Source organism: Pongo pygmaeus, chromosome 13 (genome assembly GCF_028885625.2).
Source record: "Pongo pygmaeus isolate AG05252 chromosome 13, NHGRI_mPonPyg2-v2.0_pri, whole genome shotgun sequence".
Classification (NCBI taxonomy): domain Eukaryota; kingdom Metazoa; phylum Chordata; class Mammalia; order Primates; family Hominidae; genus Pongo; species Pongo pygmaeus.
Window position 1 is genome coordinate 14,404,013 of NC_072386.2, and position 72,089 is coordinate 14,476,101.

Consider the following 72,089-nt stretch of genomic DNA (forward strand, 5'->3'; position numbering starts at 1 on the left):
TTTGGAGCGCTTTGAGGCCTAAGCTGGAAAAGGAAATATCTTCACGTAAGAACTAGACAGAAGCATTCTCAGAAACTTCTTTCTGATGAGTGCATTCAACACACAGACTTGAACCTTGCTTTGGAAAGAGCAGCTTTGAAACACTCTTTTCGTAGAATCTGCAAGTGGATATTTGGAGCGCTTTGAGGGCTATGCTGGGAAATGACATCTCTTCACCTAAAAACTAGACAGAAGCATTCTGAGAAACTTCTGTGTGATGAGTGCATTCAACTCACAGACTTGAACGTTCCCTTTGATAGAACAGTTTTGAAACACTCCTTTTGTAGAATCTGCAAGTGTTTATTCGGAGCACCTTGAGGCCTATGTTGGAAAAGGAAATATCTTCACATAAAAACTAGAGAGAAGGATTCTCAGAAACTTCTTTGTGATGAGTTCATTCAACTCACAGAGTTGAACCTACCCATTGATAGAGAAGTTTGGAAACACTCTTTTTGCAGAATCTGCAAGTGGATTTTGGAACCGTTTGAGGCCTATGCTGGAAAAAGAAATATCTTCACATAAAAACTGAACAGAAGCATTCTCAGAAACTTCTTTGTGTTGAGTGCATTCAACTCACAGACTTGAACTTACCTATAGAAAGAGCAGTTTTGAAACACTCTTTTGGTAAAATCTGCAAGTGGTTATTTGGAGCACTTCGAGGCCTGTGCTGGGATATGGAATATCTTCACCTAAAAACTACAGAGAAGCATTCTCAGAAAGTTCTTCACGATGCATTCGCTCAACTCACAGAGTTGAACCTTCCTTTTGATAGAACAGTTTTGAAACACTCTTTTTGTAGAATCTGCAAGAGGATATTTGGAGCGTTTTGAGGCCTATGCTGGAAAAGGAAATATCTTCACATAAAAACTAGACAGAAGCATTCTCAGAAACTTCTGTGTGATGAGTGCATTCAACTCACAGACTTGAACGTTCCTCTTGAAAGAGCAGTTTTGAAACACTCCTTTTGTAGAATCTGCAAGTGTTTATTTGTATCGCTTTGAGGCCTATGTTGGAAAAGGAAATATCTTCACATACAAACTAGACAGAAGCATTCTCCGAAACTTCTTTGTGATGAGTGCATTCTACTCACAGTGTTGAAGCTTGCATTTGATAGAGCAGTTTTGAAACACTCTTTTGGTAGAATCTGCAAGTGGATATTTGGAGGGCTTTGAGGCCTATGCTGGAAAAGGAAATGTCTTCACATAAAAACTAGACAGAAGCATTCCAGGAAACTTCTGTATGATAAGTGCATTCAACTCACAGACTTGAACGTTCCTTTTGATAGAACTCTTTTGAAACACTCCTTTTGTGGAATTTGCAAGTGTTTATTTGGAGCGCTTTGAGGCCTAAGCTGGAAAAGGAAATATCTTCACGTAAGAACTAGACAGAAGCATTCTCAGAAACTTCTCTCTGATGAGTGCATTCAACACACAGACTTGAACCTTGCTTTTGAAAGAGCAGCTTTGAAACACTCTTTTCGTAGAATCTGCAAGTGGATATTTGGAGCGCTTTGAGGCCTATGCTGGGAAATGAAATCTCTTCACCTAAAAACTAGACAGAAGCATTCTGAGAAACTTCTGTGTGATGAGTGCATTCAACTCACAGACTTGAACGTTCCCTTTGATAGAACAGTTTTGAAACACTCCTTTTGTAGAATCTGCAAGTGTTTATTCGGAGCACCTTGAGGCCTATGTTGGAAAAGGAAATATCTTCACATAAAAACTAGACAGAAGCATTCTCAGAAACTTCTTTGTGATGAGTTCATTCAACTCACAGAGTTGAACCTACCAATTGATAGAGAAGTTTGGAAACACTCTTTTTGTAGAATCTGCAAGTGGATATATGGAGCCGTTTGAGGCCTATGCTGGAGAAGGAAATATCTTCACATAAAAACTGAACAGAAGCATTCTCAGAAACTTCTTTGTGTTGAGTGCATTCAACTCACAGACTTGAACTTACCTATAGAAAGAGCAGTTTTGAAACACTCTTTTGGTAAAATCTGCAAGTGGTTATTTGGAGCACTTCGAGGCCTGTGCTGGGATATGGAATATCTTCACCTAAAAACTACAGAGAAGCATTCTCAGAAAGTTCTTCACGATGCATTCGTTCAACTCACAGAGTTGAACCTTCCTTTTGATAGAACAGTTTTGAAACACTCTTTTTGTAGAATCTGCAAGAGGATATTTGGAGCGTTTTGAGGCCTATGCTGGAAAAGGAAATATCTTCACATAAAAACTAGACAGAAGCATTCTCAGAAACTTCTGTGTGATGAGTGCATTCAACTCACAGACTTGAACGTTCCTCTCGAAAGAGCAGTTTTGAAACACTCCTTTTGTAGAATCTGAAAGTGTTTATTTGGAGCGCTTTGAGGCCTATGTTGGAAAAGGAAATATCTTCACATAAAAACTAGACAGAAGCATTCTCCGAAACTTCTTTGTGATGAGTGCATTCTACTCACAGTGTTGAAGCTTGCTTTTGATAGAGCAGTTTTGAAACACTCTTTTGGTAGAATCTGCAAGTGGATATTTGGAGGGCTTTGAGGCCTATGCTGGAAAAGGAAATGTCTTCACATAAAAACTAGACAGAAGCATTCCAGGAAACTTCTGTATGATAAGTGCATTCAACTCACAGACTTGAACGTTCCTTTTGATAGAACTCTTTTGAAACACTCCTTTTGTGGAATTTGCAAGTGTTTATTTGGAGCGCTTTGAGGCCTAAGCTGGAAAAGGAAATATCTTCACGTAAGAACTAGACAGAAGCATTCTCAGAAACTTCTTTCTGATGAGTGCATTCAACACACAGACTTGAACCTTGCTTTTGAAAGAGCAGCTTTGAAACACTCTTTTCGTAGAATCTGCAAGTGGATATTTGGAGCGCTTTGAGGCCTATGCTGGGAAATGAAATCTCTTCACCTAAAAACTAGACAGAAGCATTCTGAGAAACTTCTGTGTGATGAGTGCATTCAACTCACAGACTTGAACGTTCCCTTTGATAGAACAGTTTTGAAACACTCCTTTTGTAGAATCTGCAAGTGTTTATTCGGAGCACCTTGAGGCCTATGTTGGAAAAGGAAATATCTTCACATAAAAACTAGACAGAAGCATTCTCAGAAACTTCTTTGTGATGAGTTCATTCAACTCACAGAGTTGAACCTACCAATTGATAGAGAAGTTTGGAAACACTCTTTTTGTAGAATCTGCAAGTGGATATTTGGAGCCGTTTGAGGCCTATGCTGGAAAAGGAAATATCTTCACATAAAAACTGAACAGAAGCATTCTCAGAAACTTCTTTGTGTTGAGTGCATTCAACTCACAGACTTGAACTTACCTATAGAAAGAGAAGTTTTGAAACACTCTTTTGGTAAAATCTGCAAGTGGTTATTTGGAGCACTTCGAGGCCTGTGCTGGGATATGGAATATCTTCACCTAAAAACTACAGAGAAGCATTCTCAGAAAGTTCTTCACGATGCATTCATTCAACTCACAGAGTTGAACCTTCCTTTTGATAGAACAGTTTTGAAACACTCTTTGTAGAATCTGCAAGAGGATATTTGGAGCGTTTTGAGGCCTATGCTGGAAAAGGAAATATCTTCACATAAAAACTAGACAGAAGCATTCTCAGAAACTTTTTTGTGTTGAGTGCATTCAACTCACAGACTTGAACGTTCCTCTCAAAAGAGCAGTTTTGAAACACTCCTTTTGTAGAATCTGCAAGTGTTTATTTGGAGCGCTTTGAGGCCTATGTTGGAAAAGGAAATATCTTCACATAAAAACTAGACAGAAGCATTCTCCGAAACTTCTTTGTGATGAGTGCATTCTACTCACAGTGTTGAAGCTTGCTTTTGATAGAGCAGTTTTGAAACACTCTTTTGGTAGAATCTGCAAGTGGATATTTGGAGGGCTTTGAGGCCTATGCTGGAAAAGGAAATGTCTTCACATAAAAACTAGACAGAAGCATTCCAGGAAACTTCTGTATGATAAGTGCATTCAACTCACAGACTTGAACGTTCCTTTTGATAGAACTCTTTTGAAACACTCCTTTTGTGGAATTTGCAAGTGTTTATTTGGAGCGCTTTGAGGCCTAAGCTGGAAAAGGAAATATCTTCACGTAAGAACTAGACAGAAGCATTCTCAGAAACTTCTTTCTGATGAGTGCATTCAACACACAGACTTGAACATTGCTTTTGAAAGAGCAGCTTTGAAACACTCTTTTCGTAGAATCTGCAAGTGGATATTTGGAGCGCTTTGAGGCCTATGCTGGGAAATGAAATCTCTTCACCTAAAAACTAGACAGAAGCATTCTGAGAAACTTCTGTGTGATGAGTGCATTCAACTCACAGACTTGAACGTTCCCTTTGATAGAACAGTTTTGAAACACTCCTTTTGTAGAATCTGCAAGTGTTTATTCGGAGCACCTTGAGGCCTATGTTGGAAAAGGAAATATCTTCACATCAAAACTAGACAGAAGCATTCTCAGAAACTTCTTTGGGATGAGTTCATTCAACTCACAGAGTTGAACCTACCAATTGATAGAGAAGTTTGGAAACACTCTTTTTGTAGAATCTGCAAGTGGATATTTGGAGCCGTTTGAGGCCTATGCTGGAAAAGGAAATATCTTCACATAAAAACTGAACAGAAGCATTCTCAGAAACTTCTTTGTGTTGAGTGCATTCAACTCACAGACTTGAACTTACCTATAGAAAGAGAAGTTTTGAAACACTCTTTTGGTAAAATCTGCAAGTGGTTATTTGGAGCACTTCGAGGCCTGTGCTGGGATATGGAATATCTTCACCTAAAAACTACAGAGAAGCATTCTCAGAAAGTTCTTCACGATGCATTCGCTCAACTCACAGAGTTGAACCTTCCTTTTGTTAGAACAGTTTTGAAACACTCTTTTTGTAGAATCTGCAAGAGGATATTTGGAGCGTTTTGAGGCCTATGCTGGAAAAGGAAATATCTTCACATAAAAACTAGACAGAAGCATTCTCAGAAACTTCTGTGTGATGAGTGCATTCAACTCACAGACTTGAACGCTCCTCTCGAAAGAGCAGTTTTGAAACACTCCTTTTGTAGAATCTGCAAGTGTTTATTTGTATCGCTTTGAGGCCTATGTTGGAAAAGGAAATATCTTCACATAAAAACTAGACAGAAGCATTCTCCGAAACTTCTTTGTGATGAGTGAATTCTACTCACAGTGTTGAAGCTTGCTTTTGATAGAGCAGTTTTGAAACACTCTTTTGGTAGAATCTGCAAGTGGATATTTGGAGGGCTTTGAGGCCTATGCTGGAAAAGGAAATGTCTTCACATAAAAACTAGACAGAAGCATTCCAGGAAACTTCTGTATGATAAGTGCATTCAACTCACAGACTTCAACGTTCCTTTTGATAGAACTCTTTTGAAACACTCCTTTTGTGGAATTTGCAAGTGTTTATTTGGAGCGCTTTGAGGCCTAAGCTGGAAAAGGAAATATCTTCACGTAAGAACTAGACAGAAGCATTCTCAGAAACTTCTTTCTGATGAGTGCATTCAACACACAGACTTGAACATTGTTTTTGAAAGAGCAGCTTTGAAACACTCTTTTCGTAGAATCTGCAAGTGGATATTTGGAGCGCTTTGAGGCCTATGCTGGGAAATGAAATCTCTTCACCTAAAAACTAGACAGAAGCATTCTGAGAAACTTCTGTGTGATGAGTGCATTCAACTCACAGACTTGAACGTTCCCTTTGATAGAACAGTTTTGAAACACTCCTTTTGTAGAATCTGCAAGTGTTTATTCGGAGCACCTTGAGGCCTATGTTGGAAAAGGAAATATCTTCACATAAAAACTAGACAGAAGCATTCTCAGAAACTTCTTTGTGATGAGTTCATTCAACTCACAGACTTGAACCTACCAATTGATAGAGAAGTTTGGAAACACTCTTTTTGTAGAATCTGCAAGTGGATATTTGGAGCCGTTTGAGGCCTATGCTGGAAAAGGAAATATCTTCACATAAAAACTGAACAGAAGCATTCTCAGAAACTTCTTTGTGTTGAGTGCATTCAACTCACAGACTTGAACTTACCTATAGAAAGAGAAGTTTTGAAACACTCTTTTGGTAAAATCTGCAAGTGGTTATTTGGAGCACTTCGAGGCCTGTGCTGGGATATGGAATATCTTCACCTAAAAACTACAGAGAAGCATTCTCAGAAAGTTCTTCACGATGCATTCGCTCAACTCACAGAGTTGAACCTTCCTTTTGTTAGAACAGTTTTGAAACACTCTTTTTGTAGAATCTGCAAGAGGATATTTGGAGCGTTTTGAGGCCTATGCTGGAAAAGGAAATATCTTCACATAAAAACTAGACAGAAGCATTCTCAGAAACTTCTGTGTGATGAGTGCATTCAACTCACAGACTTGAACGCTCCTCTCGAAAGAGCAGTTTTGAAACACTCCTTTTGTAGAATCTGCAAGTGTTTATTTGTATCGCTTTGAGGCCTATGTTGGAAAAGGAAATATCTTCACATAAAAACTAGACAGAAGCATTCTCCGAAACTTCTTTGTGATGAGTGAATTCTACTCACAGTGTTGAAGCTTGCTTTTGATAGAGCAGTTTTGAAACACTCTTTTGGTAGAATCTGCAAGTGGATATTTGGAGGGCTTTGAGGCCTATGCTGGAAAAGGAAATGTCTTCACATAAAAACTAGACAGAAGCATTCCAGGAAACTTCTGTATGATAAGTGCATTCAACTCACAGACTTCAACGTTCCTTTTGATAGAACTCTTTTGAAACACTCCTTTTGTGGAATTTGCAAGTGTTTATTTGGAGCGCTTTGAGGCCTAAGCTGGAAAAGGAAATATCTTCACGTAAGAACTAGACAGAAGCATTCTCAGAAACTTCTTTCTGATGAGTGCATTCAACACACAGACTTGAACCTTGCTTTTGAAAGAGCAGCTTTGAAACACTCTTTTCGTAGAATCTGCAAGTGGATATTTGGAGCGCTTTGAGGCCTATGCTGGGAAATGACATCTCTTCACCTAAAAACTAGACAGAAGCATTCTGAGAAACTTCTGTGGATGAGTGCATTCAACTCACAGACTTGAAGGTTCCCTTTGATAGAACAGTTTTGAAACACTCCTTTTGTAGAATCTGCAAGTGTTTATTCGGAGCACCTTGAGGCCTATGTTGGAAAAGGAAATATCTTCACATAAAAACTAGACAGAAGCATTCTCAGAAACTTCTTTGTGATGAGTTCATTCAACTCACAGAGTTGAACCTACCAATTGATAGAGAAGTTTGGAAACACTATTTTGGTAGAATCTGCAAGTGGATATTTGGAGCCGTTTGAGGCCTATGCTGGAAAAGGAAATATCTTCACATAAAAACTGAACAGAAGCATTCTCAGAAACTTCTTTGTGTTGAGTGCATTCAACTCACAGACTTGAACTGACCTATAGAAAGAGAAGTTTTGAAACACTCTTTTGGTAAAATCTGCAAGTGGTTATTTGGAGCACTTCGATTCCTGTGCTGGGATATGGAATATCTTCACCTAAAAACTACAGAGAAGCATTCTCAGAAAGTTCTTCAGGATGCATTCGCTCAACTCACAGAGTTGAACCTTCCTTTTGATAGAACAGTTTTGAAACACTCTTTTTGTAGAATCTGCAAGAGGATATTTGGAACGTTTTGAGGCCTATGCTGGAAAAGGAAATATCTTCACATAAAAACTAGACAGAAGCATTCTCAGAAACTTCTGTGTGATGAGTGCATTCAACTCACAGACTTGAACGTTCCTCTCGAAAGAGCAGTTTTGAAACACTCCTTTTGTAGAATCTGCAAGTGTTTATTTGGAGCGCTTTGAGGCCTATGTTGGAAAAGGAAATATCTTCACATAAAAACTAGACAGAAGCATTCTCTGAAACTTCTTTGTGATGAGTGCATTCTACTCACAGTGTTGAAGCTTGCTTTTGATAGAGCAGTTTTGAAACACTCTTTTGGTAGAATCTGCAAGTGGATATTTGGAGGGCTTTGAGGCCTATGCTGGAAAAGGAAATGTCTTCACATAAAAACTAGACAGAAGCATTCCAGGAAACTTCTGTATGATAAGTGCATTCAACTCACAGACTTGAACGTTCCTTTTGATAGAACTCTTTTGAAACACTCCTTTTGTGGAATTTGCAAGTGTTTATTTGGAGCGCTTTGAGGCCTAAGCTGGAAAACGAAATATCTTCACGTAAGAACTAGACAGAAGCATTCTCAGAAACTTCTTTCTGATGAGTGCATTCAACACACAGACTTGAACCTTGCTTTTGAAAGAGCAGCTTTGAAACACTCTTTTCGTAGAATCTGCAAGTGGATATTTGGAGCGCTTTGAGGCCTATGCTGGGAAATGAAATCTCTTCACCTAAAAACTAGACAGAAGCATTCTGAGAAACTTCTGTGTGATGAGTGCATTCAACTCACAGACTTGAACGTTCCCTTTGATAGAACAGTTTTGAAACACTCCTTTTGTAGAATCTGCAAGTGTTTATTCGGAGCACCTTGAGGCCTATGTTGGAAAAGGAAATATCTTCACATAAAAACTAGACAGAAGCATTCTCAGAAACTTCTTTGTGATGAGTTCATTCAACTCACAGAGTTGAACCTACCAATTGATAGAGAAGTTTGGAAACACTCTTTTTGTAGAATCTGCAAGTGGATATATGGAGCCGTTTGAGGCCTATGCTGGAGAAGGAAATATCTTCACATAAAAACTGAACAGAAGCATTCTCAGAAACTTCTTTGTGTTGAGTGCATTCAACTCACAGACTTGAACTTACCTATAGAAAGAGCAGTTTTGAAACACTCTTTTGGTAAAATCTGCAAGTGGTTATTTGGAGCACTTCGAGGCCTGTGCTGGGATATGGAATATCTTCACCTAAAAACTACAGAGAAGCATTCTCAGAAAGTTCTTCACGATGCATTCGTTCAACTCACAGAGTTGAACCTTCCTTTTGATAGAACAGTTTTGAAACACTCTTTTTGTAGAATCTGCAAGAGGATATTTGGAGCGTTTTGAGGCCTATGCTGGAAAAGGAAATATCTTCACATAAAAACTAGACAGAAGCATTCTCAGAAACTTCTGTGTGATGAGTGCATTCAACTCACAGACTTGAACGTTCCTCTCGAAAGAGCAGTTTTGAAACACTCCTTTTGTAGAATCTGCAAGTGTTTATTTGGAGCGCTTTGAGGCCTATGTTGGAAAAGGAAATATCTTCACATAAAAACTAGACAGAAGCATTCTCCGAAACTTCTTTGTGATGAGTGCATTCTACTCACAGTGTTGAAGCTTGCTTTTGATAGAGCAGTTTTGAAACACTCTTTTGGTAGAATCTGCAAGTGGATATTTGGAGGGCTTTGAGGCCTATGCTGGAAAAGGAAATGTCTTCACATAAAAACTAGACAGAAGCATTCCAGGAAACTTCTGTATGATAAGTGCATTCAACTCACAGACTTGAACGTTCCTTTTGATAGAACTCTTTTGAAACACTCCTTTTGTGGAATTTGCAAGTGTTTATTTGGAGCGCTTTGAGGCCTAAGCTGGAAAAGGAAATATCTTCACGTAAGAACTAGACAGAAGCATTCTCAGAAACTTCTTTCTGATGAGTGCATTCAACACACAGACTTGAACATTGCTTTTGAAAGAGCAGCTTTGAAACACTCTTTTCGTAGAATCTGCAAGTGGATATTTGGAGCGCTTTGAGGCCTATGCTGGGAAATGAAATCTCTTCACCTAAAAACTAGACAGAAGCATTCTGAGAAACTTCTGTGTGATGAGTGCATTCAACTCACAGACTTGAACGTTCCCTTTGATAGAACAGTTTTGAAACACTCCTTTTGTAGAATCTGCAAGTGTTTATTCGGAGCACCTTGAGGCCTATGTTGGAAAAGGAAATATCTTCACATCAAAACTAGACAGAAGCATTCTCAGAAACTTCTTTGGGATGAGTTCATTCAACTCACAGAGTTGAACCTACCAATTGATAGAGAAGTTTGGAAACACTCTTTTTGTAGAATCTGCAAGTGGATATTTGGAGCCGTTTGAGGCCTATGCTGGAAAAGGAAATATCTTCACATAAAAACTGAACAGAAGCATTCTCAGAAACTTCTTTGTGTTGAGTGCATTCAACTCACAGACTTGAACTTACCTATAGAAAGAGAAGTTTTGAAACACTCTTTTGGTAAAATCTGCAAGTGGTTATTTGGAGCACTTCGAGGCCTGTGCTGGGATATGGAATATCTTCACCTAAAAACTACAGAGAAGCATTCTCAGAAAGTTCTTCACGATGCATTCGCTCAACTCACAGAGTTGAACCTTCCTTTTGTTAGAACAGTTTTGAAACACTCTTTTTGTAGAATCTGCAAGAGGATATTTGGAGCGTTTTGAGGCCTATGCTGGAAAAGGAAATATCTTCACATAAAAACTAGACAGAAGCATTCTCAGAAACTTCTGTGTGATGAGTGCATTCAACTCACAGACTTGAACGCTCCTCTCGAAAGAGCAGTTTTGAAACACTCCTTTTGTAGAATCTGCAAGTGTTTATTTGTATCGCTTTGAGGCCTATGTTGGAAAAGGAAATATCTTCACATAAAAACTAGACAGAAGCATTCTCCGAAACTTCTTTGTGATGAGTGAATTCTACTCACAGTGTTGAAGCTTGCTTTTGATAGAGCAGTTTTGAAACACTCTTTTGGTAGAATCTGCAAGTGGATATTTGGAGGGCTTTGAGGCCTATGCTGGAAAAGGAAATGTCTTCACATAAAAACTAGACAGAAGCATTCCAGGAAACTTCTGTATGATAAGTGCATTCAACTCACAGACTTCAACGTTCCTTTTGATAGAACTCTTTTGAAACACTCCTTTTGTGGAATTTGCAAGTGTTTATTTGGAGCGCTTTGAGGCCTAAGCTGGAAAAGGAAATATCTTCACGTAAGAACTAGACAGAAGCATTCTCAGAAACTTCTTTCTGATGAGTGCATTCAACACACAGACTTGAACATTGTTTTTGAAAGAGCAGCTTTGAAACACTCTTTTCGTAGAATCTGCAAGTGGATATTTGGAGCGCTTTGAGGCCTATGCTGGGAAATGAAATCTCTTCACCTAAAAACTAGACAGAAGCATTCTGAGAAACTTCTGTGTGATGAGTGCATTCAACTCACAGACTTGAACGTTCCCTTTGATAGAACAGTTTTGAAACACTCCTTTTGTAGAATCTGCAAGTGTTTATTCGGAGCACCTTGAGGCCTATGTTGGAAAAGGAAATATCTTCACATAAAAACTAGACAGAAGCATTCTCAGAAACTTCTTTGTGATGAGTTCATTCAACTCACAGACTTGAACCTACCAATTGATAGAGAAGTTTGGAAACACTCTTTTTGTAGAATCTGCAAGTGGATATTTGGAGCCGTTTGAGGCCTATGCTGGAAAAGGAAATATCTTCACATAAAAACTGAACAGAAGCATTCTCAGAAACTTCTTTGTGTTGAGTGCATTCAACTCACAGACTTGAACTTACCTATAGAAAGAGAAGTTTTGAAACACTCTTTTGGTAAAATCTGCAAGTGGTTATTTGGAGCACTTCGAGGCCTGTGCTGGGATATGGAATATCTTCACCTAAAAACTACAGAGAAGCATTCTCAGAAAGTTCTTCACGATGCATTCGCTCAACTCACAGAGTTGAACCTTCCTTTTGTTAGAACAGTTTTGAAACACTCTTTTTGTAGAATCTGCAAGAGGATATTTGGAGCGTTTTGAGGCCTATGCTGGAAAAGGAAATATCTTCACATAAAAACTAGACAGAAGCATTCTCAGAAACTTCTGTGTGATGAGTGCATTCAACTCACAGACTTGAACGCTCCTCTCGAAAGAGCAGTTTTGAAACACTCCTTTTGTAGAATCTGCAAGTGTTTATTTGTATCGCTTTGAGGCCTATGTTGGAAAAGGAAATATCTTCACATAAAAACTAGACAGAAGCATTCTCCGAAACTTCTTTGTGATGAGTGAATTCTACTCACAGTGTTGAAGCTTGCTTTTGATAGAGCAGTTTTGAAACACTCTTTTGGTAGAATCTGCAAGTGGATATTTGGAGGGCTTTGAGGCCTATGCTGGAAAAGGAAATGTCTTCACATAAAAACTAGACAGAAGCATTCCAGGAAACTTCTGTATGATAAGTGCATTCAACTCACAGACTTCAACGTTCCTTTTGATAGAACTCTTTTGAAACACTCCTTTTGTGGAATTTGCAAGTGTTTATTTGGAGCGCTTTGAGGCCTAAGCTGGAAAAGGAAATATCTTCACGTAAGAACTAGACAGAAGCATTCTCAGAAACTTCTTTCTGATGAGTGCATTCAACACACAGACTTGAACCTTGCTTTTGAAAGAGCAGCTTTGAAACACTCTTTTCGTAGAATCTGCAAGTGGATATTTGGAGCGCTTTGAGGCCTATGCTGGGAAATGACATCTCTTCACCTAAAAACTAGACAGAAGCATTCTGAGAAACTTCTGTGGATGAGTGCATTCAACTCACAGACTTGAAGGTTCCCTTTGATAGAACAGTTTTGAAACACTCCTTTTGTAGAATCTGCAAGTGTTTATTCGGAGCACCTTGAGGCCTATGTTGGAAAAGGAAATATCTTCACATAAAAACTAGACAGAAGCATTCTCAGAAACTTCTTTGTGATGAGTTCATTCAACTCACAGTGTTGAACCTACCAATTGATAGAGAAGTTTGGAAACACTATTTTGGTAGAATCTGCAAGTGGATATTTGGAGCCGTTTGAGGCCTATGCTGGAAAAGGAAATATCTTCACATAAAAACTGAACAGAAGCATTCTCAGAAACTTCTTTGTGTTGAGTGCATTCAACTCACAGACTTGAACTGACCTATAGAAAGAGAAGTTTTGAAACACTCTTTTGGTAAAATCTGCAAGTGGTTATTTGGAGCACTTCGATTCCTGTGCTGGGATATGGAATATCTTCACCTAAAAACTACAGAGAAGCATTCTCAGAAAGTTCTTCAGGATGCATTCGCTCAACTCACAGAGTTGAACCTTCCTTTTGATAGAACAGTTTTGAAACACTCTTTTTGTAGAATCTGCAAGAGGATATTTGGAACGTTTTGAGGCCTATGCTGGAAAAGGAAATATCTTCACATAAAAACTAGACAGAAGCATTCTCAGAAACTTCTGTGTGATGAGTGCATTCAACTCACAGACTTGAACGTTCCTCTCGAAAGAGCAGTTTTGAAACACTCCTTTTGTAGAATCTGCAAGTGTTTATTTGGAGCGCTTTGAGGCCTATGTTGGAAAAGGAAATATCTTCACATAAAAACTAGACAGAAGCATTCTCTGAAACTTCTTTGTGATGAGTGCATTCTACTCACAGTGTTGAAGCTTGCTTTTGATAGAGCAGTTTTGAAACACTCTTTTGGTAGAATCTGCAAGTGGATATTTGGAGGGCTTTGAGGCCTATGCTGGAAAAGGAAATGTCTTCACATAAAAACTAGACAGAAGCATTCCAGGAAACTTCTGTATGATAAGTGCATTCAACTCACAGACTTGAACGTTCCTTTTGATAGAACTCTTTTGAAACACTCCTTTTGTGGAATTTGCAAGTGTTTATTTGGAGCGCTTTGAGGCCTAAGCTGGAAAACGAAATATCTTCACGTAAGAACTAGACAGAAGCATTCTCAGAAACTTCTTTCTGATGAGTGCATTCAACACACAGACTTGAACCTTGCTTTTGAAAGAGCAGCTTTGAAACACTCTTTTCGTAGAATCTGCAAGTGGATATTTGGAGCGCTTTGAGGCCTATGCTGGGAAATGAAATCTCTTCACCTAAAAACTAGACAGAAGCATTCTGAGAAACTTCTGTGTGATGAGTGCATTCAACTCACAGACTTGAACGTTCCCTTTGATAGAACAGTTTTGAAACACTCCTTTTGTAGAATCTGCAAGTGTTTATTCGGAGCACCTTGAGGCCTATGTTGGAAAAGGAAATATCTTCACATAAAAACTAGACAGAAGCATTCTCAGAAACTTCTTTGTGATGAGTTCATTCAACTCACAGAGTTGAACCTACCAATTGATAGAGAAGTTTGGAAACACTCTTTTTGTAGAATCTGCAAGTGGATATATGGAGCCGTTTGAGGCCTATGCTGGAGAAGGAAATATCTTCACATAAAAACTGAACAGAAGCATTCTCAGAAACTTCTTTGTGTTGAGTGCATTCAACTCACAGACTTGAACTTACCTATAGAAAGAGCAGTTTTGAAACACTCTTTTGGTAAAATCTGCAAGTGGTTATTTGGAGCACTTCGAGGCCTGTGCTGGGATATGGAATATCTTCACCTAAAAACTACAGAGAAGCATTCTCAGAAAGTTCTTCACGATGCATTCGTTCAACTCACAGAGTTGAACCTTCCTTTTGATAGAACAGTTTTGAAACACTCTTTTTGTAGAATCTGCAAGAGGATATTTGGAGCGTTTTGAGGCCTATGCTGGAAAAGGAAATATCTTCACATAAAAACTAGACAGAAGCATTCTCAGAAACTTCTGTGTGATGAGTGCATTCAACTCACAGACTTGAACGTTCCTCTCGAAAGAGCAGTTTTGAAACACTCCTTTTGTAGAATCTGCAAGTGTTTATTTGGAGCGCTTTGAGGCCTATGTTGGAAAAGGAAATATCTTCACATAAAAACTAGACAGAAGCATTCTCCGAAACTTCTTTGTGATGAGTGCATTCTACTCACAGTGTTGAAGCTTGCTTTTGATAGAGCAGTTTTGAAACACTCTTTTGGTAGAATCTGCAAGTGGATATTTGGAGGGCTTTGAGGCCTATGCTGGAAAAGGAAATGTCTTCACATAAAAACTAGACAGAAGCATTCCAGGAAACTTCTGTATGATAAGTGCATTCAACTCACAGACTTGAACGTTCCTTTTGATAGAACTCTTTTGAAACACTCCTTTTGTGGAATTTGCAAGTGTTTATTTGGAGCGCTTTGAGGCCTAAGCTGGAAAAGGAAATATCTTCACGTAAGAACTAGACAGAAGCATTCTCAGAAACTTCTTTCTGATGAGTGCATTCAACACACAGACTTGAACATTGCTTTTGAAAGAGCAGCTTTGAAACACTCTTTTCGTAGAATCTGCAAGTGGATATTTGGAGCGCTTTGAGGCCTATGCTGGGAAATGAAATCTCTTCACCTAAAAACTAGACAGAAGCATTCTGAGAAACTTCTGTGTGATGAGTGCATTCAACTCACAGACTTGAACGTTCCCTTTGATAGAACAGTTTTGAAACACTCCTTTTGTAGAATCTGCAAGTGTTTATTCGGAGCACCTTGAGGCCTATGTTGGAAAAGGAAATATCTTCACATCAAAACTAGACAGAAGCATTCTCAGAAACTTCTTTGGGATGAGTTCATTCAACTCACAGAGTTGAACCTACCAATTGATAGAGAAGTTTGGAAACACTCTTTTTGTAGAATCTGCAAGTGGATATTTGGAGCCGTTTGAGGCCTATGCTGGAAAAGGAAATATCTTCACATAAAAACTGAACAGAAGCATTCTCAGAAACTTCTTTGTGTTGAGTGCATTCAACTCACAGACTTGAACTTACCTATAGAAAGAGAAGTTTTGAAACACTCTTTTGGTAAAATCTGCAAGTGGTTATTTGGAGCACTTCGAGGCCTGTGCTGGGATATGGAATATCTTCACCTAAAAACTACAGAGAAGCATTCTCAGAAAGTTCTTCACGATGCATTCATTCAACTCACAGAGTTGAACCTTCCTTTTGATAGAACAGTTTTGAAACACTCTTTGTAGAATCTGCAAGAGGATATTTGGAGCGTTTTGAGGCCTATGCTGGAAAAGGAAATATCTTCACATAAAAACTAGACAGAAGCATTCTCAGAAACTTCTGTGTGATGAGTGCATTCAACTCACAGACTTGAACGTTCCTCTCAAAAGAGCAGTTTTGAAACACTCCTTTTGTAGAATCTGCAAGTGTTTATTTGGAGTGCTTTGAGGCCTATGTTGGAAAAGGAAATATCTTCACATAAAAACTAGACAGAAGCATTCTCCGAAACTTCTTTGTGATGAGTGCATTCTACTCACAGTGTTGAAGCTTGCTTTTGATAGAGCAGTTTTGAAACACTCTTTTGGTAGAATCTGCAAGTGGATATTTGGAGGGCTTTGAGGCCTATGCTGGAAAAGGAAATGTCTTCACATAAAAACTAGACAGAAGCATTCCAGGAAACTTCTGTATGATAAGTGCATTCAACTCACAGACTTGAACGTTCCTTTTGATAGAACTCTTTTGAAACACTCCTTTTGTGGAATTTGCAAGTGTTTATTTGGAGTGCTTTAAGGCCTAAGCTGGAAAAGGAAATATCTTCACGTAAGAACTAGACAGAAGCATTCTCAGAAACTTCTTTCTGATGAGTGCATTCAACACACAGACTTGAACCTTGCTTTTGAAAGAGCAGCTTTGAAACACTCTTTTCGTAGAATCTGCAAGTGGATATTTGGAGCGCTTTGAGGCCTATGCTGGGAAATGAAATCTCTTCACCTAAAAACTAGACAGAAGCATTCTGAGAAACTTCTGTGTGATGAGTGCATTCAACTCACAGACTTGAACGTTCCCTTTGATAGAACAGTTTTGAAACACTCCTTTTGTAGAATCTGCAAGTGTTTATTCGGAGCACCTTGAGGCCTATGTTGGAAAAGGAAATATCTTCACATCAAAACTAGACAGAAGCATTCTCAGAAACTTCTTTGTGATGAGTTCATTCAACTCACAGAGTTGAACCTACCAATTGATAGAGAAGTTTGGAAACACTCTTTTTGTAGAATCTGCAAGTGTATATTTGGAGCCGTTTGAGGCCTATGCTGGAAAAGGAAATATCTTCACATAAAAACTGAACAGAAGCATTCTCAGAAACTTCTTTGTGTTGAGTGCATTCAACTCACAGACTTGAACTTACCTATAGAAAGAGAAGTTTTGAAACACTCTTTTGGTAAAATCTGCAAGTGGTTATTTGGAGCACTTCGAGGCCTGTGCTGGGATATGGAATATCTTCACCTAAAAACTACAGAGAAGCATTCTCAGAAAGTTCTTCACGATGCATTCTTTCAACTCACAGAGTTGAACCTTCCTTTTAATAGAACAGTTTTGAAACACTCTTTGTAGAATCTGCAAGAGGATATTTGGAGCGTTTTGAGGCCTATGCTGGAAAAGGAAATATCTTCACATAAAAACTAGACAGAAGCATTCTCAGAAACTTCTGTGTGATGAGTGCATTCAACTCACAGACTTGAACGTTCCTCTCAAAAGAGCAGTTTTGAAACACTCCTTTTGTAGAATCTGCAAGTGTTTATTTGGAGCGCTTTGAGGCCTATGTTGGAAAAGGAAATATCTTCACATAAAAACTAGACAGAAGCATTCTCCGAAACTTCTTTGTGATGAGTGCATTCTACTCACAGTGTTGAAGCTTGCTTTTGATAGAGCAGTTTTGAAACACTCTTTTGGTAGAATCTGCAAGTGGATATTTGGAGGGCTTTGAGGCCTATGCTGGAAAAGGAAATGTCTTCACATAAAAACTAGACAGAAGCATTCCAGGAAACTTCTGTATGATAAGTGCATTCAACTCACAGACTTGAACGTTCCTTTTGATAGAACTCTTTTGAAACACTCCTTTTGTGGAATTTGCAAGTGTTTATTTGGAGCGCTTTGAGGCCTAAGCTGGAAAAGGAAATATCTTCACGTAAGAACTAGACAGAAGCATTCTCAGAAACTTCTTTCTGATGAGTGCATTCAACACACAGACTTGAACATTGCTTTTGAAAGAGCAGCTTTGAAACACTCTTTTCGTAGAATCTGTAAGTGGATATTTGGAGCGCTTTGAGGCCTATGCTGGGAAATGAAATCTCTTCACCTAAAAACTAGACAGAAGCATTCTGAGAAACTTCTGTGTGATGAGTGCATTCAACTCACAGACTTGAACGTTCCCTTTGATAGAACAGTTTTGAAACACTCCTTTTGTAGAATCTGCAAGTGTTTATTCGGAGCACCTTGAGGCCTATGTTGGAAAAGGAAATATCTTCACATAAAAACTAGACAGAAGCATTCTCAGAAACTTCTTTGTGATGAGTTCATTCAACTCACAGAGTTGAACCTACCAATTGATAGAGAAGTTTGGAAACACTCTTTTTGTAGAATCTGCAAGTGGATATTTGGAGCCGTTTGAGGCCTATGCTGGAAAAGGAAATATCTTCACATAAAAACTGAACAGAAGCATTCTCAGAAACTTCTTTGTGTTGAGTGCATTGAACTCACAGACTTGAACTTACCTATAGAAAGAGAAGTTTTGAAACACTCTTTTGGTAAAATCTGCAAGTGGTTATTTGGAGCACTTCGAGGCCTGTGCTGGGATATGGAATATCTTCACCTAAAAACTACAGAGAAGCATTCTCAGAAAGTTCTTCACGATGCATTCATTCAACTCACAGAGTTGAACCTTCCTTTTGATAGAACAGTTTTGAAACACTCTTTGTAGAATCTGCAAGAGGATATTTGGAGCGTTTTGAGGCCTATGCTGGAAAAGGAAATATCTTCACATAAAAACTAGACAGAAGCATTCTCAGAAACTTCTGTGTGATGAGTGCATTCAACTCACAGACTTGAACGTTCCTCTCGAAAGAGCAGTTTTGAAACACTCCTTTTGTAGAATCTGCAAGTGTTTATTTGGAGCGCTTTGAGGCCTATGTTGGAAAAGGAAATATCTTCACATAAAAACTAGACAGAAGCATTCTCCGAAACTTCTTTGTGATGAGTGCATTCTACTCACAGTGTTGAAGCTTGCTTTTGATAGAGCAGTTTTGAAACACTCTTTTGGTAGAATCTGCAAGTGGATATTTGGAGGGCTTTGAGGCCTATGCTGGAAAAGGAAATGTCTTCACATAAAAACTAGACAGAAGCATTCCAGGAAACTTCTGTATGATAAGTGCATTCAACTCACAGACTTCAACGTTCCTTTTGATAGAACTCATTTGAAACACTCCTTTTGTGGAATTTGCAAGTGTTTATTTGGAGCGCTTTGAGGCCTAAGCTGGAAAAGGAAATATCTTCACGTAAGAACTAGACAGAAGCATTCTCAGAAACTTCTTTCTGATGAGTGCATTCAACACACAGACTTGAACCTCGCTTTTGAAAGAGCAGCTTTGAAACACTCTTTTCGTAGAATCTGCAAGTGGATATTTGGAGCGCTTTGAGGCCTATGCTGGGAAATGAAATCTCTTCACCTAAAAACAAGACAGAAGAATTCTGAGAAACTTCTGTGTGATGAGTGCATTCAACTCACAGACTTGAACGTTCCCTTTGATAGAACAGTTTTGAAACACTCCTTTTGTAGAATCTGCAAGTGTTTATTCGGAGCACCTTGAGGCCTATGTTGGAAAAGGAAATATCTTCACATAAAAACTAGACAGAAGCATTCTCAGAAACTTCTTTGGGATGAGTTCATTCAACTCACAGAGTTGAACCTACCAATTGATAGAGAAGTTTGGAAACACTCTTTTTGTAGAATCTGCAAGTGGATATTTGGAGCCGTTTGAGGCCTATGCTGGAAAAGGAAATATCTTCACATAAAAACTGAACAGAAGCATTCTCAGAAACTTCTTTGTGTTGAGTGCATTCAACTCACAGACTTGAACTTACCTATAGAAAGAGAAGTTTTGAAACACTCTTTTGGTAAAATCTGCAAGTGGTTATTTGGAGCACTTCGAGGCCTGTGCTGGGATATGGAATATCTTCACCTAAAAACTACAGAGAAGCATTCTCAGAAAGTTCTTCACGATGCATTCATTCAACTCACAGAGTTGAACCTTCCTTTTGATAGAACAGTTTTGAAACACCCTTTGTAGAATCTGCAAGAGGATATTTGGAGCGTTTTGAGGCCTATGCTGGAAACGGAAATATCTTCACATAAAAACTAGACAGAAGCATTCTCAGAAACTTCTTTGTGTTGAGTGCATTCAACTCACAGACTTGAACTTACCTATAGAAAGAGCAGTTTTGAAACACTCTTTTGGTAAAATCTGCAAGTGGTTATTTGGAGCACTTCGAGGCCTGTGCTGGGATATGGAATATCTTCACCTAAAAACTACAGAGAAGCATTCTCAGAAAGTTCCTCAAGATGGATTCATTCAACTCACAGAGTTGAACCTTCCTTTTGATAGAACAGTTTTGAAACACTCTTTTTGTAGAATCTGCAAGAGGATATTTGGAGCGTTTTGAGGCCTATGCTGGAAAAGGAAATATCTTCACATAAAAACTAGACAGAAGCATTCTCAGAAACTTCTGTGTGATGAGTGCATTCAACTCACAGACTTGAACGTTCCTCTCGAAAGAGCAGTTTTGAAACACTCTTTTTGTAGAATCTGCAAGTGTTTATTTGGAGCGCTTTGAGGCCTATGTTGGAAAAGGAAATATCTTCACATAAAAACTAGACAGAAGCATTCTCCGAAACTTCTTTGTGATGAGTGCATTCTACTCACAGTGTTGAAGCTTGCTTTTGATAGAGCAGTTTTGAAACACTCTTTTGGTAGAATCTGCAAGTGGATATTTGGAGGGCTTTGAGGCCTATGCTGGAAAAGGAGATGTCTTCACATAAAAACTAGACAGAAGCATTCCAGGAAACTTCTGTATGATAAGTGCATTCAACTCACAGACTTGAACGTTCCTTTTGATAGAACTCTTTTGAAACACTCCTTTTGTGGAATTTGCAAGTGTTTATTTGGAGCGCTTTGAGGCCTAAGCTGGAAAAGGAAATATCTTCACGTAAGAACTAGACAGAAGCATTCTCAGAAACTTCTTTCTGATGAGTGCATTCAACACACAGACTTGAACCTTGCTTTTGAAAGAGCAGCTTTGAAACACTCTTTTCGTAGAATCTGCAAGTGGATATTTGGAGCGCTTTGAGGCCTATGCTGGGAAATGACATCTCTTCACCTAAAAACTAGACAGAAGCATTCTGAGAAACTTCTGTGTGATGAGTGCATTCAACTCACAGACTTGAACGTTCCCTTTGATAGAACAGTTTTGAAACACTCCTTTTGTAGAATCTGCAAGTGTTTATTCGGAGCACCTTGAGGCCTATGTTGGAAAAGGAAATATCTTCACATAAAAACTAGACAGAAGCATTCTCAGAAACTTCTTTCTGATGAGTGCATTCAACACACAGACTTGAACCTTGCTTTTGAAAGAGCAGCTTTGAAACACTCTTTTCGTAGAATCTGCAAGTGGATATTTGGAGCGCTTTGAGGCCTATGCTGGGAAATGACATCTCTTCACCTAAAAACTAGACAGAAGCATTCTGAGAAACTTCTGTGTGATGAGTGCATTCAACTCACAGACTTGAACGTTCCCTTTGATAGAACAGTTTTGAAACACTCCTTTTGTAGAATCTGCAAGTGTTTATTCGGAGCACCTTGAGGCCTATGTTGGAAAAGGAAATATCTTCACATAAAAACTAGACAGAAGCATTCTCAGAAACTTCTTTGTGATGAGTTCATTCAACTCACAGAGTTGAACCTACCAATTGATAGAGAAGTTTGGAAACACTCTTTTTGTAGAATCTGCAAGTGGATATTTGGAGCCGTTTGAGGCCTATGCTGGAAAAGGAAATATCTTCACATAAAAACTGAACAGAAGCATTCTCAGAAACTTCTTTGTGTTGAGTGCATTGAACTCACAGACTTGAACTTACCTATAGAAAGAGAAGTTTTGAAACACTCTTTTGGTAAAATCTGCAAGTGGTTATTTGGAGCACTTCGAGGCCTGTGCTGGGATATGGAATATCTTCACCTAAAAACTACAGAGAAGCATTCTCAGAAAGTTCTTCACGATGCATTCATTCAACTCACAGAGTTGAACCTTCCTTTTGATAGAACAGTTTTGAAACACTCTTTGTAGAATCTGCAAGAGGATATTTGGAGCGTTTTGAGGCCTATGCTGGAAAAGGAAATATCTTCACATAAAAACTAGACAGAAGCATTCTCAGAAACTTCTGTGTGATGAGTGCATTCAACTCACAGACTTGAACGTTCCTCTCGAAAGAGCAGTTTTGAAACACTCCTTTTGTAGAATCTGCAAGTGTTTATTTGGAGCGCTTTGAGGCCTATGTTGGAAAAGGAAATATCTTCACATAAAAACTAGACAGAAGCATTCTCCGAAACTTCTTTGTGATGAGTGCATTCTACTCACAGTGTTGAAGCTTGCTTTTGATAGAGCAGTTTTGAAACACTCTTTTGGTAGAATCTGCAAGTGGATATTTGGAGGGCTTTGAGGCCTATGCTGGAAAAGGAAATGTCTTCACATAAAAACTAGACAGAAGCATTCCAGGAAACTTCTGTATGATAAGTGCATTCAACTCACAGACTTCAACGTTCCTTTTGATAGAACTCATTTGAAACACTCCTTTTGTGGAATTTGCAAGTGTTTATTTGGAGCGCTTTGAGGCCTAAGCTGGAAAAGGAAATATCTTCACGTAAGAACTAGACAGAAGCATTCTCAGAAACTTCTTTGTGTTGAGTGCATTCAACTCACAGACTTGAACTTACCTATAGAAAGAGCAGTTTTGAAACACTCTTTTGGTAAAATCTGCAAGTGGTTATTTGGAGCACTTCGAGGCCTGTGCTGGGATATGGAATATCTTCACCTAAAAACTACAGAGAAGCATTCTCAGAAAGTTCCTCAAGATGGATTCATTCAACTCACAGAGTTGAACCTTCCTTTTGATAGAACAGTTTTGAAACACTCTTTTTGTAGAATCTGCAAGAGGATATTTGGAGCGTTTTGAGGCCTATGCTGGAAAAGGAAATATCTTCACATAAAAACTAGACAGAAGCATTCTCAGAAACTTCTGTGTGATGAGTGCATTCAACTCACAGACTTGAACGTTCCTCTCGAAAGAGCAGTTTTGAAACACTCTTTTTGTAGAATCTGCAAGTGTTTATTTGGAGCGCTTTGAGGCCTATGTTGGAAAAGGAAATATCTTCACATAAAAACTAGACAGAAGCATTCTCCGAAACTTCTTTGTGATGAGTGCATTCTACTCACAGTGTTGAAGCTTGCTTTTGATAGAGCAGTTTTGAAACACTCTTTTGGTAGAATCTGCAAGTGGATATTTGGAGGGCTTTGAGGCCTATGCTGGAAAAGGAGATGTCTTCACATAAAAACTAGACAGAAGCATTCCAGGAAACTTCTGTATGATAAGTGCATTCAACTCACAGACTTGAACGTTCCTTTTGATAGAACTCTTTTGAAACACTCCTTTTGTGGAATTTGCAAGTGTTTATTTGGAGCGCTTTGAGGCCTAAGCTGGAAAAGGAAATATCTTCACGTAAGAACTAGACAGAAGCATTCTCAGAAACTTCTTTCTGATGAGTGCATTCAACACACAGACTTGAACCTTGCTTTTGAAAGAGCAGCTTTGAAACACTCTTTTCGTAGAATCTGCAAGTGGATATTTGGAGCGCTTTGAGGCCTATGCTGGGAAATGACATCTCTTCACCTAAAAACTAGACAGAAGCATTCTGAGAAACTTCTGTGTGATGAGTGCATTCAACTCACAGACTTGAACGTTCCCTTTGATAGAACAGTTTTGAAACACTCCTTTTGTAGAATCTGCAAGTGTTTATTCGGAGCACCTTGAGGCCTATGTTGGAAAAGGAAATATCTTCACATAAAAACTAGACAGAAGCATTCTCAGAAACTTCTTTCTGATGAGTGCATTCAACACACAGACTTGAACCTTGCTTTTGAAAGAGCAGCTTTGAAACACTCTTTTCGTAGAATCTGCAAGTGGATATTTGGAGCGCTTTGAGGCCTATGCTGGGAAATGACATCTCTTCACCTAAAAACTAGACAGAAGCATTCTGAGAAACTTCTGTGTGATGAGTGCATTCAACTCACAGACTTGAACGTTCCCTTTGATAGAACAGTTTTGAAACACTCCTTTTGTAGAATCTGCAAGTGTTTATTCGGAGCACCTTGAGGCCTATGTTGGAAAAGGAAATATCTTCACATAAAAACTAGACAGAAGCATTCTCAGAAACTTCTTTGTGATGAGTTCATTCAACTCACAGAGTTGAACCTACCAATTGATAGAGAAGTTTGGAAACACTCTTTTTGTAGAATCTGCAAGTGGATATTTGGAGCCGTTTGAGGCCTATGCTGGAAAAGGAAATATCTTCACATAAAAACTGAACAGAAGCATTCTCAGAAACTTCTTTGTGTTGAGTGCATTGAACTCACAGACTTGAACTTACCTATAGAAAGAGAAGTTTTGAAACACTCTTTTGGTAAAATCTGCAAGTGGTTATTTGGAGCACTTCGAGGCCTGTGCTGGGATATGGAATATCTTCACCTAAAAACTACAGAGAAGCATTCTCAGAAAGTTCTTCACGATGCATTCATTCAACTCACAGAGTTGAACCTTCCTTTTGATAGAACAGTTTTGAAACACTCTTTGTAGAATCTGCAAGAGGATATTTGGAGCGTTTTGAGGCCTATGCTGGAAAAGGAAATATCTTCACATAAAAACTAGACAGAAGCATTCTCAGAAACTTCTGTGTGATGAGTGCATTCAACTCACAGACTTGAACGTTCCTCTCGAAAGAGCAGTTTTGAAACACTCCTTTTGTAGAATCTGCAAGTGTTTATTTGGAGCGCTTTGAGGCCTATGTTGGAAAAGGAAATATCTTCACATAAAAACTAGACAGAAGCATTCTCCGAAACTTCTTTGTGATGAGTGCATTCTACTCACAGTGTTGAAGCTTGCTTTTGATAGAGCAGTTTTGAAACACTCTTTTGGTAGAATCTGCAAGTGGATATTTGGAGGGCTTTGAGGCCTATGCTGGAAAAGGAAATGTCTTCACATAAAAACTAGACAGAAGCATTCCAGGAAACTTCTGTATGATAAGTGCATTCAACTCACAGACTTCAACGTTCCTTTTGATAGAACTCATTTGAAACACTCCTTTTGTGGAATTTGCAAGTGTTTATTTGGAGCGCTTTGAGGCCTAAGCTGGAAAAGGAAATATCTTCACGTAAGAACTAGACAGAAGCATTCTCAGAAACTTCTTTCTGATGAGTGCATTCAACACACAGACTTGAACCTCGCTTTTGAAAGAGCAGCTTTGAAACACTCTTTTCGTAGAATCTGCAAGTGGATATTTGGAGCGCTTTGAGGCCTATGCTGGGAAATGAAATCTCTTCACCTAAAAACAAGACAGAAGAATTCTGAGAAACTTCTGTGTGATGAGTGCATTCAACTCACAGACTTGAACGTTCCCTTTGATAGAACAGTTTTGAAACACTCCTTTTGTAGAATCTGCAAGTGTTTATTCGGAGCACCTTGAGGCCTATGTTGGAAAAGGAAATATCTTCACATAAAAACTAGACAGAAGCATTCTCAGAAACTTCTTTGGGATGAGTTCATTCAACTCACAGAGTTGAACCTACCAATTGATAGAGAAGTTTGGAAACACTCTTTTTGTAGAATCTGCAAGTGGATATTTGGAGCCGTTTGAGGCCTATGCTGGAAAAGGAAATATCTTCACATAAAAACTGAACAGAAGCATTCTCAGAAACTTCTTTGTGTTGAGTGCATTCAACTCACAGACTTGAACTTACCTATAGAAAGAGAAGTTTTGAAACACTCTTTTGGTAAAATCTGCAAGTGGTTATTTGGAGCACTTCGAGGCCTGTGCTGGGATATGGAATATCTTCACCTAAAAACTACAGAGAAGCATTCTCAGAAAGTTCTTCACGATGCATTCATTCAACTCACAGAGTTGAACCTTCCTTTTGATAGAACAGTTTTGAAACACCCTTTGTAGAATCTGCAAGAGGATATTTGGAGCGTTTTGAGGCCTATGCTGGAAACGGAAATATCTTCACATAAAAACTAGACAGAAGCATTCTCAGAAACTTCTTTGTGTTGAGTGCATTCAACTCACAGACTTGAACTTACCTATAGAAAGAGCAGTTTTGAAACACTCTTTTGGTAAAATCTGCAAGTGGTTATTTGGAGCACTTCGAGGCCTGTGCTGGGATATGGAATATCTTCACCTAAAAACTACAGAGAAGCATTCTCAGAAAGTTCCTCAAGATGGATTCATTCAACTCACAGAGTTGAACCTTCCTTTTGATAGAACAGTTTTGAAACACTCTTTTTGTAGAATCTGCAAGAGGATATTTGGAGCGTTTTGAGGCCTATGCTGGAAAAGGAAATATCTTCACATAAAAACTAGACAGAAGCATTCTCAGAAACTTCTGTGTGATGAGTGCATTCAACTCACAGACTTGAACGTTCCTCTCGAAAGAGCAGTTTTGAAACACTCTTTTTGTAGAATCTGCAAGTGTTTATTTGGAGCGCTTTGAGGCCTATGTTGGAAAAGGAAATATCTTCACATAAAAACTAGACAGAAGCATTCTCCGAAACTTCTTTGTGATGAGTGCATTCTACTCACAGTGTTGAAGCTTGCTTTTGATAGAGCAGTTTTGAAACACTCTTTTGGTAGAATCTGCAAGTGGATATTTGGAGGGCTTTGAGGCCTATGCTGGAAAAGGAGATGTCTTCACATAAAAACTAGACAGAAGCATTCCAGGAAACTTCTGTATGATAAGTGCATTCAACTCACAGACTTGAACGTTCCTTTTGATAGAACTCTTTTGAAACACTCCTTTTGTGGAATTTGCAAGTGTTTATTTGGAGCGCTTTGAGGCCTAAGCTGGAAAAGGAAATATCTTCACGTAAGAACTAGACAGAAGCATTCTCAGAAACTTCTTTCTGATGAGTGCATTCAACACACAGACTTGAACCTTGCTTTTGAAAGAGCAGCTTTGAAACACTCTTTTCGTAGAATCTGCAAGTGGATATTTGGAGCGCTTTGAGGCCTATGCTGGGAAATGACATCTCTTCACCTAAAAACTAGACAGAAGCATTCTGAGAAACTTCTGTGTGATGAGTGCATTCAACTCACAGACTTGAACGTTCCCTTTGATAGAACAGTTTTGAAACACTCCTTTTGTAGAATCTGCAAGTGTTTATTCGGAGCACCTTGAGGCCTATGTTGGAAAAGGAAATATCTTCACATAAAAACTAGACAGAAGCATTCTCAGAAACTTCTTTGTGATGAGTTCATTCAACTCACAGAGTTGAACCTACCAATTGATAGAGAAGTTTGGAAACACTATTTTGGTAGAATCTGCAAGTGGATATTTGGAGCCGTTTGAGGCCTATGCTGGAAAAGGAAATATCTTCACATAAAAACTGAACAGAAGCATTCTCAGAAACTTCTTTGTGTTGAGTGCATTCAACTCACAGACTTGAACTTACCTATAGAAAGAGAAGTTTTGAAACACTCTTTTGGTAAAATCTGCAAGTGGTTATTTGGAGCACTTCTAGGCCTGTGCTGGGATATGGAATATCTTCACCTAAAAACTACAGAGAAGCATTCTCAGAAAGTTCTTCACGATGCATTCGCTCAACCCACAGAGTTGAACCTTCCTTTTGATAGAACAGTTTTGAAACACTCTTTTTGTAGAATCTGCAAGAGGATATTTGGAGCGTTTTGAGGCCTATGCTGGAAAAGGAAATATCTTCACATAAAAACAAGACAGAAGCATTCTCAGAAACTTCTGTGTGATGAGTGCATTCAACTCACAGACTTGAACGTTCCTCTTGAAAGAGCAGTTTTGAAACACTCCTTTTGTAGAATCTGCAAGTGTTTATTTGGAGCGCTTTGAGGCCTATGTTGGAAAAGGAAATATCTTCACATAAAAACTAGACAGAAGCATTCTCCGAAACTTCTTTGTGATGAGTGCATTCTACTCACAGTGTTGAAGCTTGCTTTTGATAGAGCAGTTTTGAAACACTCTTTTGGTAGAATCTGCAAGTGGATATTTGGAGGGCTTTGAGGCCTATGCTGGAAAAGGAAATGTCTTCACATAAAAACTAGACAGAAGCATTCCAGGAAACTTCTGTATGATAAGTGCATTCAACTCACAGACTTGAACGTTCCTTTTGATAGAACTCTTTTGAAACACTCCTTTTGTGGAATTTGCAAGTGTTTATTTGGAGCGCTTTGAGGCCTAAGCTGGAAAAGGAAATATCTTCACGTAAGAACTAGACAGAAGCATTCTCAGAAACTTCTTTCTGATGAGTGCATTCAACACACCGACTTGAACCTTGCTTTTGAAAGAGCAGCTTTGAAACACTCTTTTCGTAGAATCTGCAAGTGGATATTTGGAGCGCTTTGAGGCCTATGCTGGGAAATGACATCTCTTCACCTAAAAACTAGACAGAAGCATTCTGAGAAACTTCTGTGTGACGAGTGCATTCAACTCACAGACTTGAACGTTCCCTTTGATAGAACAGTTTTGAAACACTCCTTTTGTAGAATCTGCAAGTGTTTATTCGGAGCACCTTGAGGCCTATGTTGGAAAAGGAAATATCTTCACATAAAAACTAGAGAGAAGGATTCTCAGAAACTTCTTTGTGATGAGTTCATTCAACTCACAGAGTTGAACCTACCAATTGATAGAGAAGTTTGGAAACACTCTTTTTGTAGAATCTGCAAGTGGATCTTTGGAGCCGTTTGAGGCCTATGCTGGAAAAAGAAATATCTTCACATAAAAACTGAACAGAAGCATTCTCAGAAACTTCTTTGTGTTGAGTGCATTCAACTCACAGACTTGAACTTACCTATAGAAAGAGCAGTTTTGAAACACTCTTTTGGTAAAATCTGCAAGTGGTTATTTGGAGCACTTCGAGGCCTGTGCTGGGATATGGAATATCTTCACCTAAAAACTACAGAGAAGCATTCTCAGAAAGTTCTTCACGATGCATTCGCTCAACTCACAGAGTTGAACCTTCCTTTTGATAGAACAGTTTTGAAACACTCTTTTTGTAGAATCTGCAAGAGGATATTTGGAGCGTTTTGAGGCCTATGCTGGAAAAGGAAATATCTTCACATAAAAACTAGACAGAAGCATTCTCAGAAACTTCTGTGTGATGAGTGCATTCAACTCACAGACTTGAACGTTCCTCTCGAAAGAGCAGTTTTGAAACACTCCTTTTGTAGAATCTGCAAGTGTTTATTTGGAGCGCTTTGAGGCCTATGTTGGAAAAGGAAATATCTTCACATACAAACTAGACAGAAGCATTCTCCGAAACTTCTTTGTGATGAGTGCATTCTACTCACAGTGTTGAAGCTTGCTTTTGATAGAGCAGTTTTGAAACACTCTTTTGTTAGAATCTGCAAATGGATATTTGGAGGGCTTTGAGGCCTATGCTGGAAAAGGAAATGTCTTCACATAAAAACTAGACAGAAGCATTCCAGGAAACTTCTGTATGATAAGTGCCTTCAACTCACAGACTTGAACGTTCCTTTTGATAGAACTCTTTTGAAACACTCCTTTTGTGGAATTTGCAAGTGTTTATTTGGAGCGCTTTGAGGCCTAAGCTGGAAAAGGAAATATCTTCACGTAAGAACTAGACAGAAGCATTCTCAGAAACTTCTTTCTGATGAGTGCATTCAACACACAGACTTGAACCTTGCTTTGGAAAGAGCAGCTTTGAAACACTCTTTTCGTAGAATCTGCAAGTGGATATTTGGAGCGCTTTGAGGCCTATGCTGGGAAATGACATCTCTTCACCTAAAAACTAGACAGAAGCATTCTGAGAAACTTCTGTGTGATGAGTGCATTCAACTCACAGACTTGAACGTTCCCTTTGATAGAACCGTTTTGAAACACTCCTTTTGTAGAATCTGCAAGTGTTTATTCGGAGCACCTTGAGGCCTATGTTGGAAACGGAAATATCTTCACATAAAAACTAGAGAGAAGGATTCTCAGAAACTTCTTTGTGATGAGTTCATTCAACTCACAGAGTTGAACCTACCCATTGATAGAGAAGTTTGGAAACACTCTTTTTGTAGAATCTGCAAGTGGATTTTGGAACCGTTTGAGGCCTATGCTGGAAAAAGAAATATCTTCACATAAAAACTGAACAGAAGCATTCTCAGAAACTTCCTTGTGTTGAGTGCATTCAACTCACAGACTTGAACTTACCTATAGAAAGAGCAGTTTTGAAACACGCTTTTGGTAAAATCTGCAAGTGGTTATTTGGAGCACTTTGAGGCCTGTGCTGGGATATGGAATATCTTCACCTAAAAACTACAGAGAAGCATCCTCCGAAAGTTCTTCACGATGCATTCGCTCAACTCACAGAGTTGAACCTTCCTTTTGATAGAACAGTTTTGAAACACTCTTTTTGTAGAATCTGCAAGAGGATATTTGGAGCGTTTTGAGGCCTATGCTGGAAAAGGAAATATCTTCACATAAAAACTAGACAGACGCATTCTCAGAAACTTCTGTGTGATGAGTGCATTCAACTCACAGACTTGAACGTTCCTCTCGAAAGAGCAGTTTTGAAACACTCCTTTTGTAGAATCTGCAAGTGTTTATTTGGAGCGCTTTGAGGCCTATGTTGGAAAAGGAAATATCTTCACATAAAAACTAGACAGAAGCATTCTCCAAAACTTCTTTGTGATGAGTGCATTCTACTCACAGTGTTTAAGCTTGCTTTTGATAGAGCAGTTTTGAAACACTCTTTTGGTAGAATCTGCAAGTGGATATTTGGAGGGCTTTGAGGCCTATGCTGGAAAAGGAAATGTCTTCACATAAAAACTAGACAGAAGCATTCCAGGAAACTTCTGTATGATAAGTGCATTCAACTCACAGACTTGAACGTTCCTTTTGATAGAACTCTTTTGAAACACTCCTTTTGTGGAATTTGCAAGTGTTTATTTGGAGCACTTTGAGGCCTAAGCTGGAAAAGGAAATATCTTCACGTAAGAACTAGACAGAAGCATTCTCAGAAACTTCTTTCTGATGAGTGCATTCAACACACCGACTTGAACCTTGCTTTTGAAAGAGCAGCTTTGAAACACTCTTTTCGTAGAATCTGCAAGTGGATATTTGGAGCGCTTTGAGGCCTATGCTGGGAAATGACATCTCTTCACCTAAAAACTAGACAGAAGCATTCTGAGAAACTTCTGTGTGACGAGTGCATTCAACTCACAGACTTGAACGTTCCCTTTGATAGAACAGTTTTGAAACACTCCTTTTGTAGAATCTGCAAGTGTTTATTCGGAGCACCTTGAGGCCTATGTTGGAAAAGGAAATATCTTCACATAAAAACTAGAGAGAAGGATTCTCAGAAACTTCTTTGTGATGAGTTCATTCAACTCGCAGAGTTGAACCTACCAATTGATAGAGAAGTTTGGAAACACTCTTTTTGTAGAATCTGCAAGTGGATCTTTGGAGCCGTTTGAGGCCTATGCTGGAAAAAGAAATATCTTCACATAAAAACTGAACGGAAGCATTCTCAGAAACTTCTTTGTGTTGAGTGCATTCAACTCACAGACTTGAACTTACCTATAGAAAGAGCAGTTTTGAAACACTCTTTTGGTAAAATCTGCAAGTGGTTATTTGGAGCACTTCGAGGCCTGTGCTGGGATATGGAATATCTTCACCTAAAAACTACAGAGAAGCATTCTCAGAAAGTTCTTCACGATGCATTCGCTCAACTCACAGAGTTGAACCTTCCTTTTGATAGAACAGTTTTGAAACACTCTTTTTGTAGAATCTGCAAGAGGATATTTGGAGCGTTTTGAGGCCTATGCTGGAAAAGGAAATATCTTCACCTAAAAACTAGACAGAAGCATTCTCAGAAACTTCTGTGTGATGAGTGCATTCAACTCACAGACTTGAACGTTCCTCTCGAAAGAGCAGTTTTGAAACACTCCTTTTGTAGAATCTGCAAGTGTTTATTTGGAGCGCTTTGAGGCCTATGTTGGAAAAGGAAATATCTTCACATACAAACTAGACAGAAGCATTCTCCGAAACTTCTTTGTGATGAGTGCATTCTACTCACAGTGTTGAAGCTTGCTTTTGATAGAGCAGTTTTGAAACACTCTTTTGTTAGAATCTGCAAATGGATATTTGGAGGGCTTTGAGGCCTATGCTGGAAAAGGAAATGTCTTCACATAAAAACTAGACAGAAGCATTCCAGGAAACTTCTGTATGATAAGTGCCTTCAACTCAAAGACTTGAACGTTCCTTTTGATAGAACTCTTTTGAAACACTCCTTTTGTGGAATTTGCAAGTGTTTATTTGGAGCGCTTTGAGGCCTAAGCTGGAAAAGGAAATATCTTCACGTAAGAACTAGACAGAAGCATTCTCAGAAACTTCTTTCCAATGAGTGCATTCAACACACAGACTTGAACCTTGCTTTGGAAAGAGCAGCTTTGAAACACTCTTTTCGTAGAATCTGCAAGTGGATATTTGGAGCGCTTTGAGGGCTATGCTGGGAAATGACATCTCTTCACCTAAAAACTAGACAGAAGCATTCTGAGAAACTTCTGTGTGATGAGTGCATTCAACTCACAGACTTGAACGTTCCCTTTGATAGAACAGTTTTGAAACACTCCTTTTGTAGAATCTGCAAGTGTTTATTTGGAGCGCTTTGAGGCCTATGTTGGAAAAGGAAATATCTTCACATACAAACTAGACAGAAGCATTCTCCGAAACTTCTTTGTGATGAGTGCAATCTACTCACAGTGTTGAAGCTTGCTTTTGATAGAGCAGTTTTGAAACACTCTTTTGGTAGAATCTGCAAGTGGATATTTGGAGGGCTTTGAGGCCTATGCTGGAAAAGGAAATGTCTTCACATAAAAACTAGACAGAAGCATTCCAGGAAACTTCTGTATGATAAGTGCATTCAACTCACAGACTTGAACGTTCCTTTTGATAGAACTCTTTTAAAACACTCCTTTTGTGGAATTTGCAAGTGTTTATTTGGAGCGCTTTGAGGCCTAAGCTGGAAAAGGAAATATCTTCACGTAAGAACTAGACAGAAGCATTCTCAGAAACTTCTTTCTGATGAGTGCATTCAACACACAGACTTGAACCTTGCTTTGGAAAGAGCAGCTTTGAAACACTCTTTTCGTAGAATCTGCAAGTGGATATTTGGAGCGCTTTGAGGCCTATGCTGGGAAATGACATCTCTTCACCTAAAAACTAGACAGAAGCATTCTGAGAAACTTCTGTGTGATGAGTGCATTCAACTCACAGACTTGAAAGTTCCCTTTGATAGAACAGTTTTGAAACACTCCTTTTGTAGAATCTGCAAGTGTTTATTCGGAGCACCTTGAGGCCTATGTTGGAAAAGGAAATATCTTCACATAAAAACTAGAGAGAAGGATTCTCAGAAACTTCTTTGTGATGAGTTCATTCAACTCACAGAGTTGAACCTACCAATTGATAGAGAAGTTTGGAAACACTCTTTTTGTAGAATCTGCAAGTGGATCTTTGGAGCCGTTTGAGGCCTATGCTGGAAAAAGAAATATCTTCACATAAAAACTGAACAGAAGCATTCTCAGAAACTTCTTTGTGTTGAGTGCATTCAACTCACAGACTTGAACTTACCTATAGAAAGAGCAGTTTTGAAACACTCTTTTGGTAAAATCTGCAAGTGGTTATTTGGAGCACTTCGAGGCCTGTGCTGGGATATGGAATATCTTCACCTAAAAACTACAGAGAAGCATTCTCAGAAAGTTCTTCACGATGCATTCACTCAACTCACAGAGTTGAACCTTCCTTTTGATAGAACAGTTTTGAAACACTCTTTTTGTAGAATCTGCAAGAGGATATTTGGAGCGTTTTGAGGCCTATGCTGGAAAAGGAAATATCTTCACATAAAAACTAGACAGAAGCATTCTCAGAAACTTCTGTGTGATGAGTGCATTCAACTCACAGACTTGAACGTTCCTCTCGAAAGAGCAGTTTTGAAACACTCCTTTTGTAGAATCTGCAAGTGTTTATTTGGAGCGCTTTGAGGCCTATGTTGGAAAAGGAAATATCTTCACATAAAAACTAGACAGAAGCATTCTCCGAAACTTCTTTGTGATGAGTGCATTCTACTCACAGTGTTGAAGCTTGCTTTTGATAGAGCAGTTTTGAAACACTCTTTTGGTAGAATCTGCAAGTGGATATTTGGAGGGCTTTGAGGCCTATGCTGGAAAAGGAAATGTCTTCACATAAAAACTAGACAGAAGCATTCCAGGAAACTTCTGTATGATAAGTGCATTCAACTCACAGACTTGAACGTTCCTTTTGATAGAACTCTTTTGAAACACTCCTTTTGTGGAATTTGCAAGTGTTTATTTGGAGCGCTTTGAGGCCTAAGCTGGAAAAGGAAATATCTTCACGTAAGAACTAGACAGAAGCATTCTCAGAAACTTCTTTCTGATGAGTGCATTCAACACACAGACTTGAACCTTGCTTTTGAAAGAGCAGCTTTGAAACACTCTTTTCGTAGAATCTGCAAGTGGATATTTGGAGCGCTTTGAGGCCTATGCTGGGAAATGAAATCTCTTCACCTAAAAACTAGACAGAAGCATTCTGAGAAACTTCTGTGTGATGAGTGCATTCAACTCACAGACTTGAACGTTCCCTTTGATAGAACAGTTTTGAAACACTCCTTTTGTAGAATCTGCAAGTGTTTATTCGGAGCACCTTGAGGCCTATGTTGGAAAAGGAAATATCTTGACATAAAAACTAGAGAGAAGGATTCTCAGAAACTTCTTTGTGATGAGTTCATTCAACTCACAGAGTTGAACCTACCAATTGATAGAGAAGTTTGGAAACACTCTTTTTGTAGAATCTGCAAGTGGATATTTGGAGCCGTTTGAGGCCTATGCTGGAAAAAGAAATATCTTCACATAAAAACTGAACAGAAGCATTCTCAGAAACTTCTTTGTGTTGAGTGCATTCAACTCACAGACTTGAACTTACCTATAGAAAGAGCGGTTTTGAAACACTCTTTTGGTAAAATCTGCAAGTGGTTATTTGGAGCACTTCGAGGCCTGTGCTGGGATATGGAATATCTTCACCTAAAAACTACAGAGAAGCATTCTCAGAAAGTTCTTCACGATGCATTCGCTCAACTCACAGAGTTGAACCTTCCTTTTGATAGAACAGTTTTGAAACACTCTTTTTGTAGAATCTGCAAGAGGATATTTGGAGCGTTTTGAGGCCTATGCTGGAAAAGGAAATATCTTCACATAAAAACAAGACAGAAGCATTCTCAGAAACTTCTGTGTGATGAGTGCATTCAACTCACAGACTTGAACGTTCCTCTTGAAAGAGCAGTTTTGAAACACTCCTTTTGTAGAATCTGCAAGTGTTTATTTGGAGCGCTTTGAGGCCTATGTTGGAAAAGGAAATATCTTCACATACAAACTAGACAGAAGCATTCTCCGAAACTTCTTTGTGATGAGTGCATTCTACTCACAGTGTTGAAGCTTGCTTTTGATAGAGCAGTTTTGAAACACTCTTTTGGTAGAATCTGCAAGTGGATATTTGGAGGGCTTTGAGGCCTATGCTGGAAAAGGAAATGTCTTCACATAAAAACTAGACAGAAGCATTCCAGGAAACTTCTGTATGATAAGTGCATTCAACTCACAGACTTGAACGTTCCTTTTGATAGAACTCTTTTGAAACACTCCTTTTGTGGAATTTGCAAGTGTTTATTTGGAGCGCTTTGAGGCCTAAGCTGGAAAAGGAAATATCTTCACGTAAGAACTAGACAGAAGCATTCTCAGAAACTTCTTTCTGATGAGTGCATTCAACACACAGACTTGAACCTTGCTTTGGAAAGAGCAGCTTTGAAACACTCTTTTCGTAGAATCTGCAAGTGGATATTTGGAGCGCTTTGAGGCCTATGCTGGGAAATGACATCTCTTCACCTAAAAACTAGACAGAAGCATTCTGAGAAACTTCTGTGTGACGAGTGCATTCAACTCACAGACTTGAACGTTCCCTTTGATAGAACAGTTTTGAAACACTCCTTTTGTAGAATCTGCAAGTGTTTATTCGGAGCACCTTGAGGCCTATGTTGGAAAAGGAAATATCTTCACATAAAAACTAGAGAGAAGGATTCTCAGAAACTTCTTTGTGATGAGTTCATTCAACTCACAGAGTTGAACCTACCCATTGATAGAGAAGTTTGGAAACACTCTTTTTGTAGAATCTGCAAGTGGATTTTGGAACCGTTTGAGGCCTATGCTGGAAAAAGAAATATCTTCACATAAAAACTGAACAGAAGCATTCTCAGAAACTTCTTTGTGTTGAGTGCATTCAACTCACAGACTTGAACTTACCTATAGAAAGAGCAGTTTTGAAACACTCTTTTGGTAAAATCTGCAAGTGGTTATTTGGAGCACTTCGAGGCCTGTGCTGGGATATGGAATATCTTCACCTAAAAACTACAGAGAAGCATTCTCAGAAAGTTCTTCACGATGCATTCGCTCAACTCACAGAGTTGAACCTTCCTTTTGATAGAACAGTTTTGAAACACTCTTTTTGTAGAATCTGCAAGAGGATATTTGGAGCGTTTTGAGGCCTATGCTGGAAAAGGAAATATCTTCACCTAAAAACTAGACAGAAGCATTCTCAGAAACTTCTGTGTGATGAGTGCATTCAACTCACAGACTTGAACGTTCCTCTCGAAAGAGCAGTTTTGAAACACTCCTTTTGTAGAATCTGCAAGTGTTTATTTGGAGCGCTTTGAGGCCTATGTTGGAAAAGGAAATATCTTCACATACAAACTAGACAGAAGCATTCTCCGAAACTTCTTTGTGATGAGTGCATTCTACTCACAGTGTTGAAGCTTGCTTTTGATAGAGCAGTTTTGAAACACTCTTTTGGTAGAATCTGCAAATGGATATTTGGAGGGCTTTGAGGCCTATGCTGGAAAAGGAAATGTCTTCACATAAAAATTAGACAGAAGCATTCCAGGAAACTTCTGTATGATAAGTGCCTTCAAGTCACAGACTTGAACGTTCCTTTTGATAGAACTCTTTTGAAACACTCCTTTTGTGGAATTTGCAAGTGTTTATTTGGAGCGCTTTGAGGCCTAAGCTGGAAAAGGAAATATCTTCACGTAAGAACTAGACAGAAGCATTCTCAGAAACTTCTTTCTGATGAGTGCATTCAACACACAGACTTGAACCTTGCTTTGGAAAGAGCAGCTTTGAAACACTCTTTTCGTAGAATCTGCAAGTGGATATTTGGAGTGCTTTGAGGCCTATGCTGGGAAATGACATCTCTTCACCTAAAAACTAGACAGAAGCATTCTGAGAAACTTCTGTGTGATGAGTGCATTCAACTCACAGACTTGAACGTTCCCTTTGATAGAACCGTTTTGAAACACTCCTTTTGTAGAATCTGCAAGTGTTTATTCGGAGCACCTTGAGGCCTATGTTGGAAAAGGAAATATCTTCACATAAAAACTAGAGAGAAGGATTCTCAGAAACTTCTTTGTGATGAGTTCATTCAACTCACAGAGTTGAACCTACCAATTGATAGAGAAGTTTGGAAACACTCTTTTTGTAGAATCTGCAAGTGGATCTTTGGAGCCGTTTGAGGCCTATGCTGGAAAAAGAAATATCTTCACATAAAAACTGAACAGAAGCATTCTCAGAAACTTCTTTGTGTTGAGTGCATTCAACTCACAGACTTGAACTTACCTATAGAAAGAGCAGTTTTGAAACACTCTTTTGGTAAAATCTGCAAGTGGTTATTTGGAGCACTTCGAGGCCTGTGCTGGGATATGGAATATCTTCACCTAAAAACTACAGAGAAGCATTCTCAGAAAGTTCTTCACGATGCATTCGCTCAACTCACAGAGTTGAACCTTCCTTTTGATAGAACAGTTTTGAAACACTCTTTTTGTAGAATCTGCAAGAGGATATTTGGAGCGTTTTGAGGCCTATGCTGGAAAAGGAAATATCTTCACCTAAAAACTAGACAGAAGCATTCTCAGAAACTTCTGTGTGATGAGTGCATTCAACTCACAGACTTGAACGTTCCTCTCGAAAGAGCAGTTTTGAAACACTCCTTTTGTAGAATCTGCAAGTGTTTATTTGGAGCGCTTTGAGGCCTATGTTGGAAAAGGAAATATCTTCACATACAAACTAGACAGAAGCATTCTCCGAAACTTCTTTGTGATGAGTGCATTCTACTCACAGTGTTGAAGCTTGCTTTTGATAGAGCAGTTTTGAAACACTCTTTTGTTAGAATCTGCAAATGGATATTTGGAGGGCTTTGAGGCCTATGCTGGAAAAGGAAATGTCTTCACATAAAAACTAGACAGAAGCATTCCAGGAAACTTCTGTATGATAAGTGCCTTCAACTCACAGACTTGAACGTTCCTTTTGATAGAACTCTTTTGAAACACTCCTTTTGTGGAATTTGCAAGTGTTTATTTGGAGCGCTTTGAGGCCTAAGCTGGAAAAGGAAATATCTTCACGTAAGAACTAGACAGAAGCATTCTCAGAAACTTCTTTCTGATGAGTGCATTCAACACACAGACTTGAACCTTGCTTTGGAAAGAGCAGCTTTGAAACACTCTTTTCGTAGAATCTGGAAGTGGATATTTCGAGCGCTTTGAGGGCTATGCTGGGAAATGACATCTCTTCACCTAAAAACTAGACAGAAGCATTCTGAGAAACTTCTGTGTGATGAGTGCATTCAACACACAGACTTGAACGTTCCCTTTGATAGAACCGTTTTGAAACACTCCTTTTGTAGAATCTGCAAGTGTTTATTCGGAGCACCTTGAGGCCTATGTTGGAAAAGGAAATATCTTCACATAAAAACTAGAGAGAAGGATTCTCAGAAACTTCTTTGTGATGAGTTCATTCAACTCACAGAGTTGAACCTACCCATTGATAGAGAAGTTTGGAAACACTCTTTTTGTAGAATCTGCAAGTGGATTTTGGAACCGTTTGAGGCCTATGCTGGAAAAAGAAATATCTTCACATAAAAACTGAACAGAAGCATTCTCAGAAACTTCTTTGTGTTGAGTGCATTCAACTCACAGACTTGAACTTACCTATAGAAAGAGCAGTTTTGAAACACTCTTTTGGTAAAATCTGCAAGTGGTTATTTGGAGCACTTCGAGGCCTGTGCTGGGATATGGAATATCTTCACCTAAAAACTACAGAGAAGCATTCTCAGAAAGTTCTTCACGATGCATTCGCTCAACTCACAGAGTTGAACCTTCCTTTTGATAGAACAGTTTTGAAACACTCTTTTTGTAGAATCTGCAAGAGGATATTTGGAGCGTTTTGAGGCCTATGCTGGAAAAGGAAATATCTTCACATAAAAACTAGACAGAAGCATTCTCAGAAACTTCTGTGTGATGAGTGCATTCAACTCACAGACTTGAACGTTCCTCTCGAAAGAGCAGTTTTGAAACACTCCTTTTGTAGAATCTGCAAGTGTTTATTTGGAGCGCTTTGAGGCCTATGTTGGAAAAGGAAATATCTTCACATACAAACTAGACAGAAGCATTCTCCGAAACTTCTTTGTGATGAGTGCATTCTACTCACAGTGTTGAAGCTTGCTTTTGATAGAGCAGTTTTGAAACACTCTTTTGGTAGAATCTGCAAGTGGATATTTGGAGGGCTTTGAGGCCTATGCTGGAAAAGGAAATGTCTTCACATAAAAACTAGACAGAAGCATTCCAGGAAACTTCTGTATGATAAGTGCATTCAACTCACAGACTTGAACGTTCCTTTTGATAGAACTCTTTTGAAACACTCCTTTTGTGGAATTTGCAAGTGTTTATTTGGAGCGATTTGAGGCCTAAGCTGGAAAAGGAAATATCTTCACGTAAGAACTAGACAGAAGCATTCTCAGAAACTTCTTTCTGATGAGTGCATTCAACACACCGACTTGAACCTTGCTTTTGAAAGAGCAGCTTTGAAACACTCTTTTCGTAGAATCTGCAAGTGGATATTTGGAGCGCTTTGAGGCCTATGCTGGGAAATGACATCTCTTCACCTAAAAACTAGACAGAAGCATTCTGAGAAACTTCTGTGTGACGAGTGCATTCAACTCACAGACTTGAACGTTCCCTTTGATAGAACAGTTTTGAAACACTCCTTTTGTAGAATCTGCAAGTGTTTATTCGGAGCACCTTGAGGCCTATGTTGGAAAAGGAAATATCTTCACATAAAAACTAGAGAGAAGGATTCTCAGAAACTTCTTTGTGATGAGTTCATTCAACTCACAGAGTTGAACCTACCAATTGATAGAGAAGTTTGGAAACACTCTTTTTGTAGAATCTGCAAGTGGATCTTTGGAGCCGTTTGAGGCCTATGCTGGAAAAAGAAATATCTTCACATAAAAACTGAACAGAAGCATTCTCAGAAACTTCTTTGTGTTGAGTGCATTCAACTCACAGACTTGAACTTACCTATAGAAAGAGCAGTTTTGAAACACTCTTTTGGTAAAATCTGCAAGTGGTTATTTGGAGCACTTCGAGGCCTGTGCTGGGATATGGAATATCTTCACCTAAAAACTACAGAGAAGCATTCTCAGAAAGTTCTTCACGATGCATTCGCTCAACTCACAGAGTTGAACCTTCCTTTTGATAGAACAGTTTTGAAACACTCTTTTTGTAGAATCTGCAAGAGGATATTTGGAGCGTTTTGAGGCCTATGCTGGAAAAGGAAATATCTTCACCTAAAAACTAGACAGAAGCATTCTCAGAAACTTCTGTGTGATGAGTGCATTCAACTCACAGACTTGAACGTTCCTCTCGAAAGAGCAGTTTTGAAACACTCCTTTTGTAGAATCTGCAAGTGTTTATTTGGAGCGCTTTGAGGCCTATGTTGGAAAAGGAAATATCTTCACATACAAACTAGACAGAAGCATTCTCCGAAACTTCTTTGTGATGAGTGCATTCTACTCACAGTGTTGAAGCTTGCTTTTGATAGAGCAGTTTTGAAACACTCTTTTGTTAGAATCTGCAAATGGATATTTGGAGGGCTTTGAGGCCTATGCTGGAAAAGGAAATGTCTTCACATAAAAACTAGACAGAAGCATTCCAGGAAACTTCTGTATGATAAGTGCCTTCAACTCACAGACTTGAACGTTCCTTTTGATAGAACTCTTTTGAAACACTCCTTTTGTGGAATTTGCAAGTGTTTATTTGGAGCGCTTTGAGGCCTAAGCTGGAAAAGGAAATATCTTCACGTAAGAACTAGACAGAAGCATTCTCAGAAACTTCTTTCTGATGAGTGCATTCAACACACAGACTTGAACCTTGCTTTGGAAAGAGCAGCTTTGAAACACTCTTTTCGTAGAATCTGCAAGTGGATATTTGGAGCGCTTTGAGGGCTATGCTGGGAAATGACATCTCTTCACCTAAAAACTAGACAGAAGCATTCTGAGAAACTTCTGTGTGATGAGTGCATTCAACTCACAGACTTGAACGTTCCCTTTGATAGAACCGTTTTGAAACACTCCTTTTGTAGAATCTGCAAGTGTTTATTCGGAGCACCTTGAGGCCTATGTTGGAAACGGAAATATCTTCACATAAAAACTAGAGAGAAGGATTCTCAGAAACTTCTTTGTGATGAGTTCATTCAACTCACAGAGTTGAACCTACCCATTGATAGAGAAGTTTGGAAACACTCTTTTTGTAGAATCTGCAAGTGGATTTTGGAACCGTTTGAGGCCTATGCTGGAAAAAGAAATATCTTCACATAAAAACTGAACAGAAGCATTCTCAGAAACTTCTTTGTGTTGAGTGCATTCAACTCACAGACTTGAACTTACCTATAGAAAGAGCAGTTTTGAAACACTCTTTTGGTAAAATCTGCAAGTGGTTATTTGGAGCACTTTGAGGCCTGTGCTGGGATATGGAATATCTTCACCTAAAAACTACAGAGAAGCATTCTCCGAAAGTTCTTCACGATGCATTCGCTCAACTCACAGAGTTGAACCTTCCTTTTGATAGAACAGTTTTGAAACACTCTTTTTGTAGAATCTGCAAGAGGATATTTGGAGCGTTTTGAGGCCTATGCTGGAAAAGGAAATATCTTCACATAAAAACTAGACAGAAGCATTCTCAGAAACTTCTGTGTGATGAGTGCATTCAACTCACAGACTTGAACGTTCCTCTCGAAAGAGCAGTTTTGAAACACTCCTTTTGTAGAATCTGCAAGTGTTTATTTGGAGCGCTTTGAGGCCTATGTTGGAAAAGGAAATATCTTCACATAAAAACTAGACAGAAGCATTCTCCAAAACTTCTTTGTGATGAGTGCATTCTACTCACAGTGTTGAAGCTTGCTTTTGATAGAGCAGTTTTGAAACACTCTTTTGGTAGAATCTGCAAGTGGATATTTGGAGGGCTTTGAGGCCTATGCTGGAAAAGGAAATGTCTTCACATAAAAACTAGACAGAAGCATTCCAGGAAACTTCTGTATGATAAGTGCATTCAACTCACAGACTTGAACGTTCCTTTTGATAGAACTCTTTTGAAACACTCCTTTTGTGGAATTTGCAAGTGTTTATTTGGAGCGCTTTGAGGCCTAAGCTGGAAAAGGAAATATCTTCACGTAAGAACTAGACAGAAGCATTCTCAGAAACTTCTTTCTGATGAGTGCATTCAACACACCGACTTGAACCTTGCTTTTGAAAGAGCAGCTTTGAAACACTCTTTTCGTAGAATCTGCAAGTGGATATTTGGAGCGCTTTGAGGCCTATGCTGGGAAATGACATCTCTTCACCTAAAAACTAGACAGAAGCATTCTGAGAAACTTCTGTGTGACGAGTGCATTCAACTCACAGACTTGAAAGTTCCCTTTGATAGAACAGTTTTGAAACACTCCTTTTGTAGAATCTGCAAGTGTTTATTCGGAGCACCTTGAGGCCTATGTTGGAAAAGGAAATATCTTCACATAAAAACTAGAGAGAAGGATTCTCAGAAACTTCTTTGTGATGAGTTCATTCAACTCGCAGAGTTGAACCTACCAATTGATAGAGAAGTTTGGAAACACTCTTTTTGTAGAATCTGCAAGTGGATCTTTGGAGCCGTTTGAGGCCTATGCTGGAAAAAGAAATATCTTCACATAAAAACTGAACAGAAGCATTCTCAGAAACTTCTTTGTGTTGAGTGCATTCAACTCACAGACTTGAACTTACCTATAGTAAGAGCAGTTTTGAAACACTCTTTTGGTAAAATCTGCAAGTGGTTATTTGGAGCACTTCGAGGCCTGTGCTGGGATATGGAATATCTTCACCTAAAAACTACAGAGAAGCATTCTCAGAAAGTTCTTCACGATGCATTCGCTCAACTCACAGAGTTGAACCTTCCTTTTGATAGAACAGTTTTGAAACACTCTTTTTGTAGAATCTGCAAGAGGATATTTGGAGCGTTTTGAGGCCTATGCTGGAAAAGGAAATATCTTCACATAAAAACTAGACAGAAGCATTCTCAGAAACTTCTGTGTGATGAGTGCATTCAACTCACAGACTTGAACGTTCCTCTCGAAGGAGCAGTTTTGAAACACTCCTTTTGTAGAATCTGCAAGTGTTTATTTGGAGCGCTTTGAGGCCTATGTTGGAAAAGGAAATATCTTCACATACAAACTAGACAGAAGCATTCTCCGAAACTTCTTTGTGATGAGTGCATTCTACCCACAGTGTTGAAGCTTGCTTTTGATAGAGCAGTTTTGAAACACTCTTTTGTTAGAATCTGCAAATGGATATTTGGAGGGCTTTGAGGCCTATGCTGGAAAAGGAAATGTCTTCACATAAAAACTAGACAGAAGCATTCCAGGAAACTTCTGTATGATAAATGCCTTCAACTCACAGACTTGAACGTTCCTTTTGATAGAACTCTTTTGAAACACTCCTTTTGTGGAATTTGCAAGTGTTTATTTGGAGCGCTTTGAGGCCTAAGCTGGAAAAGGAAATATCTTCACGTAAGAACTAGACAGAAGCATTCTCAGAAACTTCTTTCTGATGAGTGCATTCAACACACAGACTTGAACCTTGCTTTGGAAAGAGCAGCTTTGAAACACTCTTTTCGTAGAATCTGCAAGTGGATATTTGGAGCGCTTTGAGGGCTATGCTGGGAAATGACATCTCTTCACCTAAAAACTAGACAGAAGCATTCTGAGAAACTTCTGTGTGATGAGTGCATTCAACTCACAGACTTGAACGTTCCCTTTGATAGAACAGTTTTGAAACACTCCTTTTGTAGAATCTGCAAGTGTTTATTCGGAGCACCTAGAGGCCTATGTTGGAAAAGGAAATATCTTCACATAAAAACTAGAGAGAAGGATTCTCAGAAACTTCTTTGTGATGAGTTCATTCAACTCACAGAGTTGAACCTACCCATTGATAGAGAAGTTTGGAAACACTCTTTTTGCAGAATCTGCAAGTGGATTTTGGAACCGTTTGAGGCCTATGCTGGAAAAAGAAATATCTTCACATAAAAACTGAACAGAAGCATTCTCAGAAACTTCTTTGTGTTGAGTGCATTCAACTCACAGACTTGAACTTACCTATAGAAAGAGCAGTTTTGAAACACTCTTTTGGTAAAATCTGCAAGTGGTTATTTGGAGCACTTCGAGGCCTGTGCTGGGATATGGAATATCTTCACCTAAAAACTACAGAGAAGCATTCTCAGAAAGTTCTTCACGATGCATTCACTCAACTCACAGAGTTGAACCTTCCTTTTGATAGAACAGTTTTGAAACACTCTTTTTGTAGAATCTGCAAGAGGATATTTGGAGCGTTTTGAGGCCTATGCTGGAAAAGGAAATATCTTCACATAAAAACTAGACAGAAGCATTCTCAGAAACTTCTGTGTGATGAGTGCATTCAACTCACAGACTTGAACGTTCCTCTTGAAAGAGCAGTTTTGAAACACTCCTTTTGTAGAATCTGCAAGTGTTTATTTGTATCGCTTTGAGGCCTATGTTGGAAAAGGAAATATCTTCACATACAAACTAGACAGAAGCATTCTCCGAAACTTCTTTGTGATGAGTGCATTCTACTCACAGTGTTGAAGCTTGCTTTTGATAGAGCAGTTTTGAAACACTCTTTTGGTAGAATCTGCAAGTGGATATTTGGAGGGCTTTGAGGCCTATGCTGGAAAAGGAAATGTCTTCACATAAAAACTAGACAGAAGCATTCCAGGAAACTTCTGTATGATAAGTGCATTCAACTCACAGACTTGAACGTTCCTTTTGATAGAACTCTTTTGAAACACTCCTTTTGTGGAATTTGCAAGTGTTTATTTGGAGCGCTTTGAGGCCTAAGCTGGAAAACGAAATATCTTCACGTAAGAACTAGACAGAAGCATTCTCAGAAACTTCTCTCTGATGAGTGCATTCAACACACAGACTTGAACCTTGCTTTTGAAAGAGCAGCTTTGAAACACTCTTTTCGTAGAATCTGCAAGTGGATATTTGGAGCGCTTTGAGGCCTATGCTGGGAAATGAAATCTCTTCACCTAAAAACTAGACAGAAGCATTCTGAGAAACTTCTGTGTGATGAGTGCATTCAACTCACAGACTTGAACGTTCCCTTTGATAGAACAGTTTTGAAACACTCCTTTTGTAGAATCTGCAAGTGTTTATTCGGAGCACCTTGAGGCCTATGTTGGAAAAGGAAATATCTTCACATAAAAACTAGACAGAAGCATTCTCAGAAACTTCTTTGTGATGAGTTCATTCAACTCACAGAGTTGAACCTACCAATTGATAGAGAAGTTTGGAAACACTCTTTTTGTAGAATCTGCAAGTGGATATATGGAGCCGTTTGAGGCCTATGCTGGAGAAGGAAATATCTTCACATAAAAACTGAACAGAAGCATTCTCAGAAACTTCTTTGTGTTGAGTGCATTCAACTCACAGACTTGAACTTACCTATAGAAAGAGAAGTTTTGAAACACTCTTTTGGTAAATTCTGCAAGTGGTTATTTGGAGCACTTCGAGGCCTGTGCTGGGATATGGAATATCTTCACCTAAAAACTACAGAGAAGCATTCTCAGAAAGTTCTTCACGATGCATTCATTCAACTCACAGAGTTGAACCTTCCTTTTGATAGAACAGTTTTGAAACACTCTTTGTAGAATCTGCAAGAGGATATTTGGAGCGTTTTGAGGCCTATGCTGGAAAAGGAAATATCTTCACATAAAAACTAGACAGAAGCATTCTCAGAAACTTCTGTGTGATGAGTGCATTCAACTCACAGACTTGAACGTTCCTCTCAAAAGAGCAGTTTTGAAACACTCCTTTTGTAGAATCTGCAAGTGTTTATTTGGAGCGCTTTGAGGCCTATGTTGGAAAAGGAAATATCTTCACATAAAAACTAGACAGAAGCATTCTCCGAAACTTCTTTGTGATGAGTGCATTCTACTCACAGTGTTGAAGCTTGCTTTTGATAGAGCAGTTTTGAAACACTCTTTTGGTAGAATCTGCAAGTGGATATTTGGAGGGCTTTGAGGCCTATGCTGGAAAAGGAAATGTCTTCACATAAAAACTAGACAGAAGCATTCCAGGAAACTTCTGTATGATAAGTGCATTCAACTCACAGACTTGAACGTTCCTTTTGATAGAACTCTTTTGAAACACTCCTTTTGTGGAATTTGCAAGTGTTTATTTGGAGCGCTTTGAGGCCTAAGCTGGAAAAGGAAATATCTTCACGTAAGAACTAGACAGAAGCATTCTCAGAAACTTCTTTCTGATGAGTGCATTCAACACACAGACTTGAACATTGCTTTTGAAAGAGCAGCTTTGAAACACTCTTTTCGTAGAATCTGTAAGTGGATATTTGGAGCGCTTTGAGGCCTATGCTGGGAAATGAAATCTCTTCACCTAAAAACTAGACAGAAGCATTCTGAGAAACTTCTGTGTGATGAGTGCATTCAACTCACAGACTTGAACGTTCCCTTTGATAGAACAGTTTTGAAACACTCCTTTTGTAGAATCTGCAAGTGTTTATTCGGAGCACCTTGAGGCCTATGTTGGAAAAGGAAATATCTTCACATAAAAACTAGACAGAAGCATTCTCAGAAACTTCTTTGTGATGAGTTCATTCAACTCACAGAGTTGAACCTACCAATTGATAGAGAAGTTTGGAAACACTCTTTTTGTAGAATCTGCAAGTGGATATTTGGAGCCGTTTGAGGCCTATGCTGGAAAAGGAAATATCTTCACATAAAAACTGAACAGAAGCATTCTCAGAAACTTCTTTGTGTTGAGTGCATTGAACTCACAGACTTGAACTTACCTATAGAAAGAGAAGTTTTGAAACACTCTTTTGGTAAAATCTGCAAGTGGTTATTTGGAGCACTTCGAGGCCTGTGCTGGGATATGGAATATCTTCACCTAAAAACTACAGAGAAGCATTCTCAGAAAGTTCTTCACGATGCATTCATTCAACTCACAGAGTTGAACCTTCCTTTTGATAGAACAGTTTTGAAACACTCTGTAGAATCTGCAAGAGGATATTTGGAGCGTTTTGAGGCCTATGCTGGAAAAGGAAATATCTTCACATAAAAACTAGACAGAAGCATTCTCAGAAACTTCTGTGTGATGAGTGCATTCAACTCACAGACTTGAACGTTCCTCTCGAAAGAGCAGTTTTGAAACACTCCTTTTGTAGAATCTGCAAGTGTTTATTTGGAGCGCTTTGAGGCCTATGTTGGAAAAGGAAATATCTTCACATAAAAACTAGACAGAAGCATTCTCCGAAACTTCTTTGTGATGAGTGCATTCTACTCACAGTGTTGAAGCTTGCTTTTGATAGAGCAGTTTTGAAACACTCTTTTGGTAGAATCTGCAAGTGGATATTTGGAGGGCTTTGAGGCCTATGCTGGAAAAGGAAATGTCTTCACATAAAAACTAGACAGAAGCATTCCAGGAAACTTCTGTATGATAAGTGCATTCAACTCACAGACTTCAACGTTCCTTTTGATCGAACTCATTTGAAACACTCCTTTTGTGGAATTTGCAAGTGTTTATTTGGAGCGCTTTGAGGCCTAAGCTGGAAAAGGAAATATCTTCACGTAAGAACTAGACAGAAGCATTCTCAGAAACTTCTTTCTGATGAGTGCATTCAACACACAGACTTGAACCTCGCTTTTGAAAGAGCAGCTTTGAAACACTCTTTTCGTAGAATCTGCAAGTGGATATTTGGAGCGCTTTGAGGCCTATGCTGGGAAATGAAATCTCTTCACCTAAAAACAAGACAGAAGAATTCTGAGAAACTTCTGTGTGATGAGTGCATTCAACTCACAGACTTGAACGTTCCCTTTGATAGAACAGTTTTGAAACACTCCTTTTGTAGAATCTGCAAGTGTTTATTCGGAGCACCTTGAGGCCTATGTGGAAAAGGAAATATCTTCACATAAAAACTAGAGAGAAGGATTCTCAGAAACTTCTTTGTGATGAGTTCATTCAACTCACAGAGTTGAACCTACCAATTGATAGAGAAGTTTGGAAACACTCTTTTTGTAGAATCTGCAAGTGGATATTTGGAGCCGTTTGAGGCCTATGCTGGAAAAAGAAATATCTTCACATAAAAACTGAACAGAAGCATTCTCAGAAACTTCTTTGTGTTGAGTGCATTCAACTCACAGACTTGAACTTACCTATAGAAAGAGCAGTTTTGAAACACTCTTTTGGTAAAATCTGCAAGTGGTTATTTGGAGCACTTCGAGGCCTGTGCTGGGATATGGAATATCTTCACCTAAAAACTACAGAGAAGCATTCTCAGAAAGTTCTTCACGATGCATTCGTTCAACTCACAGAGTTGAACCTTCCTTTTGATAGAACAGTTTTGAAACACTCTTTTTGTAGAATCTGCAAGAGGATATTTGGAGTGTTTTGAGGCCTATGCTGGAAAAGGAAATATCTTCACATAAAAACTAGACAGAAGCATTCTCAGAAACTTCTGTGTGATGAGTGCATTCAACTCACAGACTTGAACGTTCCTCTCGAAAGAGCAGTTTTGAAACACTCCTTTTGTAGAATCTGCAAGTGTTTATTTGGAGCGCTTTGAGGCCTATGTTGGAAAAGGAAATATCTTCACATAAAAACTAGACAGAAGCATTCTCCGAAACTTCTTTGTGATGAGTGCATTCTACTCACAGTGTTGAAGCTTGCTTTTGATAGAGCAGTTTTGAAACACTCTTTTGGTAGAATCTGCAAGTGGATATTTGGAGGGCTTTGAGGCCTATGCTGGAAAAGGAAATGTCTTCACATAAAAACTAGACAGAAGCATTCCAGGAAACTTCTGTATGATAAGTGCATTCAACTCACAGACTTGAACGTTCCTTTTGATAGAACTCTTTTGAAACACTCCTTTTGTGGAATTTGCAAGTGTTTATTTGGAGCGCTTTGAGGCCTAAGCTGGAAAAGGAAATATCTTCACGTAAGAACTAGACAGAAGCATTCTCAGAAACTTCTTTCTGATGAGTGCATTCAACACACAGACTTGAACATTGCTTTTGAAAGAGCAGCTTTGAAACACTCTTTTCGTAGAATCTGCAAGTGGATATTTGGAGCGCTTTGAGGCCTATGCTGGGAAATGAAATCTCTTCACCTAAAAACTAGACAGAAGCATTCTGAGAAACTTCTGTGTGATGAGTGCATTCAACTCACAGACTTGAACGTTCCCTTTGATAGAACAGTTTTGAAACACTCCTTTTGTAGAATCTGCAAGTGTTTATTCGGAGCACCTTGAGGCCTATGTTGGAAAAGGAAATATCTTCACATCAAAACTAGACAGAAGCATTCTCAGAAACTTCTTTGGGATGAGTTCATTCAACTCACAGAGTTGAACCTACCAATTGATAGAGAAGTTTGGAAACACTCTTTTTGTAGAATCTGCAAGTGGATATTTGGAGCCGTTTGAGGCCTATGCTGGAAAAGGAAATATCTTCACATAAAAACTGAACAGAAGCATTCTCAGAAACTTCTTTGTGTTGAGTGCATTCAACTCACAGACTTGAACTTACCTATAGAAAGAGAAGTTTTGAAACACTCTTTTGGTAAAATCTGCAAGTGGTTATTTGGAGCACTTCGAGGCCTGTGCTGGGATATGGAATATCTTCACCTAAAAACTACAGAGAAGCATTCTCAGAAAGTTCTTCACGATGCATTCATTCAACTCACAGAGTTGAACCTTCCTTTTGATAGAACAGTTTTGAAACACCCTTTGTAGAATCTGCAAGAGGATATTTGGAGCGTTTTGAGGCCTATGCTGGAAACGGAAATATCTTCACATAAAAACTAGACAGAAGCATTCTCAGAAACTTCTTTGTGTTGAGTGCATTCAACTCACAGACTTGAACTTACCTATAGAAAGAGCAGTTTTGAAACACTCTTTTGGTAAAATCTGCAAGTGGTTATTTGGAGCACTTCGAGGCCTGTGCTGGGATATGGAATATCTTCACCTAAAAACTACAGAGAAGCATTCTCAGAAAGTTCCTCAAGATGGATTCATTCAACTCACAGAGTTGAACCTTCCTTTTGATAGAACAGTTTTGAAACACTCTTTTTGTAGAATCTGCAAGAGGATATTTGGAGCGTTTTGAGGCCTATGCTGGAAAAGGAAATATCTTCACATAAAAACTAGACAGAAGCATTCTCAGAAACTTCTGTGTGATGAGTGCATTCAACTCACAGACTTGAACGTTCCTCTCGAAAGAGCAGTTTTGAAACACTCTTTTTGTAGAATCTGCAAGTGTTTATTTGGAGCGCTTTGAGGCCTATGTTGGAAAAGGAAATATCTTCACATAAAAACTAGACAGAAGCATTCTCCGAAACTTCTTTGTGATGAGTGCATTCTACTCACAGTGTTGAAGCTTGCTTTTGATAGAGCAGTTTTGAAACACTCTTTTGGTAGAATCTGCAAGTGGATATTTGGAGGGCTTTGAGGCCTATGCTGGAAAAGGAGATGTCTTCACATAAAAACTAGACAGAAGCATTCCAGGAAACTTCTGTATGATAAGTGCATTCAACTCACAGACTTGAACGTTCCTTTTGATAGAACTCTTTTGAAACACTCCTTTTGTGGAATTTGCAAGTGTTTATTTGGAGCGCTTTGAGGCCTAAGCTGGAAAAGGAAATATCTTCACGTAAGAACTAGACAGAAGCATTCTCAGAAACTTCTTTCTGATGAGTGCATTCAACACACAGACTTGAACATTGCTTTTGAAAGAGCAGCTTTGAAACACTCTTTTCGTAGAATCTGCAAGTGGATATTTGGAGCGCTTTGAGGCCTATGCTGGGAAATGACATCTCTTCACCTAAAAACTAGACAGAAGCATTCTGAGAAACTTCTGTGTGATGAGTGCATTCAACTCACAGACTTGAACGTTCCCTTTGATAGAACAGTTTTGAAACACTCCTTTTGTAGAATCTGCAAGTGTTTATTCGGAGCACCTTGAGGCCTATGTTGGAAAAGGCAATATCTTCACATAAAAACTAGACAGAAGCATTCTCAGAAACTTCTTTGTGATGAGTTCATTCAACTCACAGAGTTGAACCTACCAATTGATAGAGAAGTTTGGAAACACTATTTTGGTAGAATCTGCAAGTGGATATTTGGAGCCGTTTGAGGCCTATGCTGGAAAAGGAAATATCTTCACATAAAAACTGAACAGAAGCATTCTCAGAAACTTCTTTGTGTTGAGTGCATTCAACTCACAGACTTGAACTTACCTATAGAAAGAGAAGTTTTGAAACACTCTTTTGGTAAAATCTGCAAGTGGTTATTTGGAGCACTTCGATTCCTGTGCTGGGATATGGAATATCTTCACCTAAAAACTACAGAGAAGCTTTCTCAGAAAGTTCTTCAGGATGCATTCGCTCAACTCACAGAGTTGAACCTTCCTTTTGATAGAACAGTTTTGAAACACTCTTTTTGTAGAATCTGCAAGAGGATATTTGGAGCGTTTTGAGGCCTATGCTGGAAAAGGAAATATCTTCACATAAAAACTAGACAGAAGCATTCTCAGAAACTTCTGTGTGATGAGTGCATTCAACTCACAGACTTGAACGTTCCTCTCGAAAGAGCAGTTTTGAAACACTCCTTTTGTAGAATCTGCAAGTGTTTATTTGGAGCGCTTTGAGGCCTATGTTGGAAAAGGAAATATCTTCACATAAAAACTAGACAGAAGCATTCTCCGAAACTTCTTTGTGATGAGTGCATTCTACTCACAGTGTTGAAGCTTGCTTTTGATAGAGCAGTTTTGAAACACTCTTTTGGTAGAATCTGCAAGTGGATATTTGGAGGGCTTTGAGGCCTATGCTGGAAAAGGAAATGTCTTCACATAAAAACTAGACAGAAGCATTCCAGGAAACTTCTGTATGATAAGTGCATTCAACTCACAGACTTGAACGTTCCTTTTGATAGAACTCTTTTGAAACACTCCTTTTGTGGAATTTGCAAGTGTTTATTTGGAGCGCTTTGAGGCCTAAGCTGGAAAACGAAATATCTTCACGTAAGAACTAGACAGAAGCATTCTCAGAAACTTCTTTCTGATGAGTGCATTCAACAAACAGACTTGAACCTTGCTTTTGAAAGAGCAGCTTTGAAACACTCTTTTCGTAGAATCTGCAAGTGGATATTTGGAGCGCTTTGAGGCCTATGCTGGGAAATGAAATCTCTTCACCTAAAAACTAGACAGAAGCATTCTGAGAAACTTCTGTGTGATGAGTGCATTCAACTCACAGACTTGAACGTTCCCTTTGATAGAACAGTTTTGAAACACTCCTTTTGTAGAATCTGCAAGTGTTTATTCGGAGCACCTTGAGGCCTATGTTGGAAAAGGAAATATCTTCACATAAAAACTAGACAGAAGCATTCTCAGAAACTTCTTTGGGATGAGTTCATTCAACTCACAGAGTTGAACCTACCAATTGATAGAGAAGTTTGGAAACACTCTTTTTGTAGAATCTGCAAGTGGATATATGGAGCCGTTTGAGGCCTATGCTGGAGAAGGAAATATCTTCACATAAAAACTGAACAGAAGCATTCTCAGAAACTTCTTTGTGTTGAGTGCATTCAACTCACAGACTTGAACTTACCTATAGAAAGAGCAGTTTTGAAACACTCTTTTGGTAAAATCTGCAAGTGGTTATTTGGAGCACTTCGAGGCCTGTGCTGGGATATGGAATATCTTCACCTAAAAACTACAGAGAAGCATTCTCAGAAAGTTCTTCACGATGCATTCGTTCAACTCACAGAGTTGAACCTTCCTTTTGATAGAACAGTTTTGAAACACTCTTTTTGTAGAATCTGCAAGAGGATATTTGGAGCGTTTTGAGGCCTATGCTGGAAAAGGAAATATCTTCACATAAAAACTAGACAGAAGCATTCTCAGAAACTTCTGTGTGATGAGTGCATTCAACTCACAGACTTGAACGTTCCTCTCGAAAGAGCAGTTTTGAAACACTCCTTTTGTAGAATCTGCAAGTGTTTATTTGGAGCGCTTTGAGGCCTATGTTGGAAAAGGAAATATCTTCACATAAAAACTAGACAGAAGCATTCTCCGAAACTTCTTTGTGATGAGTGCATTCTACTCACAGTGTTGAAGCTTGCTTTTGATAGAGCAGTTTTGAAACACTCTTTTGGTAGAATCTGCAAGTGGATATTTGGAGGGCTTTGAGGCCTATGCTGGAAAAGGAAATGTCTTCACATAAAAACTAGACAGAAGCATTCCAGGAAACTTCTGTATGATAAGTGTATTCAACTCACAGACTTGAACGTTCCTTTTGATAGAACTCTTTTGAAACACTCCTTTTGTGGAATTTGCAAGTGTTTATTTGGAGCGCTTTGAGGCCTAAGCTGGAAAAGGAAATATCTTCACGTAAGAACTAGACAGAAGCATTCTCAGAAACTTCTTTCTGTTGAGTGCATTCAACACACAGACTTGAACCTTGCTTTTGAAAGAGCAGCTTTGAAACACTCTTTTCGTAGAATCTGCAAGTGGATATTTGGAGCGCTTTGAGGCCTATGCTGGGAAATGACATCTCTTCACCTAAAAACTAGACAGAAGCATTCTGAGAAACTTCTGTGTGATGAGTGCATTCAACTCACAGACTTGAACGTTCCCTTTGATAGAACAGTTTTGAAACACTCCTTTTGTAGAATCTGCAAGTGTTTATTCGGAGCACCTTGAGGCCTATGTTGGAAAAGGAAATATCTTCACATAAAAACTAGACAGAAGCATTCTCAGAAACTTCTTTGTGATGAGTTCATTCAACTCACAGAGTTGAACCTACCAATTGATAGAGAAGTTTGGAAACACTCTTTTTGTAGAATCTGCAAGTGGATATTTGGAGCCGTTTGAGGCCTATGCTGGAAAAGGAAATATCTTCACATAAAAACTGAACAGAAGCATTCTCAGAAACTTCTTTGTGTTGAGTGCATTCAACTCACAGACTTGAACTTACCTATAGAAAGAGAAGTTTTGAAACACTCTTTTGGTAAAATCTGCAAGTGGTTATTTGGAGCACTTCGAGGCCTGTGCTGGGATATGGAATATCTTCACCTAAAAACTACAGAGAAGCATTCTCAGAAAGTTCTTCACGATGCATTCATTCAACTCACAGAGTTGAACCTTCCTTTTGATAGAACAGTTTTGAAACACTCTTTGTAGAATCTGCAAGAGGATATTTGGAGCGTTTTGAGGCCTATGCTGGAAAAGGAAATATCTTCACATAAAAACTAGACAGAAGCATTCTCAGAAACTTCTGTGTGATGAGTGCATTCAACTCACAGACTTGAACGTTCCTCTCAAAAGAGCAGTTTTGAAACACTCCTTTTGTAGAATCTGCAAGTGTTTATTTGGAGTGCTTTGAGGCCTATGTTGGAAAAGGAAATATCTTCACATAAAAACTAGACAGAAGCATTCTCCGAAACTTCTTTGTGATGAGTGCATTCTACTCACAGTGTTGAAGCTTGCTTTTGATAGAGCAGTTTTGAAACACTCTTTTGGTAGAATCTGCAAGTGGATATTTGGAGGGCTTTGAGGCCTATGCTGGAAAAGGAAATGTCTTCACATAAAAACTAGACAGAAGCATTCCAGGAAACTTCTGTATGATAAGTGCATTCAACTCACAGACTTGAACGTTCCTTTTGATAGAACTCTTTTGAAACACTCCTTTTGTGGAATTTGCAAGTGTTTATTTGGAGCGCTTTAAGGCCTAAGCTGGAAAAGGAAATATCTTCACGTAAGAACTAGACAGAAGCATTCTCAGAAACTTCTTTCTGATGAGTGCATTCAACACACAGACTTGAACCTTGCTTTTGAAAGAGCAGCTTTGAAACACTCTTTTCGTAGAATCTGCAAGTGGATATTTGGAGCGCTTTGAGGCCTATGCTGGGAAATGAAATCTCTTCACCTAAAAACTAGACAGAAGCATTCTGAGAAACTTCTGTGTGATGAGTGCATTCAACTCACAGACTTGAACGTTCCCTTTGATAGAACAGTTTTGAAACACTCCTTTTGTAGAATCTGCAAGTGTTTATTCGGAGCACCTTGAGGCCTATGTTGGAAAAGGAAATATCTTCACATAAAAACTAGACAGAAGCATTCTCAGAAACTTCTTTGTGATGAGTTCATTCAACTCACAGAGTTGAACCTACCAATTGATAGAGAAGTTTGGAAACACTCTTTTTGTAGAATCTGCAAGTGGATATTTGGAGCCGTTTGAGGCCTATGCTGGAAAAGGAAATATCTTCACATAAAAACTGAACAGAAGAATTCTCAGAAACTTCTTTGTGTTGAGTGCATTCAACTCACAGACTTGAACTTACCTATAGAAAGAGAAGTTTTGAAACACTCTTTTGGTAAAATCTGCAAGTGGTTATTTGGAGCACTTCGAGGCCTGTGCTGGGATATGGAATATCTTCACCTAAAAACTACAGAGAAGCATTCTCAGAAAGTTCTTCACGATGCATTCTTTCAACTCACAGAGTTGAACCTTCCTTTTAATAGAACAGTTTTGAAACACTCTTTGTAGAATCTGCAAGAGGATATTTGGAGCGTTTTGAGGCCTATGCTGGAAAAGGAAATATCTTCACATAAAAACTAGACAGAAGCATTCTCAGAAACTTCTGTGTGATGAGTGCATTCAACTCACAGACTTGAACGTTCCTCTCAAAAGAGCAGTTTTGAAACTCTCCTTTTGTAGAATCTGCAAGTGTTTATTTGGAGCGCTTTGAGGCCTATGTTGGAAAAGGAAATATCTTCACATAAAAACTAGACAGAAGCATTCTCCGAAACTTCTTTGTGATGAGTGCATTCTACTCACAGTGTTGAAGCTTGCTTTTGATAGAGCAGTTTTGAAACACTCTTTTGGTAGAATCTGCAAGTGGATATTTGGAGGGCTTTGAGGCCTATGCTGGAAAAGGAAATGTCTTCACATAAAAACTAGACAGAAGCATTCCAGGAAACTTCTGTATGATAAGTGCATTCAACTCACAGACTTGAACGTTCCTTTTGATAGAACTCTTTTGAAACACTCCTTTTGTGGAATTTGCAAGTGTTTATTTGGAGCGCTTTGAGGCCTAAGCTGGAAAAGGAAATATCTTCACGTAAGAACTAGACAGAAGCATTCTCAGAAACTTCTTTCTGATGAGTGCATTCAACACACAGACTTGAACATTGCTTTTGAAAGAGCAGCTTTGAAACACTCTTTTCGTAGAATCTGTAAGTGGATATTTGGAGCGCTTTGAGGCCTATGCTGGGAAATGAAATCTCTTCACCTAAAAACTAGACAGAAGCATTCTGAGAAACTTCTGTGTGATGAGTGCATTCAACTCACAGACTTGAACGTTCCCTTTGATAGAACAGTTTTGAAACACTCCTTTTGTAGAATCTGCAAGTGTTTATTCGGAGCACCTTGAGGCCTATGTTGGAAAAGGAAATATCTTCACATAAAAACTAGACAGAAGCATTCTCAGAAACTTCTTTGTGATGAGTTCATTCAACTCACAGAGTTGAACCTACCAATTGATAGAGAAGTTTGGAAACACTCTTTTTGTAGAATCTGCAAGTGGATATTTGGAGCCGTTTGAGGCCTATGCTGGAAAAGGAAATATCTTCACATAAAAACTGAACAGAAGCATTCTCAGAAACTTCTTTTTGTTGAGTGCATTCAACTCACAGACTTGAACTTACCTATAGAAAGAGAAGTTTTGAAACACTCTTTTGGTAAAATCTGCAAGTGGTTATTTGGAGCACTTCGAGGCCTGTGCTGGGATATGGAATATCTTCACCTAAAAACTACAGAGAAGCATTCTCAGAAAGTTCTTCACGATGCATTCATTCAACTCACAGAGTTGAACCTTCCTTTTGATAGAACAGTTTTGAAACACTCTTTGTAGAATCTGCAAGAGGATATTTGGAGCGTTTTGAGGCCTATGCTGGAAAAGGAAATATCTTCACATAAAAACTAGACAGAAGCATTCTCAGAAACTTCTGTGTGATGAGTGCATTCAACTCACAGACTTGAACGTTCCTCTCAAAAGAGCAGTTTTGAAACACTCCTTTTGTAGAATCTGCAAGTGTTTATTTGGAGCGCTTTGAGGCCTATGTTGGAAAAGGAAATATCTTCACATAAAAACTAGACAGAAGCATTCTCCGAAACTTCTTTGTGATGAGTGCATTCTACTCACAGTGTTGAAGCTTGCTTTTGATAGAGCAGTTTTGAAACACTCTTTTGGTAGAATCTGCAAGTGGATATTTGGAGGGCTTTGAGGCCTATGCTGGAAAAGGAAATGTCTTCACATAAAAACTAGACAGAAGCATTCCAGGAAACTTCTGTATGATAAGTGCATTCAACTCACAGACTTGAACGTTCCTTTTGATAGAACTCTTTTGAAACACTCCTTTTGTGGAATTTGCAAGTGTTTATTTGGAGCGCTTTAAGGCCTAAGCTGGAAAAGGAAATATCTTCACGTAAGAACTAGACAGAAGCATTCTCAGAAACTTCTTTCTGATGAGTGCATTCAACACACAGACTTGAACCTTGCTTTTGAAAGAGCAGCTTTGAAACACTCTTTTCGTAGAATCTGCAAGTGGATATTTGGAGCGCTTTGAGGCCTATGCTGGGAAATGAAATCTCTTCACCTAAAAACTAGACAGAAGCATTCTGAGAAACTTCTGTGTGATGAGTGCATTCAACTCACAGACTTGAACGTTCCCTTTGATAGAACAGTTTTGAAACACTCCTTTTGTAGAATCTGCAAGTGTTTATTCGGAGCACCTTGAGGCCTATGTTGGAAAAGGAAATATCTTCACATAAAAACTAGACAGAAGCATTCTCAGAAACTTCTTTGTGATGAGTTCATTCAACTCACAGAGTTGAACCTACCAATTGATAGAGAAGTTTGGAAACACTCTTTTTGTAGAATCTGCAAGTGGATATTTGGAGCCGTTTGAGGCCTATGCTGGAAAAGGAAATATCTTCACATAAAAACTGAACAGAAGCATTCTCAGAAACTTCTTTGTGTTGAGTGCATTCAACTCACAGACTTGAACTTACCTATAGAAAGAGAAGTTTTGGAACACTCTTTTGGTAAAATCTGCAAGTGGTTATTTGGAGCACTTCGAGGCCTGTGCTGGGATATGGAATATCTTCACCTAAAAACTACAGAGAAGCATTCTCAGAAAGTTCTTCACGATGCATTCTTTCAACTCACAGAGTTGAACCTTCCTTTTAATAGAACAGTTTTGAAACACTCTTTGTAGAATCTGCAAGAGGATATTTGGAGCGTTTTGGGGCCTATGCTGGAAAAGGAAATATCTTCACATAAAAACTAGACAGAAGCATTCTCTGAAACTTCTGTGTGATGAGTGCATTCAACTCACAGACTTGAACGTTCCTCTCAAAAGAGCAGTTTTGAAACACTCCTTTTGTAGAATCTGCAAGTGTTTATTTGGAGCGCTTTGAGGCCTATGTTGGAAAAGGAAATATCTTCACATAAAAACTAGACAGAAGCATTCTCCGAAACTTCTTTGTGATGAGTGCATTCTACTCACAGTGTTGAAGCTTGCTTTTGATAGAGCAGTTTTGAAACACTCTTTTGGTAGAATCTGCAAGTGGATATTTGGAGGGCTTTGAGGCCTATGCTGGAAAAGGAAATGTCTTCACATAAAAACTAGACAGAAGCATTCCAGGAAACTTCTGTATGATAAGTGCATTCAACTCACAGACTTGAACGTTCCTTTTGATAGAACTCTTTTGAAACACTCCTTTTGTGGAATTTGCAAGTGTTTATTTGGAGCGATTTGAGGCCTAAGCTGGAAAAGGAAATATCTTCACGTAAGAACTAGACAGAAGCATTCTCAGAAACTTCTTTCTGATGAGTGCATTCAACACACAGACTTGAACATTGCTTTTGAAAGAGCAGCTTTGAAACACTCTTTTCGTAGAATCTGCAAGTGGATATTTGGAGCGCTTTGAGGCCTATGCTGGGAAATGAAATCTCTTCACCTAAAAACTAGACAGAAGCATTCTGAGAAACTTCTGTGTGATGAGTGCATTCAACTCACAGACTTGAACGTTCCCTTTGATAGAACAGTTTTGAAACACTCCTTTTGTAGAATCTGCAAGTGTTTATTCGGAGCACCTTGAGGCCTATGTTGGAAAAGGAAATATCTTCACATAAAAACTAGACAGAAGCATTCTCAGAAACTTCTTTGGGATGAGTTCATTCAACTCACAGAGTTGAACCTACCAATTGATAGAGAAGTTTGGAAACACTCTTTTTGTAGAATCTGCAAGTGGATATTTGGAGCCGTTTGAGGCCTATGCTGGAAAAGGAAATATCTTCACATAAAAACTGAACAGAAGCATTCTCAGAAACTTCTTTGTGTTGAGTGCATTCAACTCACAGACTTGAACTTACCTATAGAAAGAGAAGTTTTGAAACACTCTTTTGGTAAAATCTGCAAGTGGTTATTTGGAGCACTTCGAGGCCTGTGCTGGGATATGGAATATCTTCACCTAAAAACTACAGAGAAGCATTCTCAGAAAGTTCTTCACGATGCATTCATTCAACTCACAGAGTTGAACCTTCCTTTTGATAGAACAGTTTTGAAACACCCTTTGTAGAATCTGCAAGAGGATATTTGGAGCGTTTTGAGGCCTATGCTGGAAACGGAAATATCTTCACATAAAAACTAGACAGAAGCATTCTCAGAAACTTCTTTGTGTTGAGTGCATTCAACTCACAGACTTGAACTTACCTATAGAAAGAGCAGTTTTGAAACACTCTTTTGGTAAAATCTGCAAGTGGTTATTTGGAGCACTTCGAGGCCTGTGCTGGGATATGGAATATCTTCACCTAAAAACTACAGAGAAGCATTCTCAGAAAGTTCCTCAAGATGGATTCATTCAACTCACAGAGTTGAACCTTCCTTTTGATAGAACAGTTTTGAAACACTCTTTTTGTAGAATCTGCAAGAGGATATTTGGAGCGTTTTGAGGCCTATGCTGGAAAAGGAAATATCTTCACATAAAAACTAGACAGAAGCATTCTCAGAAACTTCTGTGTGATGAGTGCATTCAACTCACAGACTTGAACGTTCCTCTCAAAAGAGCAGCTTTGAAACACTCTTTTCGTAGAATCTGTAAGTGGATATTTGGAGCGCTTTGAGGCCTATGTTGGAAAAGGAAATATCTTCACATAAAAACTAGACAGAAGCATTCTCCGAAACTTCTTTGTGATGAGTGCATTCTACTCACAGTGTTGAAGCTTGCTTTTGATAGAGCAGTTTTGAAACACTCTTTTGGTAGAATCTGCAAGTGGATATTTGGAGGGCTTTGAGGCCTATGCTGGAAAAGGAAATGTCTTCACATAAAAACTAGACAGAAGCATTCCAGGAAACTTCTGTATGATAAGTGCATTCAACTCACAGACTTCAACGTTCCTTTTGATAGAACTCTTTTGAAACACTCCTTTTGTGGAATTTGCAAGTGTTTATTTGGAGCGCTTTGAGGCCTAAGCTGGAAAAGGAAATATCTTCACGTAAGAACTAGACAGAAGCATTCTCAGAAACTTCTTTCTGATGAGTGCATTCAACACACAGACTTGAACATTGCTTTTGAAAGAGCAGCTTTGAAACACTCTTTTCGTAGAATCTGTAAGTGGATATTTGGAGCGCTTTGAGGCCTATGCTGGGAAATGAAATCTCTTCACCTAAAAACTAGACAGAAGCATTCTGAGAAACTTCTGTGTGATGAGTGCATTCAACTCACAGACTTGAACGTTCCCTTTGATAGAACAGTTTTGAAACACTCCTTTTGTAGAATCTGCAAGTGTTTATTCGGAGCACCTTGAGGCCTATGTTGGAAAAGGAAATATCTTCACATAAAAACTAGACAGAAGCATTCTCAGAAACTTCTTTGTGATGAGTTCATTCAACTCACAGAGTTGAACCTACCAATTGATAGAGAAGTTTGGAAACACTCTTTTTGTAGAATCTGCAAGTGGATATTTGGAGCCGTTTGAGGCCTATGCTGGAAAAGGAAATATCTTCACATAAAAACTGAACAGAAGCATTCTCAGAAACTTCTTTGTGTTGAGTGCATTCAACTCACAGACTTGAACTTACCTATAGAAAGAGAAGTTTTGGAACACTCTTTTGGTAAAATCTGCAAGTGGTTATTTGGAGCACTTCGAGGCCTGTGCTGGGATATGGAATATCTTCACCTAAAAACTACAGAGAAGCATTCTCAGAAAGTTCTTCACGATGCATTCTTTCAACTCACAGAGTTGAACCTTCCTTTTAATAGAACAGTTTTGAAACACTCTTTGTAGAATCTGCAAGAGGATATTTGGAGCGTTTTGGGGCCTATGCTGGAAAAGGAAATATCTTCACATAAAAACTAGACAGAAGCATTCTCAGAAACTTCTGTGTGATGAGTGCATTCAACTCACAGACTTGAACGTTCCTCTCAAAAGAGCAGTTTTGAAACACTCCTTTTGTAGAATCTGCAAGTGTTTATTTGGAGCGCTTTGAGGCCTATGTTGGAAAAGGAAATATCTTCACATAAAAACTAGACAGAAGCATTCTCCGAAACTTCTTTGTGATGAGTGCATTCTACTCACAGTGTTGAAGCTTGCTTTTGATAGAGCAGTTTTGAAACACTCTTTTGGTAGAATCTGCAAGTGGATATTTGGAGGGCTTTGAGGCCTATGCTGGAAAAGGAAATGTCTTCACATAAAAACTAGACAGAAGCATTCCAGGAAACTTCTGTATGATAAGTGCATTCAACTCACAGACTTGAACGTTCCTTTTGATAGAACTCTTTTGAAACACTCCTTTTGTGGAATTTGCAAGTGTTTATTTGGAGCGCTTTGAGGCCTAAGCTGGAAAAGGAAATATCTTCACGTAAGAACTAGACAGAAGCATTCTCAGAAACTTCTTTCTGATGAGTGCATTCAACACACAGACTTGAACATTGCTTTTGAAAGAGCAGCTTTGAAACACTCTTTTCGTAGAATCTGCAAGTGGATATTTGGAGCGCTTTGAGGCCTATGCTGGGAAATGAAATCTCTTCACCTAAAAACTAGACAGAAGCATTCTGAGAAACTTCTGTGTGATGAGTGCATTCAACTCACAGACTTGAACGTTCCCTTTGATAGAACAGTTTTGAAACACTCCTTTTGTAGAATCTGCAAGTGTTTATTCGGAGCACCTTGAGGCCTATGTTGGAAAAGGAAATATCTTCACATAAAAACTAGACAGAAGCATTCTCAGAAACTTCTTTGGGATGAGTTCATTCAACTCACAGAGTTGAACCTACCAATTGATAGAGAAGTTTGGAAACACTCTTTTTGTAGAATCTGCAAGTGGATATTTGGAGCCGTTTGAGGCCTATGCTGGAAAAGGAAATATCTTCACATAAAAACTGAACAGAAGCATTCTCAGAAACTTCTTTGTGTTGAGTGCATTCAACTCACAGACTTGAACTTACCTATAGAAAGAGAAGTTTTGAAACACTCTTTTGGTAAAATCTGCAAGTGGTTATTTGGAGCACTTCGAGGCCTGTGCTGGGATATGGAATATCTTCACCTAAAAACTACAGAGAAGCATTCTCAGAAAGTTCTTCACGATGCATTCATTCAACTCACAGAGTTGAACCTTCCTTTTGATAGAACAGTTTTGAAACACCCTTTGTAGAATCTGCAAGAGGATATTTGGAGCGTTTTGAGGCCTATGCTGGAAACGGAAATATCTTCACATAAAAACTAGACAGAAGCATTCTCAGAAACTTCTTTGTGTTGAGTGCATTCAACTCACAGACTTGAACTTACCTATAGAAAGAGCAGTTTTGAAACACTCTTTTGGTAAAATCTGCAAGTGGTTATTTGGAGCACTTCGAGGCCTGTGCTGGGATATGGAATATCTTCACCTAAAAACTACAGAGAAGCATTCTCAGAAAGTTCCTCAAGATGGATTCATTCAACTCACAGAGTTGAACCTTCCTTTTGATAGAACAGTTTTGAAACACTCTTTTTGTAGAATCTGCAAGAGGATATTTGGAGCGTTTTGAGGCCTATGCTGGAAAAGGAAATATCTTCACATAAAAACTAGACAGAAGCATTCTCAGAAACTTCTGTGTGATGAGTGCATTCAACTCACAGACTTGAACGTTCCTCTCGAAAGAGCAGTTTTGAAACACTCCTTTTGTAGAATCTGCAAGTGTTTATTTGGAGCGCTTTGAGGCCTATGTTGGAAAAGGAAATATCTTCACATAAAAACTAGACAGAAGCATTCTCCGAAACTTCTTTGTGATGAGTGCATTCTACTCACAGTGTTGAAGCTTGCTTTTGATAGAGCAGTTTTGAAACACTCTTTTGGTAGAATCTGCAAGTGGATATTTGGAGGGCTTTGAGGCCTATGCTGGAAAAGGAGATGTCTTCACATAAAAACTAGACAGAAGCATTCCAGGAAACTTCTGTATGATAAGTGCATTCAACTCACAGACTTGAACGTTCCTTTTGATAGAACTCATTTGAAACACTCCTTTTGTGGAATTTGCAAGTGTTTATTTGGAGCGCTTTGAGGCCTAAGCTGGAAAAGGAAATATCTTCACGTAAGAACTAGACAGAAGCATTCTCAGAAACTTCTTTCTGATGAGTGCATTCAACACACAGACTTGAACCTTGCTTTTGAAAGAGCAGCTTTGAAACACTCTTTTCGTAGAATCTGTAAGTGGATATTTGGAGCGCTTTGAGGCCTATGCTGGGAAATGACATCTCTTCACCTAAAAACTAGACAGAAGCATTCTGAGAAACTTCTGTGTGATGAGTGCATTCAACTCACAGACTTGAACGTTCCCTTTGATAGAACAGTTTTGAAACACTCCTTTTGTAGAATCTGCAAGTGTTTATTCGGAGCACCTTGAGGCCTATGTTGGAAAAGGAAATATCTTCACATAAAAACTAGACAGAAGCATTCTCAGAAACTTCTTTGGGATGAGTTCATTCAACTCACAGAGTTGAACCTACCAATTGATAGAGAAGTTTGGAAACACTCTTTTTGTAGAATCTGCAAGTGGATATTTGGAGCCGTTTGAGGCCTATGCTGGAAAAGGAAATATCTTCACATAAAAACTGAACAGAAGCATTCTCAGAAACTTCTTTGTGTTGAGTGCATTCAACTCACAGACTTGAACTTACCTATAGAAAGAGAAGTTTTGAAACACTCTTTTGGTAAAATCTGCAAGTGGTTATTTGGAGCACTTCGAGGCCTGTGCTGGGATATGGAATATCTTCACCTAAAAACTACAGAGAAGCATTCTCAGAAAGTTCTTCACGATGCATTCTTTCAACTCACAGAGTTGAACCTTCCTTTTAATAGAACAGTTTTGAAACACTCTTTGTAGAATCTGCAAGAGGATATTTGGAGCGTTTTGAGGCCTATGCTGGAAAAGGAAATATCTTCACATAAAAACTAGACAGAAGCATTCTCAGAAACTTCTGTGTGATGAGTGCATTCAACTCACAGACTTGAACGTTCCTCTCAAAAGAGCAGTTTTGAAACACTCCTTTTGTAGAATCTGCAAGTGTTTATTTGGAGCGCTTTGAGGCCTATGTTGGAAAAGGAAATATCTTCACATAAAAACTAGACAGAAGCATTCTCCGAAACTTCTTTGTGATGAGTGCATTCTACTCACAGTGTTGAAGCTTGCTTTTGATAGAGCAGTTTTGAAACACTCTTTTGGTAGAATCTGCAAGTGGATATTTGGAGGGCTTTGAGGCCTATGCTGGAAAAGGAAATGTCTTCACATAAAAACTAGACAGAAGCATTCCAGGAAACTTCTGTATGATAAGTGCATTCAACTCACAGACTTCAACGTTCCTTTTGATAGAACTCTTTTGAAACACTCCTTTTGTGGAATTTGCAAGTGTTTATTTGGAGCGCTTTGAGGCCTAAGCTGGAAAAGGAAATATCTTCACGTAAGAACTAGACAGAAGCATTCTCAGAAACTTCTTTCTGATGAGTGCATTCAACACACAGACTTGAACATTGCTTTTGAAAGAGCAGCTTTGAAACACTCTTTTCGTAGAATCTGTAAGTGGATATTTGGAGCGCTTTGAGGCCTATGCTGGGAAATGAAATCTCTTCACCTAAAAACTAGACAGAAGCATTCTGAGAAACTTCTGTGTGATGAGTGCATTCAACTCACAGACTTGAACGTTCCCTTTGATAGAACAGTTTTGAAACACTCCTTTTGTAGAATCTGCAAGTGTTTATTCGGAGCACCTTGAGGCCTATGTTGGAAAAGGAAATATCTTCACATAAAAACTAGACAGAAGCATTCTCAGAAACTTCTTTGTGATGAGTTCATTCAACTCACAGAGTTGAACCTACCAATTGATAGAGAAGTTTGGAAACACTCTTTTTGTAGAATCTGCAAGTGGATATTTGGAGCCGTTTGAGGCCTATGCTGGAAAAGGAAATATCTTCACATAAAAACTGAACAGAAGCATTCTCAGAAACTTCTTTGTGTTGAGTGCATTCAACTCACAGACATGAACTTACCTATAGAAAGAGAAGTTTTGAAACACTCTTTTGGTAAAATCTGCAAGTGGTTATTTGGAGCACTTCGAGGCCTGTGCTGGGATATGGAATATCTTCACCTAAAAACTACAGAGAAGCATTCTCAGAAAGTTCTTCACGATGCATTCATTCAACTCACAGAGTTGAACCTTCCTTTTGATAGAACAGTTTTGAAACACTCTTTGTAGAATCTGCAAGAGGATATTTGGAGCGTTTTGAGGCCTATGCTGGAAAAGGAAATATCTTCACATAAAAACTAGACAGAAGCATTCTCAGAAACTTCTGTGTGATGAGTGCATTCAACTCACAGACTTGAACGTTCCTCTCGAAAGAGCAGTTTTGAAACACTCCTTTTGTAGAATCTGCAAGTGTTTATTTGGAGCGCTTTGAGGCCTATGTTGGAAAAGGAAATATCTTCACATAAAAACTAGACAGAAGCATTCTCCGAAACTTCTTTGTGATGAGTGCATTCTACTCACAGTGTTGAAGCTTGCTTTTGATAGAGCAGTTTTGAAACACTCTTTTGGTAGAATCTGCAAGTGGATATTTGGAGGGCTTTGAGGCCTATGCTGGAAAAGGAAATGTCTTCACATAAAAACTAGACAGAAGCATTCCAGGAAACTTCTGTATGATAAGTGCATTCAACTCACAGACTTCAACGTTCCTTTTGATAGAACTCATTTGAAACACTCCTTTTGTGGAATTTGCAAGTGTTTATTTGGAGCGCTTTGAGGCCTAAGCTGGAAAAGGAAATATCTTCACGTAAGAACTAGACAGAAGCATTCTCAGAAACTTCTTTCTGATGAGTGCATTCAACACACAGACTTGAACCTTGCTTTTGAAAGAGCAGCTTTGAAACACTCTTTTCGTAGAATCTGCAAGTGGATATTTGGAGCGCTTTGAGGCCTATGCTGGGAAATGAAATCTCTTCACCTAAAAACTAGACAGAAGCATTCTGAGAAACTTCTGTGTGATGAGTGCATTCAACTCACAGACTTGAACGTTCCCTTTGATAGAACAGTTTTGAAACACTCCTTTTGTAGAATCTGCAAGTGTTTATTCGGAGCACCTTGAGGCCTATGTTGGAAAACGAAATATCTTCACATAAAAACTAGACAGAAGCATTCTCAGAAACTTCTTTGGGATGAGTTCATTCAACTCACAGAGTTGAACCTACCAATTGATAGAGAAGTTTGGAAACACTCTTTTTGTAGAATCTGCAAGTGGATATTTGGAGCCGTTTGAGGCCTATGCTGGAAAAGGAAATATCTTCACATAAAAACTGAACAGAAGCATTCTCAGAAACTTCTTTGTGTTGAGTGCATTCAACTCACAGACTTGAACTTACCTATAGAAAGAGAAGTTTTGAAACACTCTTTTGGTAAAATCTGCAAGTGGTTATTTGGAGCACTTCGAGGCCTGTGCTGGGATATGGAATATCTTCACCTAAAAACTACAGAGAAGCATTCTCAGAAAGTTCTTCACGATGCATTCATTCAACTCACAGAGTTGAACCTTCCTTTTGATAGAACAGTTTTGAAACACTCTTTGTAGAATCTGCAAGAGGATATTTGGAGCGTTTTGAGGCCTATGCTGGAAACGGAAATATCTTCACATAAAAACTAGACAGAAGCATTCTCAGAAACTTCTTTGTGTTGAGTGCATTCAACTCACAGACTTGAACTTACCTATAGAAAGAGCAGTTTTGAAACACTCTTTTGGTAAAATCTGCAAGTGGTTATTTGGAGCACTTCGAGGCCTGTGCTGGGATATGGAATATCTTCACCTAAAAACTACAGAGAAGCATTCTCAGAAAGTTCCTCAAGATGGATTCATTCAACTCACGGAGTTGAACCTTCCTTTTGATAGAACAGTTTTGAAACACTCTTTTTGTAGAATCTGCAAGAGGATATTTGGAGCGTTTTGAGGCCTATGCTGGAAAAGGAAATATCTTCACATAAAAACTAGACAGAAGCATTCTCAGAAACTTCTGTGTGATGAGTGCATTCAACTCACAGACTTGAACGTTCCTCTCGAAAGAGCAGTTTTGAAACACTCCTTTTGTAGAATCTGCAAGTGTTTATTTGGAGCCCTTTGAGGCCTATGTTGGAAAAGGAAATATCTTCACATAAAAACTAGACAGAAGCATTCTCCGAAACTTCTTTGTGATGAGTGCATTCTACTCACAGTGTTGAAGCTTGCTTTTGATAGAGCAGTTTTGAAACACTCTTTTGGTAGAATCTGCAAGTGGATATTTGGAGGGCTTTGAGGCCTATGCTGGAAAAGGAGATGTCTTCACATAAAAACTAGACAGAAGCATTCCAGGAAACTTCTGTATGATAAGTGCATTCAACTCACAGACTTGAACGTTCCTTTTGATAGAACTCTTTTGAAACACTCCTTTTGTGGAATTTGCAAGTGTTTATTTGGAGCGCTTTGAGGCCTAAGCTGGAAAAGGAAATATCTTCACGTAAGAACTAGACAGAAGCATTCTCAGAAACTTCTTTCTGATGAGTGCATTCAACACACAGACTTGAACCTTGCTTTTGAAAGAGCAGCTTTGAAACACTCTTTTCGTAGAATCTGCAAGTGGATATTTGGAGCGTTTTGAGGCATATGCTGGGAAATGACATCTCTTCACCTAAAAACTAGACAGAAGCATTCTGAGAAACTTCTGTGTGATGAGTGCATTCAACTCACAGACTTGAACGTTCCCTTTGATAGAACAGTTTTGAAACACTCCTTTTGTAGAATCTGCAAGTGTTTATTCGGAGCACCTTGAGGCCTATGTTGGAAAAGGAAATATCTTCACATAAAAACTAGACAGAAGCATTCTCAGAAACTTCTTTGGGATGAGTTCATTCAACTCACAGAGTTGAACCTACCAATTGATAGAGAAGTTTGGAAACACTCTTTTTGTAGAATCTGCAAGTGGATATTTGGAGCCGTTTGAGGCCTATGCTGGAAAAGGAAATATCTTCACATAAAAACTGAACAGAAGCATTCTCAGAAACTTCTTTGTGTTGAGTGCATTCAACTCACAGACTTGAACTTACCTATAGAAAGAAAAGTTTTGAAACACTCTTTTGGTAAAATCTTCAAGTGGTTATTTGGAGCACTTCGAGGCCTGTGCTGGGATATGGAATATCTTCACCTAAAAACTACAGAGAAGCATTCTCAGAAAGTTCTTCACGATGCATTCATTCAACTCACAGTGTTGAACCTTCCTTTTGATAGAACAGTTTTGAAACACTCTTTTTGTAGAATCTGCAAGAGGATATTTGGAGCGTTTTGAGGCCTATGCTGGAAAAGGAAATATCTTCACATAAAAACTAGACAGAAGCATTCTCAGAAACTTCTGTGTGATGAGTGCATTCAACTCACAGACTTGAACGTTCCTCTCGAAAGAGCAGTTTTGAAACACTCCTTTTGTAGAATCTGCAAGTGTTTATTTGGAGCGCTTTGAGGCCTATGTTGGAAAAGGAAATATCTTCACATAAAAACTAGACAGAAGCATTCTCCGAAACTTCTTTGTGATGAGTGCATTCTACTCACAGTGTTGAAGCTTGCTTTTGATAGAGCAGTTTTGAAACACTCTTTTGGTAGAATCTGCAAGTGGATATTTGGAGGGCTTTGAGGCCTATGCTGGAAAAGGAAATGTCTTCACATAAAAACTAGACAGAAGCATTCCAGGAAACTTCTGTATGATAAGTGCATTCAACTCACAGACTTGAACGTTCCTTTTGATAGAACTCTTTTGAAACACTCCTTTTGTGGAATTTGCAAGTGTTTACTTGGAGCGCTTTGAGGCCTAAGCTGGAAAAGGAAATATCTTCACGTAAGAACTAGACAGAAGCATTCTCAGAAACTTCTTTCTGATGAGTGCATTCAACACACAGACTTGAACATTGCTTTTGAAAGAGCAGCTTTGAAACACTCTTTTCGTAGAATCTGCAAGTGGATATTTGGAGCGCTTTGAGGCCTATGCTGGGAAATGACATCTCTTCACCTAAAAACTAGACAGAAGCATTCTGAGAAACTTCTGTGTGATGAGTGCATTCAACTCACAGACTTGAACGTTCCCTTTGATAGAACAGTTTTGAAACACTCCTTTTGTAGAATCTGCAAGTGTTTATTCGGAGCACCTTGAGGCCTATGTTGGAAAAGGAAATATCTTCACATCAAAACTAGACAGAAGCATTCTCAGAAACTTCTTTGTGATGAGTTCATTCAACTCACAGAGTTGAACCTACCAATTGATAGAGAAGTTTGGAAACACTCTTTTTGTAGAATCTGCAAGTGGATATTTGGAGCCGTTTGAGGCCTATGCTGGAAAAGGAAATATCTTCACATAAAAACTGAACAGAAGCATTCTCAGAAACTTCTTTGTGTTGAGTGCATTCAACTCACAGACTTGAACTTACCTATAGAAAGAGAAGTTTTGAAACACTCTTTTGGTAAAATCTGCAAGTGGTTATTTGGAGCACTTCGAGGCCTGTGCTGGGATATGGAATATCTTCACTTAAAAACTACAGAGAAGCATTCTCAGAAAGTTCCTCACGATGGATTCATTCAACTCACAGAGTTGAACCTTCCTTTTGATGGAACAATTTTGAAACACTCTTTTTGTAGAATCTGCAAGAGGATATTTGGAGCGTTTTGAGGCCTATGCTGGAAAAGGAAATATCTTCACATAAAAACTAGACAGAAGCATTCTCAGAAACTTCTGTGTGATGAGTGCATTCAACTCACAGACTTGAACGTTCCTCTCGAAAGAGCAGTTTTGAAACACTCCTTTTGTAGAATCTGCAAGTGTTTATTTGGAGCGCTTTGAGGCCTATGTTGGAAAAGGAAATATCTTCACATAAAAACTAGACAGAAGCATTCTCCGAAACTTCTTTGTGATGAGTGCATTCTACTCACAGTGTTGAAGCTTGCTTTTCATAGAGCAGTTTTGAAACACTCTTTTGGTAGAATCTGCAAGTGGATACTTGGAGGGCTTTGAGGCCTATGCTGGAAAAGGAGATGTCTTCACATAAAAACTAGACAGAAGCATTCCAGGAAACTTCTGTATGATAAGTGCATTCAACTCACAGACTTGAACGTTCCTTTTGATAGAACTCTTTTGAAACACTCCTTTTGTGGAATTTGCAAGTGTTCATTTGGAACGCTTTGAGGCCTAAGCTGGAAAAGGAAATATCTTCACGTAAGAACTAGACAGAAACATTCTCAGAAACTTCTTTCTGATGAGTGCATTCAACACACAGACTTCAACCTTGGTTTTGAAAGAGCAGCTTTGAAACACTCTTTTCGTAGAATCTGCAAGTGGATATTTTGAGCGCTTTGAGGCCTATGCTGGGAAATGAAATCTCTTCACCTAAAAACTAGACAGAAGCATTCTGAGAAACTTCTGTGTGATGAGTGCATTCAACTCACAGACTTGAACGTTCCCTTTGATACAACAGTTTTGAAACACTCCTTTTGTAGAATCTGCAAGTGTTTATTCGGAGCACCTTGAGGCCTATGTTGGAAAAGGAAATATCTTCACATAAAAACTAGACAGAAGCATTCTCAGAAACTTCTTTGGGATGAGTTCATTCAACTCACAGAGTTGAACCTACCAATTGATAGAGAAGTTTGGAAACACTCTTTTTGTAGAATCTGCAAGTGGATATTTGGAGCCGTTTGAGGCCTATGCTGGAAAAGGAAATATCTTCACATAAAAACTGAACAGAAGCATTCTCAGAAACTTCTTTGTGTTGAGTGCATTCAACTCACAGACTTGAACTTACCTATAGAAAGAGAAGTTTTGAAACACTCTTTCGGTAAAATCTGCAAGTGGTTATTTGGAGCACTTCGAGGCCTGTGCTGGGATATGGAATATCTTCACCTAAAAACTACAGAGAATCATTCTCAGAAAGTTCTTCACGATGCATTCTTTCAACTCACAGAGTTGAACCTTCCTTTTGATAGAACAGTTTTGAAACACTCTTTGT